The sequence below is a fragment of the Solea senegalensis genome, linkage group LG9, assembly GCF_019176455.1.
Source record: "Solea senegalensis isolate Sse05_10M linkage group LG9, IFAPA_SoseM_1, whole genome shotgun sequence".
Taxonomy (NCBI): domain Eukaryota; kingdom Metazoa; phylum Chordata; class Actinopteri; order Pleuronectiformes; family Soleidae; genus Solea; species Solea senegalensis.
Window position 1 is genome coordinate 12,127,469 of NC_058029.1, and position 72,089 is coordinate 12,199,557.

Consider the following 72,089-nt stretch of genomic DNA (forward strand, 5'->3'; position numbering starts at 1 on the left):
ATTGACACTGGTGGGACAGATATGTCACTCTCTGCTGATTGATTAGGACCAAACAAAACACAGTGATGACCAACTTTGAAATTTGATAGCATGGTCATATGCCAGACAGACAGCTGCAAAACAAAATGACAATTATAAGTGATAATTCTTTCATTAATGTTTCAGATCTAGAACCGTATGAAAAATAGGGCGATGCTTTATTAAGGCTTCTCCATATTTCCCATGGCCCATGTCCACAGACACATTCTGCTCATGTATACAAGCCCACAGTTCATGTCTGAAATCAGTGTTTGTGTGCCACACATGACAAAACCACTGAATACTTCCTTATTGATACAGCACTTCAAAGAATCAATGCAGTATCACCAATGGGTGTATTATAAGAAGTGGAAAGAGTATAGTACCTCTCCCTGGCTTGCAGCTAATTGTTTCCAGTGGCCACTCCTGGCCACTTCCCCAAAAAGCAATTTCCCAAAGACCACAATAGTAAAAGAGACGCTTGTAAAACTGTTCACAGGACACCTCGAGACATGGACATAGGTATTTATAGATGTTTATAGTGTATATGTTTCTATGGCCATGTTGTGTCTCGTGAACAGCACTACTTGCTAAACACGGTGAGTACTGTGGAGCTGACCATGTGATGCAGTGAGACTTGTGGTCACTTCACCATTGATTCCCAGGGAGGCTGGTTGTCTTATCCTCACTGCATAGCGTTATCGGTTAAGAAAAAAGAATGTGATAAAAACATTAATTAGAGTTGAAGATGAACATCTTGAGTGAAAGAATCTGCAGTTGTAAAATTACTTTGATCATTTTTCATAGTGTGCAGGTTTTTTGGCCTGAGTTTATTTTCATATTTCAAAATCAATATAATGTCAATATAATAATGATAATAGTATGTATAATACTAATAGTGAGCTTTATTTGTAATGCACCTTTCCAAAAACTGTGACAAATTACTGTGCAATTGTGTAAACCAAAATCCAAAGAAGAGGGAAAAGGCATAGCAATGAGACAACCAGAAGAAAACGTATTCATGATTAATATGCAATGGAATGTTATTCAAATGATCATAAAAGTAGTTTTTTTGTCATTATTTTCAATAAGGTATAAAATCCCTGAGTTCTGTGACAGCAATATTTGTAGACAACGAAACTGTTGTGGAAAAAATGTGTTTGATGGTGTCAAATAAACAAACAAAAATGTTCCACAACGTACCCACAGTGTATTTTTTGTAGGTTTTTGCACAGTTTACACTGAGACAATTTTGTATTTTACAGCAACTTTGACAATTAGTATACAGTATGTATACTAATGTGTATACTAAATGAAGAGCTGAGGTGGATAATATAAAAAATGAATATATAAAAGACATTACAAATAAGTAAAGACAAAATATAACACTGTAAATATGCCATGGACCAAAACATTTTACGTTAAATGCCCAAATGACATAGTAAACACCGTCAGGTTTTCTTTCATGGCCACTCTGTTATTGCGTTACTCCCAAAATGCCTTTGGCTATTCATGAACGTGCCGGGCAAGTAGAGAACGCGGACGATCATTCACATTGCCGACAGGCATGATGGGAGTAACTCTACTGTGCAGACTCTATGGGCCGCACAACAAGGGAAACCAACTCAGGAATAAACCAGGAAGTCAGAAACATTATTGGCCTGTGTGCTGGGTGAGCAGCATCATAGGAATGAACGGCACCAGAGGGGAGGTGCTCGATCCAGTTCTAATAATAATACATCCTTGGTATCAGCCCATGAAATATTGCATTCATATTTTCTCACACACAGAGTGTGAGTGGTCAAAATCTTTGACCGACTAGTGTCCACATATACTGTAATAGACATACAGTAGGTGGATATTAACATTTACATCACATGGACCAAAAGAGACCTCAGCAGACTGAGGAATGAAGAAACTATGTTTAACTATGAACAAACTTTGTTTGTGCAATAGTCAAATCACACCTAGATGAAATGTAGTGCTCCTTCTCATACATCATCTCATTTAAGCAGCATTGCCAAATATTCAAAAAATATATATTTTAAACATGCACGATCCTAATGACACTGTGACCTCTTTCATTTTGCCAGCCACTGATCCTGTGCTCATTTGTCTGCTGTGGTTTGATGATGTTATTGTGTAACTTCCTGGTCAGCAGATCTGCATCTCTGTTCTTGTAGATGCTGTTTAAGGGTTGAAATGAGCAGCTGCTGCGGTTGTGAAGGCCCCCCCGTGCCTGCAGGCAAAGCTGACCCCACTGTCCTCTTCTGACTGTCTGCAATGAGGCGGCGATCCTCGCTTCAGGCTACAAACATGCAAGCGAGGGGATGGAGTGAGGGAGGGAGCGGGACAACAAGCCTGCATGGGGCAAAGGCTTAATTTGCCTGTTTTGTCACTAAATTTAAAGTGGGAACTGCTCAGAAGTGTAACATTTTACACTGTGTTTAATCCCACTCTGTCATGGCAAACAAGGGGCTAATGGGGGAAAAATGTGGTGGGGGAGTCGGGGGAGGGTTGGATGAGAGGTTTTCCCTGAAGTGTGGGAAGCAGTTTACATGGATATTTGCATCCTCTTCACAGCCAAAAACACTCCCCATTTTTTTTTTTCTACGAGGAAGTACATTTAATTCATAATCAGATATTCTATTAGAGTGACAACCTGAAGGCTTTTTATTAAAAAAATCTATTATGAATAAATCAATGCATTCATTTATTTGTTTTGCTATTCTCTGAGAATGTCACCGCTAACAAAATTATACCTTTGTTGTTCATTCTAAAACCCTGACCGATCTATGTTTACATTTTCCCACACAAGACTGTGCCTTTTCAGCGGCAAAATGTTAAAGATGTCAATTTTATTATACTGCCACAAAACATCATGGGAAGGGGTCAGGGTGGAGAGTCAATCTAATAAATATGACAACTCTTGAGATTTCCATTTTCTGTTTAACACATGGTACTTTTAACTCACTTTTTATCACCAAAGAACAAACTTAAAACCTAGAGATTAACTGTTATGACACAGTTGCCAATGAGGTATTAAGATTTCGATTTTCTTTTTAAATTTTCATTTGCAAAACTTATTGGTGAAACAGCAGAGAAATAAACTGTTGCTTAAGATGACACATGAACTGTGTTTACCCTCCTTTTTAGGCTTATTTTAACCCCGCCTCCATGTTGAAATATAGCATAGGTTAAGCAACAAATGCATTGTTTAGTTAATGGATATTTTGGTCATTTTACTCAGCATTTTATTCACTACTGTAACAATGTGCATCATGTCCTAGTGGCAGTGAAATGGAGAGATAGCAAACAAAAAGGTATTTGGTGAATAGTGTTTTCTTTTTTTGGAACTACACCACATTTCTCTTTGAGTGACAGCCAGCAGTGTTTTCAAGGCTTTCCTTCCTAAACCCAGGCGACAAACTGCACATCACAAGCCGGCCAAGATGGCATCCATCTTACAGCCCTGCCACTGATCTCACTGCCATCGTCCGCCAATCAGACTCATCACATTGCTGCCTTCTGCTTGCCGACAGCTGCCAGGGCCAAAAAGTTAACTCTTACTCTACTGGTGTGGACAAAGAACACTAGAATAACTGACTCTTTCTCCATCTCTTTACCTCTTTGTTTTCGGTCAGATTATATCTGCAGAAAACAGGACTGAACCACAGCAAGTTATCGCTCTCTCCAGGATTCACCTCAGCCTTCACACTGTCACGAGGACAGCAATGCAGTTGTGATTTTTCTTCTTCCTTTTTTTTTGTTACAGCGAGGGCAGCCTTATCGTCTCAGTTTGCATGCACAACACTGTGGTAAATTATTTTGTGAATGTGCATAGAGAACAACTCTAACTTAATTGGGAATATTGAATAGCACATAATTAGATATTTGATGTGACACGTGGCGTCTAATGGGCTTGATGCAGTGGTCTCATGTTGTTCCCATAGCGAGAGGGATTTTTGATGTGTTGTCAGGCCCCAGTGTAAAAATAACTGAAGTGACAGCAGTGACTTGGTTGTCAGTGTTGTCGAGGCTGGTGAGGATTTTCACAGCCGTGGGTCCTGTGTGTGTGTGTGTGTGTGTGTGTGTATATATACGCCTGTGTATGTTTGTGTGGTGTGTGTGTGTGTGTGTGTCTGTGTGTCTGTGTGCATGTGCACACTTGTATACGCATGTGTGTTTGTGCACGGCAATGTTGTGGGTGACAGTGCTGATCGCTGTGTGATGACAGCCTATCATTGTCGCTGTGCAAGAGTGAGAGTGGCAGGGGGGCCTTTTTGGCATGTGTTTTCTCCACGCCTTCATCTGTGTCTATGGCACCGCAAGCTTGGCTTAACAAAGGAGAAGCAGGGTGGGGAGGTGGAGGGTGTGTATGATGGTGGTGGTGGTGGCGGCGGTGGAGGTGCAGGGTGCCGGATGTCGGAGGCTGGGTGGGGCTAGTCATGGAGAAAATGTGTCGGTAGTGCAGTCACATGGTGTCACCTCATCTATGGCTCAGGAACAGGAAGGAGAATTCGCAGACTCTGTGGGGCAAAAAAAGTCACCATGGCAACCAGCTTCTTTTTAAAACTTCTGTTTGCATACTGAGTCAGTAAAAGCATAGCTTACTTACTGCAGGTTTGTCAGGTTCATTTAGAATGAGAATCCAGACTCTGGTCAGGAATTTGACAACCTGACTTACGCCAGTGTGAGTGTGTCTGAAGTGGACTGATCACATGATCTAAAAGTATCGGGGGCTGCTTAGGACAAGCCTCTTACTTAACAAACAAACCAAAAAGGCAACATTTCAATGAACAGACTACTGTGAAAACACAAGGAGAGGGGGGGGCCTTGTTAAATTTCTGAAGCAGTGGAAAACGTAATGGTTGTAAAACACACACACACACACACACACACACACACACAGACAATGAGTGGAGCAAAATTATCTTGGGTGATTTGACAAGGAAGTGACAGGTTGTCCATTAAATCAACAACTGGTAGGAACTGCACATTCCAACCTTTATGCCACTACTGCGATCTATGGCCGACAACCAAACTGTCAGCCCATCTACTCTCTACATTCACTCAAGCCTTCATCAAGACTAAAAATAGCAAATAATAAGTGTTCATTTCTTCCATATGACTTAATATTTTCTGCGTCGCTACGCCTCCTTCTGCTTGTTTTCCAGTTCAGGTAAAAGTTTACTTTGTCTCCTCAGTAACTCATGCCAGGCATACTGTGCCAGAGCCTGTCATCTACTCTTTTATCAGAGTAGAAGACAAACTTATCACATGTGCTAGAGACAAGCCAGTGCATGCGCTAAACTCTGAGGATCGTGAGAAACGTACGCTTCGTAAGTGTGGAGGCAGTTAACCTTTAATAAACAGATGGACAACTCCAACTGGCGCTGTGAAATTAACAAGCTTGAAATAACAACGGGGCGATTGCATGGAAGCTGCCTACAATGGCAGTCTGCTTTATTTTCCCTTAATTTTAGTTTTGTTTCTTAAAGCTGAAACAACACTGATCTGGGGTTCTCTGGGTTATGTCCGCAGTCCACATGGGGATACCAAAAAATGTTTACTGACGTAAACAAAGACATTTAAAATCTCATATTCAACATGTTTTTTGAAATTTCAGCATAAATTACACCCCAACAGCCATAGCATTCATCCAAAAACAGTGAACAAAAAGGCTCGTCTTGATATTCTCCTGTCTTAACTGCAGTCCAAGAAACACTGTCAGCAACCTCTGGCAACAAAAACTTGAACCAATAATGTTAATGGTGGGTCACAAGGGAGCAGTGATAGAACCAGAGTGAGGCAGGCAAACTGCTTCCAAACAAACACATTATAGTTCTTGAAAGAAAGGGAATGAATGAACAATACACATCCCCTAGGTCCAAATACTCTGGGAAATGATTTTACACAAGTTTTGGAAAAAGCATTTAGGCTTTTTCAGGACACTAAAAACTCACCATTAAAATCCATAAAAGAGCTTTCATTGCACATTTTAAAAAGGCTGATGAAAAAAAAAAAAATCCCCACACACATTGGAATTTCCTTTGTGGCCATATGTCTCATCTTAAAGTGGTATTAACAAAAACATATCGACTTGTTGTGGTCAGGAAAGAAACCACGATCGTGGCTCTTCAAGGCTGGATCATCTGTATGCTATGTGTAACATAATGTCATGTCATTTCTAATACGTTTCTAAGGATTGTTAGGTATAATGGTTCGCATAAACATAACAGATGTCAGATTTGTAGCATCAAGGCTAAATCTTATTTTCAAAGAGTCGAAAAAAAGGCTCTTGCCGTTATAACTAACAAACTCTGATTATTGCACATGTAAAGATTAGGTCACTATCACATGGGTATGGTTGTGGTTATGAATGAAAATACAGAAGAAGAAAAAAATAGCAATACACTGTGTTGTAATGAGCTCTGGCATGAAAGATGAATGTGCTACATGTCCATCCTGCACACTCACCTCCCTACTCTTTATTTATATCAGCATTGTATGTAAGAATTGTCTAAATCTCCACTTAGTATTGCAAGATGTGGCAAGATAAAGTTATTTGAGGGCAGAAGACACATATAACAAGACAGAAAATAAACACATTTTTGACATAATATCTAAATACAATGATGTAATAAGATCATCTGCCTCCAGTGTGCTTTTTACTTTACATTTCTTGACCTAAACTTTACTTAATTTAATAACATAAATCAATAACTATATGGTACAAATTAAACTTGTTCCCTTGATGAAAATAAGGGTTAATCCTATGAAGCATTCTGTATCTAGAAAGCGACAGGACAAAACATTTTCCTTGTTCCAGTCTTTACCCTAGCCACTATTCTTAGAGAGCCCTTAGGGCTCCTGGCAACACACTGAGCTGAACTGAAATTAATATTTCCCATCAAATACCAGCATCACTACAGTAATATCAGTGGACAGGTGACCTACAGGCCTATAGGACCTCTGGATCCACATTCATGCCTGCCGTGGATGAGGCCTGTCCAGAGACAGGCCCCGAGGGCCCATACCCTACCTCGCAGTCATGTCTAATCTGGTTACCGCGGAAACTGTAGGGATTAGGAATTTGATGAGGGAGGGGCTCTTCTAACAAGACTGGTCATTATGCATAATTCATGTAAACGAGCCAAGGAAGGAGGGGGGGCTGGAGTAGTTGATGGTTGATGAGTGCACTTCGAAGACACACACACACTTAGACCTGAACATATGTACCTTGCTGTATATTCAATATTTTTTTATAGTTATTAGTCATTTACAAAAAAGGACAAGCACTCACTCACAAACATATATGTATTCAACCTATAAAGCTTCATCGAGTCACTGAAGCAAAAAGTATGTGCATGCGATGAAGTGTAGTGCCAGCGGTGGTTTGACATCACAGTGCAGCCGAAGCTTGCAAAACAATCACATCCAGTGGAATGACAGAGGGTCATTTCAACAGCATTAGTCACTTTCACTCATGAGCAGATGTCTTACGGGACCAGACGGCTGTGATTTCACTGTGACTCAAACATGCCTATCACTGACGCATGTGTGTGCGTATTAGTGAATTTGAATGCACGTGTTTATGAATATGTTGCTTCTCAGTGGACATGACAATTGTGTCGCCCCTTCAGTGCGTGCTACACCAAGATGTCGCCTTCCACCACCCCTCAAAAGCACCCCCACCACCACCACACACACACACACACACACACACACACACACACACACACACACACACACACACACTAACCACAGAGACACTCACAGACACACACACACACACACACATCTGCCACCGCCCTGGCCTCCTCTTCCTGCCTACCCCCCCCTGCATAATAACTGTCCCCCCCGTTTCTGTCTTTCCTGCCAGAGCACCCATGTCCAAACCAAACACAACAGATCAACAACTCGGCATGCAGATCGTGTCACAGGATAAATTATGCGCAGCGTGTCAGCTTCATACGTGGGCTCTCGGCTGGCTGTCCGTGACATGTGTCAGGGTGCCCCTGCATCTCCGCTGCACAACGCTAATGACGTGATGCCGGGTTAGCCTCCCATGCACCCCACCCCACCTCCTCCTCTGCCCTCAACCCCCCCTCCCCCCAACCCCTCTACCCCTTCCTTCACCCACTGCTCCACCAACCCCCCACCCATCATGCAACGATAAGACAGCGTCACCTGCAGAAGGGTGGAAGCAAGAAAAAGAAGATAAAAACTCATCAGGTTTTTAGGGGATAAAGATGGACACCAGCTTCTGGTCCAGTATTAGCTGTGGTGGCTGATGGTTGAGGGTGTTTATGCAGTATAGAGTCTAACCAGTGTGGAATTTTGTAAAATGGTGTTACGCAACTTTAACAGCTGTACATTTCAGAGCACAAAACGTACCAAGATACAGATTTCACTCAAAAACAATAGAGGCTGAGCATTAAAACATGCCTAATACCAATCACAGCGGTATCACATACAACACTTAATCAGTATAAACTTTTTACATACACAGTATGACATGTAAGCCCTTTTTAAACAATTTACTGCTCTCCTCCTCCCCTTCTCTACCTTCTCTCCCTGCTCAAGATGGTGCATTATTTATTTAGGCCCTCGTCTTTTTGTGTTTTTAGTCTTTGTATGCAAATCCTGTCTGATTTGTCTGAATTATGTGTGTCTGTCCAGGAGACTCTGTGATTCAGAGTGACTGAAGACTGCACACATGGTGATTGCATCCACTGGGCCTACTCTGAGCCTTGCATAAGTAATTGAGATGTCAGTATGTGTTCTCATATTCCCACAACAAAACCGTAGGAAAACATGCACTGTTGAAGGTCATTTGAATAATTCCTTAATGGAAGGGAGGCCTTGTTTTTCAGGATGCATGAAAAAGCAAATGTCAATGATCAAAATCAAGCAGCATCATATCTCATGGAGGCAGAACTGATTCCTGGAGCACTTCACCCTCTATCCCCCTCTCCTTTTTTCTGAAAAGATAGATAAGGGATAAGTGTCTTTGTGCATATCAAATACAACCCAAGCCACCATTTCTCACGGGTCTTTTTGAAACACAAATTGGATCTGAGATATTTTCTATGTTGACCTCTTTGATTTGAAAGAGGAAATGACAGGGACATGGTAGATCTCATCGTCAAAACAAAAATCCCTGAGAGGTCAATGACTAAATCATACATATACCCGTCAGATAATGAAAAATATTCCATTAATCATTCATACATGAATTATTATTGTTGCTATAGACATGTCCTCAGGTGATCAGGCAAATAGAGATAGATTAGCTGCTACACAGAGCAAATGTGCACAGAACAAAAACATGTACCAGCCCTCCTGAGATTTATAATTTGAATACATATTTTATGACAAGGTGCATGGATTATAATGTATATCTCAATAAAACTCAGACACTACAAAACAAAACAGGTCAGGTTTCAGTCAAAAAAAAGAAAACAAGGAGGAAAAAAATACAGTGTGAGAACAGAATGAATAGGTATTGTATCTTGTTTTGTAAAACGACATCCCTCATCCACCAAGATGGAGAAAACATTTCATCCCCTGTATGCTTTGTGTTTTGTCCGGGGCTTGTGATGGATGAAGGGCCTGGCGACACACACCTGCACTTCTCATCCACCACAACGTCGTAACTAAAGACTTGGCAGACTGAGGTGATCTCCTACATCTGTTAGCCTGCTGCTGTCAAACACTGTCATTCTCCAAAGACAGCACTGTCACATCAACACTCCCACCACAAAATAAACCCACCTTGATGAAAGACAGCAGCATGTCCATCAAAAAAAAAACACAAATATACTCCAAGTGACACTAGCTGGAGTCCTACACCCTGTTACAGTGGCATGTGCTTCACACTGCTGTGCCTGAAATAACACAGCAATGCCTCTAAAACCTGAGCAACCTTTGAGCTTCTTCAACGTAGCTGCTTCAATAAGAGTCAATAACTGCTGGATGTTGTACAAAATCTGTATCCAAAATTATAATGATTCTGGGAAAAGGCTGACAGCAATGAGACAGGGGGGATAAATCATTGACAACCTTGTAATTTTGCAAATCTTCTGTAATTTTGTCTGTACGGTATGAATTACTGTACCAAACTAAGTACCAAGTACCAAACATGGCTTTGCTGTAATAGTGCACCATTATATACACTCTTTAAACTCTTTGCTGAGTTAGACTAAAATGCTTGAGTTACCTCAGTAAAATCTGAGGAGAAAAATAAAAAACATCTCAGGATATCTGCTAATTCATGCTAGGCCTCAAAAAAGCTCTGCTAAACATCTATAATAACCATTTTCACCAAAACAAAACACAGCTCTAACACCAAACAACTACACACAGAAACAACCACAAGGCCATGTTAGCTTCATGCTAACAACACTAGCTTTACAGAGAGATTCAAATGTTACTGAACCAGCAGCCAAAGAAAAACACAAAACAACTTGTGCTGTAAACAGTAATTTACACAGTTCATGTCTTACCTTTGCTGTTTTGTCAACATTGGTTGTGATTTAGTCCTTGGAAGCAGTCTGTTTTTCTTTTTTCTTTGGAACACTACTACTGTGACATGACCTGGAAGTGTTTCAGTGGCAGCCATGTTGAGCTGGTGCGAAGCTTTAATGCTTCCTATCCTGTAAAATGTGCCAAGGTTTTGTTGGTCCTTCTTTCTTTCTTTCTTTCTTTCTTTCTTCCATTCAAAAAAATATGACATAATCCTGAGCTTCATAGCCATAAATATAGATGTATATGATGATCTTCATAATTCATAAAAATATAATTGAATATTGTTGCATGCCTATTTAACAAATATATAAGGTATTATATAGTTAAATGTCTTCAAATGACGTAAATCTGTTTTTCAGGCCTCAGTTCAATTCTTTATTTTTAAATGAACTGTTATTTTGATAGCTAAATGCATTTCTGTACATGTATATTGTATTTAGGTGGAATTTATATGTATCAGACATTAAATTAGTTTTGCCTAGCTTACCAAAGATTTTACAAATCATTTTACATTAGAAGATTCTGTGATCTGAGAGTCAGTCATATCTATACTGATTTTTACACCTCTGCAGAAATCACAGAAGTGTTACCTTTTGCACATACCAAGATCATTCATATTGACATTGTACAGTGGTCTTGACTTGCATGTCATTTTGAACACGGGCATGTGAAAATGGCTCGGGTGTGAAGGGGTTAAAGGGGATATTCATACAAACAGAGCCCATTGTGACACTATTTAGAACCCTTTTCTGTATGGAAGCTGTCACAGATCCTGCACATTTTACAGTATAAGCCGAGCACCATAAGTAAATCAAGTCCACAAACTGACTTAAATCAACATAAAAATAGACTGAGGCAGGTATATTCTGCAAAACACGAACACTGAAAACTTCCTGAGTGCAATTTCCACAATGAAGCGTTTTATCAGAATCCAAACAGATTCCTGTGACTTCAGTGTCTGATCTAGTACAAAAGCTCTCAGTCATTGTCATCGCTTTGTTTGCAGAATCTCTGTCAGACATTGTTTGTTTGTTTTGAGGTATTTTGGAGGGGGTATTAAACCATACATCAGAATTGTGTGCAAACTTGGAGGTTTTATAGGAGGCAGATACACGCCTCGTTTCTTAGCGGGAGTTTTGTCTTTGTCTCATGGTTGACAAGGATCTTTGTGCCATTATCATTTGCAGACCAGGAACAACAACCATGAATATATGAATCAGAACAACACTTGTCAGGAAACCTCGGGTGTGGGTTTGTGTTTCCACGGTGCGAACAAACAGAAGATTTCAGGTAACAACACACTTTAAATCTCAAGCGGTAAGAAAAGATCAAACACCACCAGCTCTAGTATGACTCAACATAGCCCCTCCCTTGGTTAACTTCACCTGACTGTGACTTCTAATTACTTTGTCCAACAGGCGACCCAAATACATACAGCATACTTGATGTAATGTAAAGAATCAGTGTGAAGTAGAGCACATGTTCCCATGCAAACACTAATATGTCCCTCTTCTATTTAAGCAGAGGCAGACACTATTTGTGGAGGTTAATACTCCCTCCCTGTTTTCCCACCAGCCCAGGTAATTTTGTTATTCCATTTATGCCCTCTGTCTCCACCCACCCCTGTCTGCTGTACATAATGGTTCCAGCCCTGAGAGGAAGCTGGCATTTACTTATACAAAACCGTGAGGAAATCCCTACCAATCCTCGGGGCTCACGTTCAGCAGCGCCCAAAACACAAAGGCTATGCAAATCTACCCAGCCTGCGTTTATCTATCCTCAGTTTCCGTTTGCTCCACGGGAACCAGCATTGTGCCATGCATGGCGATTATCACATGTAATTTACATAGAATACGCACAGGAAACAGTGCACTGATCTTTAACAAAGCAGGGAAGAGTCTCCATTGGCTGAGCAGCTATCTGACGGCACAGCAAAATTACAGGTTTAGCCGTGGGGTATTAAACCTACAAGGTGTTTTTTATTTCTGCTGTGCAGGGAACACTATCTCCTCCAAATGTTGCTTGTTTATCTGCCATGTTTGTTTTATAACCCAACTCTGGCAGCCCATTTCTGAGGAAGCTGCATCTTCAGCTGGGTTAATCTGCCCTCTGCCTGTGTTTCCTTTGTCACTGATTCCATGTATCAACACAGTGAGGTGCAGCCAGATCGAGGAGGTGTGTAATTGCACGAAGACACTCGTGCTAATATCGCTGACAGAGTTTGTGTGTGTGTGACTGACTCAGCCAATACAGGACATGTTGTGAGTGCGAGGAATGGAAGTCATAACACTGCAGCATGGCTCCTTCCATACAAAGGCTCATTCTGTAAGTACTCAATCAGAAACATGAGACATGAGGGCGAGATGAGAGATCAGATTCCGTGTTACCTGCAGGGCTGCGCGAGGTAACTTGGTGCTTACCTGTGGCTCAGGGTCATCTAGAGGTCAGTTTTGACGATTCTTATTCAGCATTTGCATCAGATGACCTTTAAGGCCGTGAGCAACATTGTTAAAATATAACCAGCCTGAAGCAAATGCAACACTTCAAGAAACATCAGAAAAAGTTTCAAACTAAGTGCAACAAAAGCAGCTAGACAGATGATTTGAAAACGGTTTGATTTGTCAAAAAGGTTCAGAAATATTCTGTCATGCTCTGCAAGCAACTAGGCAAACATCCATTTCGAGGAGATGGAAACAAAGTCAATGAAGCGGAAACGGCATATTTCTGACTGCATCATTTTTTTTGTGAAATCAGATACTGGCTTTGGATATCAAAGGAGTTCAAACAGTAAACAGTGACAATACTGATATGACACAGTCCTTTAGTGATGTTCTTTTAATCAAAACAAACCTGTGAAAATATAGATAAGTATGTTTAAAGCATGACCAATTACCGTGCACATGTTTTAAACTTCACCTAGAACATTAAAACAGCCGACCTCTGGCCACCATTCAAAAAGAAGCCTCTGGAAAACCAAAAACTGAAGTTATATATCATTATTAAATATAGCCTGCACATTGCAAAGTCATCCCATTTATTTATAGCCTCACTATCACAAAAAAAATCAAGTCATTTTTTAAACACATGGTGGTGTATTTTGTTGTAAGCAGTGCTGCAGTTGATCAGAGGAAAGGACAGCTTGCTGCTCGTGTATCATCTGAATAGTTGTGTAAATTATTGGCTGCTTCAGTGTGGCCAGTCAGGAGGCTATATCAAGCAGAAAAGACACCCATCTGATTTTGTTCCCAGAAGACAGGCAAAAGTACAGTGCCATCATTAATACACTACAACACTGATTCTTTCAGAACTGGCCCTCCGAAGGCCAGTCACAAGCCTAGCATGGGTTTCTTACGGCACAATAGACACCCTTACTGGCTTATCATCCCCGTCATCTTCATCATTATGATCATCGGCAGTATGATGTGGCTCAGTCATCAGTTACAAGTATGACACCAGTGATTTTTTTTCTTTTGCTCTTAAAATGTAGCTTTACAAAAGAAAAAAAAAAGAAGCAGGCCTGTTACAAAATATGTAAAAATAGCGAAAAAAGGAAAATTGTTCAATCTCACCTCTGTAAGGTTCACTGCCTTTAAAGGAAAAAAGAGAATTAATAACATACCGAGTTACAATTTGATATTAATATGACTGTGACTGCTTTAAGTTTAATACACTGGTAAACCACCAAAATGAACACACAACCACAAATGTATGACTGTTAACAACTGCTTTGGGGTTTATTTTACAAGTGAGAAAGAAATGAAACAAACTAATTGATGCTAAAAAGTTTTTTTTTACAATATTGTCGATAAAACATTGAAATGTATAGTCATTGTGCATCGCTTATTTATTTTTCACACCATTTCATGCATCAAATTGGATGCAAGTATAATTAAAATCATTTCTGTAAACCAAGCCAAAGAAGCTAAATTTGTATTTTCTTTAAAAAAGGACATTTGTAGCTCTACAGCATATATCTATGTACACCATCTGTTTTTATTTTATTTTTTATCATTTTTGTATATAAATTGACAATATAAAAGTTAGAGAATGCACACACCTTAAGATACAAAGAATGTTGAGCTGTTTCAAATGGTAAGATATGTCTTATGGAGTACTGACATTTCACTGCTAATCATTTACATGTAACAGACTTTTCTCTTTACAGTTGAATAAAGCGACACAATTTAGAAAGAGAAAGTTGTAACAAACCATACAACTGTAAAATTGCTATAAGGTGATATTTCACAACAAGGAAAAGATTTCTGAGCAAACTTGCATACTGACGGCCATTCATTTTCACTGATTGACTCGTAACCAAAAGCAGCATTTCAATTTTTCCAAATGTTCACATGATCTTTTTTTTCTAATACACAGACAGATTTATGAGCAGGCCATTCGTCATCAAAAACACTGCAGTGACAGGAACCAAACGGAACAGAAACAAAAGTGGGGAAATGATCATCCGTGATCTTTTAAAATCAATCTGATTTTGAAAAATGCAAGATATTTCAAACATGTTCTCTTTACAAATTCAAAATTCAACTGTCTAAGGTGCTACTTCAGTCTTTCAGGGTATTCTTTCATTCTTTTGGTGTATACATTTAATTTTCATTTCTTCATATCAAGTATTATACAGTTTTCTCTTCCAACAGTTCTCTCCACTCTCCACGTTTACGTTTTGAAGCAGTAGTTGTATTTTTGCCATGAAAAGGTTAAAATCTCACGTTTTAACCTTGATTCACTAAAATACATGCACAGATCAGACAAATAGCATATAAATATATTACAAAATAAGTGTAAAAAAAAGCTTGGCAAAAAAAAAAAAAATCAACATGAAAAGACATGGTCCAGTCAGGCAGTTATCACAACGAAAAACAATAAGACTGATTTTTTTTTTTTTTTCTGGCGGCTCATTTCGGCCCAGTGCAGTTACTGTGAACAATGTCATATTAGTGCAATGAAATTCTAGTCAGTAACACAGCTGTCAGTCTTAACCATCAGCATGAGACCCTGCTTAAACTTTCTCTATCTTGTCCATCTTATCCAGCTTCTCCAAAGCAGTGACAAACACCAGGTGGTCCTCTGGAGACTTGCCGTGGGTCTTGCTGAGGTGCAGTTTGACTGCGTGTTTGCTGACGAATGTCCGATTGCAAAGTCTGCACTGGTACACAGAGCCTGTGTCATCCTCAGGTGTGGTCAAGGCTGACAGAGGGTTGCTGAATGTCATTTTGTCTGTGATCACCTTTGAGGCAGCCTGCTGCTCCCGTAGGTGCTCAGCTGACAGTTTGGACAGGTCCTTCAAGCTGAAGCCCAGGTGAGACTCCAGGTGGCCGATGTAGGAGGAGGGAGTCCTGAATTGGGAGGCACAATCACCACAGAGGAACACAGGCTGGCAAGAGTCCATGTTCTTGAGAAACTTGGTGCCCCCAGTCCGTCTCAGCTGGTACTTGACATTAGCCAGCCAGTGGGATATGGTGGTCATGGAAAGACCTGTGAACTTACAGATGTGGACCCTTTCCTGAGGGCCGAGGTCAGTCATGGCATAGCGACCTTCTGGTGTCTCCCTCAGGCTGGAGGCAAACTGAGCCTGGAGGATGAGAAGGTGCTGGGGATTCCAGTTGGATTGCCTCCCTTTCCTCTTCTGAACTGGAGAGAGGTCCTCAAGTGCATCCTCAAATGCACTGCCGTCGGCATCCGACTTCTCTGAAATGGAGGAGGGGGTTGAGGATTTCGGCGTCAGTCTGCCAGTGAGGTTCTTAACCATATCAGAAATGTCCATCAGAGCATTCTCTCTGAGAGGCGAGGAGACAGAGTCAGGGAGGGAGGAAATGAGGGGTTTGTTACCATTTACACTATTGTTGGTCAAGTTGTTATTGTTATTGTTGCTGTTTGTGGAGGATTTACTTTTACTCAGGTCTATGGGCTGATCACTGCTGTCATACCACTGATAGTGGTTGATGGGCTCAGCTGGCTTGCCCTGAGGAGTGGGGTTGAAAGCTGGCTTATCCATCATGCTGTTGCTGAACTTGTAAAGCATAGATAGCGGGTCTGAAGATGGGCTTACTGTTTTAGAGGCCTTACCCAGGTGTGTGTTCATGATTGACTGAAGTGCACTGAGAGGGTTGACGGAAGGAGTTTCTGGTGAGTGATCAGTAATAATGCCGAGACTGTTGCCGTTAGTTAGTGGGGACTGACATGTCTCAGAGCCATTCTTTGAATGGTTGTTGTGGCCATCTACTAGGCTCTCTTTGGGCTCCTTTTTGCAGATGAGTTCTGAATCTACACTGCCTGGGCTGCTACTTCTCATACCAGACGGTTTACAACCAGAAAGGTCATTTGGAGATACTAATTGCTCTCTTTGCTCTCTCAGTGCGGGAGAGGGGGATTTAACTAATGATGGGGGCCGGCATCGTTCCAAGCTCACCGTCTTCTCCTCCTTTTCTTTCTTCACAGTGGCAGCTTTTCCTGTCACTTTCTCCACAAGCTCCTCCATGGCAGTGACATTGCTCCTGAGGGGGGTTGGGGAGGAAGGGCTGCGAGGTGAGTGGATGACTGAGTTGGGGTCACTCACCAGGCTACGTAGCCCACTGTTAAACATTGGCTGCATCTGAACACTCTGGACAGTTGGAGGCAAAATAGTAGAGGAACTTTTCATTGCACCCTGCAACTGGTAGGCTGCATGAATGCTAGGGTAGCCACCCCATGTGGGTGTTCCTGTCTGTGCCTTGCTAATGGCACTGGATACTGTGTTCTCAAGGGATTTAAGAATATCTAAACCCCCTTTGGGTGTGTCCTCAAGATCTTCTTCTCTCAAATATTTATATGAGGTGGTGTTGGTCTCAGACTTTTCACCTGAGTCATCTTTCTCCTCCTTAATTTTTTTCTCTACTCTCTCACAACCGTCGACCTTTTCATCTTCACTCACTTCCCTCTTTTCCTCTGAGCCTGAAGAGAGAGCTGGGGACACAGGCTGGGATTTAACACTAGTGGGAACAGGGAGTCGGGTGGTGGTCGGTGGCAGTGGGATTGACTGGATCTTCTCTTCCACCACTGGATCAAAGACTAACTGTTTACCCTTTTTCGATGCAGAATTTGTGACCTTCAAAAAGTGACCTGTGACCATCATGTGGGCAGTCAGCTGTTGCAATGTATCATGAGAGCTCCCACACTCCATGCACTTGAGGATCTGGGCTTTACGTGCTTCAAACTGCCATGTGTAGCTGGCACCATTCTGGTATCCATAGCGGTTGTTTGGCGTAACATACGGGTTTGTTACGGCTTTCGCATCTTTGCCAATGTCTCCAAGGGATATGCTGCCACCACCACTACCAGCATGGACAGAGTCTGGGGAGCATGGGGAGACTATAACATCTTGGAGAGCTCGTTTCTTAGCAGAAGTGGACACCAGTTTCGTGGCCAAGGCTGGCACTGGTTCTTTGAGAGGCACTTTCTGGTAATGCTTGGTCTTGATCATATGAACGCTGAGATCTTGCAGAGACTCGAATGAATGACCACAGTACATGCACTTCAGCACCTTCTGAGCATCCTCTTTCCCCTCCATCTCCATCAGAGAGCGCTTGCGTGGTTTGGACCAGCGTTTTCCCTGTTCCTCATCATTGTCCTTGTTGTCATCTCGATAATGGCCTGTCTCATTCATGTGGACTGTTAACCCTACCAGTGTATCATAGGCAGCACTGCAGTCTTTGCAGCGAAACTTGCTTGCACCAGTAAAAACAGAGCCATACAGCTTGTTGTTCTGCCGGTAGAGCTGCACTGTGCTGAAGAGGCTGGGCTCTGGCAAAAGGTGGTAGGGTGTCTGCTGAAGAGTTTTGGCAAGAGCTGCCTGGTGCCAATCATAAGCTACACCACTACCATTACTAGCTACACCACTGCTGCTTCCACTGCTGCTTGTTGCACTGTGGTTGCCAGCAGAGCTAGCGGCTGTGCCATTAGTATTGCCACCTGCACTGCCTTTGTGGTTGACAGAGGTAGTGGAACTCCTGCCATTGTGGTGACTACTAGCGACATTGACTCCACTATTCTTGTTAATGGTTGTAGTTGTGGAGACAGAGGCAGTGGAGGCTGGCTCTGGAGAGGTGAGGGCACTGTTGACACTGCCGGCTGCAGCTGGCTTAGATTTCATGATGTCCATTGTGATGCTGGACCAAGAGGCATCTGAGATTAGGTTTGCATAGACGGCTTTCATCTGTGCCAGGCTATCCTGGAAAGAGAGGCCGTTGTTGGGTCCAAAGGGCAAAGCTGTACCTTCCCTCTCCTGACCGTCCGTGGAAGAGGTGCTTTTGAAATCTGTAAGTCGGTCGCTGGCATCACTGAGTGGAGATCCATATCCAGCATCAGGGTTGGTACCGTTGCTGAGTGGAGAGTCTCTGTAGCTAGGTGGCTGGCCTCCATCCACATCTTCCTCTTCCTCGTTGCACAGGAACTCGTTGTCCTGGCCATCTAATGAGAGGCCGTCATCCTGCAGGTGCTCTTCCTCATCGTGGGGGGCTGCCTTAAGTTCATCCTCGGGCATGTATGCTGGAGCACAGAGAGAAAGAGAAAAGGAAGAAAACAGAAAAGGGGAGAAAAGAAGAGAGAGAAAAAAAAGAGGTCAGCTCAGTCAAGTTAAAGATTTACAGCACACTAACAGGACCACCGTCAAAATATGAACATGGAGAGAATTCTCAGTGATAGGAAATGTGAGCTTTTATTCTCATCCAGTGAGTGTGTATATGTGTCTGTGTGCATGCATGCATGAGTTAGTGTGTATTTTACACACATGTGGCTCTGAAAGTCAGTGGTGAAAAAAGCCTCCAAGGGAAAAATAAATCACTGAGCTCCTGACAGTTGTCCTTTTCCTTCCCAACTCCCCTATTCCTCCACACATGCCTCATGTTCCCCAGGAAATGACTGGCTGTTTGGCCTTGTTAGCCAGCTGCATGCTTACATGTTCAACTCCCCCTTTCTCTTTGTTTCTCTTACCCAACCTTAAATGTCTCTCAGTCATTCAGTCCATGAGTCTCAGCTCCTCACATGGTCTGATTATGTAACTGATCAAGCAGGGGAAGAAACAAAACACTAATCTGGCGATATCACAGCTTTTCTTAGCCCCCTCTGACCAGTGAAGGTAATTTTCATTTAAGATTAGAGGCAGGAACTGGTATAACAATGGTTCGTGGATCGAGAATACCGCAGTGACCGTTAAAAGACTCCTGGACAGTTTATGCGTTTGCACAACCTGCAACTATTCTGTGATGCAAAATGACACGCACATCACTTAACAAGAAGAAAAGAAACATGATCAAATATCAAGGCGTGGGGAAAGGGAACTAAAGGAAGCGGAGAAGTAACAGGTTTGCCAGTTAAACATAAAAAAGACATAAAGTATAACATAAATTGCCCGACAGTGCGTGTGTGCACACACACATGCTAGGCAGACACCACAAGCATCAGTAAGTGGGAGAGACAGGAGGTGGTTAGAAGGAGAACAAGTGAATGAAAGGGAGACAAGAAAAGGGAGAGAGAGAAAGAAAAAGTGAGCTGGAGCTACTGGGTTTTGGTGGGTGGGTAGTGGCAGCAGTAAGAGAAAGGGAGACAGTAGAGGGGCCAGGAAAGACAGCCCCCTAGCTTCTTCCTTTATCTCCTTCCTGCATGGTGAGATGTGTGTCCTAGATGCCAGTATCAGTCTCTCCTGATGAAACAGATGTGCTGTCAGCTTCAAACGGCACGCTAACCTGTCATATCATAATCTAAGTGGACATAATACCTGATATATATACACTGGCACCATTTACTGCTGCCTGAGAGGAGATGGGTGGGGGGTAGGTGAGCAGCTGCACCATCAACTGTGACTGTGTGATGATGTGCAAGTGCGTGTGTGTGCTTCAGTAAGTGCCTGTTTGCGAATGCATGTTTGCCCGCATGCTCACCTCCCCATGCCTATGTGTGCACTTTATGCACTCTGCGCAGCTCATACATGTTTGCTCATACAGCGCAAAGCTGAACCCACCGACCATAATATTGCCTATAAGTCTGAGTGTGCTGTGCGCAAATGATACACCCCTCTCCAAATGAGCAACATACTCCCCTAACGCCTGACAGGATTTCAGTGAAATGAGAGCACTACAGGAGAACCTGGCTGCGCTTCAATCCCACTGACAGACTGAGACCGAGACAGTTTCTAAAACTCGTGAAAATCCCTAACACAGCAGATTAGCATTATGTGCTGTACTCTCTACAACATATCTGCAGAGTGTCTTCTGTTACAGTGCCTTTTTCCTCGCTAACCCGCTTCCAGAACAGGAGACTATCAATACATATCAGCCATTTAATATACAAAGCATCCAGCAGAGTGGCTGTCCATTCTTCACGAGCCCACACGAATAGTGCAAACATTCAGTAGGAATTACCTATGAGAGTCACCCATGTCTGCAGCAGCCAATAAATAGCTAAACCCCAATAGTTGGCAGCGCTTAATACATAAACAAACACACACACATGCACGCACACACACAAAGACAGCAGCAGTGAGAAGCAGCAGATCAGAAATATTCCTGGGTGAGTGACAAAACACAGACTGCAGCAGGGAGGAGCTTCGAACGCCGAACAGGTCGCCAGGGAACCCTTTGACGATCCCTGTCAATCAATGCCTGTCCTGCCATGTTGTCATGGAAACAACAAAGAGGGAGATATCAAACGCACACAGACAAAAGACTGGCAGACACAGACATCTGTAAAAATCACAGGCAGCAAGTGGACGGTTTCGCAAAGACCACACTGCACAATATATTTTGTCATGAATGTGGCTAACATTAGTGAGAAACAAATGACGTGTCTTCATCTGTTTTGAGATGCTGCATTTATTCTGACGGGATGTCAACATCTGGAGCCTTAGGATGGAAGAATATCAAGAGCTATCAACACTATCTGATCTATCGCGGCTAACTGTTTCTTACTTAAATACCTTCTTAATGGATGCAGCAACAGTGAGCCTGACAAAAATGTCCTCACATAAAAGTATATTGCATCGGATCATATTGCATCTTGAGGATGTGTGAATTTGACTGGCAATCAAATAATCTCCTTCTCGTGTCCTGGATACACATATGCAGAGCAGCACCAGCAGCAAGGGGCGCGCTCTGGAAGGGGTAGGGCTGGCGTGCCGTCCCTGGCGGTTTGGTTTGCCTAGTGGGTGATGGCTGTGAGCAGGGCCATCTGCACGGGCGCCAACGCGCCTGTCACTTTTGCTCGGGGATGTGCTGCCATCAAGGAGACAGGCGGCAGTGTGGCCAGGATAGCACTGCAGACTCACTGTCGGAAGCAGCAGCAATCAAGGCCGCACCAGCCACGCCAGATCACCAACACACAGCACAGAGGCAAACAAAAAAAAACAACTAGCATCCAAGTGTCTCTCTGATCTCCCAAATTTCACACATATGGTTAATACATTATCCATAAAAAGGAAGAGAGCACATGTGAAGGGTGTTTTCAAGAGCTCTTCTCAAATGCACAATGCAAATTGACCTGACATAAACACTTATCATGCTGCAAAGTAGGTGCTATCAAAGATTTGTCTGTTAAAAAATACTTGGGGTTTATTTATTTGATTCGATGTAAGAGCTTTTAAGGATCTCAAGTGTTTTGTGTCCTCGACTATTTCATCTATTATTATTTGCCTTTCAGTGAGAGTTCCTGTGTGACTATAGGACCAACGTAACACCCTCAATTCCGATTTTGTACAAGATCAAAACTACTATGCATCATTGCAGAGTTATTCTTATAATGCTGGTTCTCGGAGACCAGATTAGAGCTGAGAGTGTGCAATTCTGTTGTGCAGACAAGAAGACAGACAGTTTTCTGATGAGAGGACTGTGGTGAATGCACCGTGTCCTGCTTCAGCACAACACTGGGCCTCACAATGTGACAACATGATCAACCTACAAGTAGAGTTCATCTCAGAAACATTCTTCCTCACACACACGCTTGACTTTGTGTTTGACTTGATTTTTGTAAATGATACCAAATGAAATACAACCAGTGGACACGTCAGCATTTTGGCAAGGAGTAAAGCAGAAACATATCACTCCTTTTCAAAACTTTGCTATCTATCTTTGCCCAACCCAATTTTTCCCTTCTCCCTTTCCTTTGCTGAGTGTCTGTTGGTTGTTAAATCAATAAAACTCTCTGTCAGGCTCACGGAGCTTCACCATTTGGCCGCTGTCAAAGCCAAACAAACCAGATAAGAAAGGCAGAAAGGCGATGAAATGAGAGAGAAAGAGGGAAAAGACGGGGATGAGACCAGTCAGGCTCTCCTCACAAATACCTCCACCACCAGCCTCATTTCTCCTACAGCCCTCCTTCTATTTATTTACACACATTTCTTTATTTATTTGATGTGAGTTTGGGAAGAGGGGGCAATCACTGCAGTCATTTGCGGCACTAATGTCCAATCACAGGCCCCTTCACTCATGTGATTTAGGCAGTGCAGGAGTGGGTCTGCAGCAGAGGATGGTGGGGGTGTGTGGTGGGTGGGGGGCAGAGGCCGTTTAGGCCGGCCCCTAATAGGAAACTGGCAGTCTTATTCCTTCCCCAGATTCTGTTTGTCACCCTGCTCTCCATTACGTGCCTCTCAACCTTGATGGCTTTGGACAGGAGCTGATCAAAAAGCCATCGCTTGACCTACACGCTGTGGCAGAACGAGACTCGCGCCCTGCACACGGAGAAAGGGGAGAGAGAGAGAGAGAGAGAGGGAGATGAGATAGAAGGGGAGGAGGAGGTGTGTATGTCAGTGAATGTGCAGAGAGGAGAAAGAGTGTGGCGGTGAAGAGGGAGGATGGAGGAGGGGGTGATAGCTCTCGGACTGGGACAAGAGGGCTGTAAATAAAATGACATTATTATTTCCTCTGTCCCGTCATGTAGAAAAGCCAATTATGGTAATGCTGCTGCCGGCGTGTCAGAGGGAATGCTGGGATGTGCTTCCCGTGAAGCGGCTAACATGAGAGCAATGCCCTGATCAGGAACACAGGCCTCAATTTGACAAGAGACTGTACAGATAGGGAGAAGAGAGAGAGAGAGAGAGAGAGGAGGGGGAGAAACAAGAGAGCAAGGGAGATGAAACTAACAACAAAGCTGTACGTGGGCCTTGTTTTCCTAAAGGATAAATATTAAGCTCTCTGCTGGACCCAATACAGCTGGAAAAACAGGTTTAGGGATCCAGGGTCTTAATGGGTGAGGGGTTACTGTCCCCCATTACTGAATATTATCCTGATCCCAGTGCATTGTCACTGCTACACTCTTATAATAAAGATGTCTAAGTTGGGGAAAAATCAACAAGCAAAACACAACACAAATCCATAAGGAGGCGTGTCCCGCAGAATCTAATAATCTAAGATGATTGAGAAGCACTAACGTAAGAAAGAGGCCATCAGACTGAAAAAAAAGTTCAGGAGTTCATGAATTATACTGTGTCACACCTCAAAATCTGACGAGATGAATTATGCAAAGAGGGCGGTGAAAGAGCCGGATATTGAGAGTGAAGGCGATCATTTACTTGAGAAACTAATTTGTTCTCATCTCAGGTTTCTCTCAGTATTCTGCCCTTAAAAGTCCTCCTGTGCTTGATAGGGGGGCTCTCCTTAAAATAATTCCTCATCTACCTTTCTTCTTTCCCTACCCTCCATCACTCCCTCTGTCTCCTTTTCTCCCACCCTCCTCCTCCTCCTCTCTTCAGCCTTACTCACATGCCCACATGGGCCCCTCCCAAGCGGAATAATGGGAGCATATGGCCTAGGCAGCACCTACAGGGCCTTAAATAACTGCTGCAGCATTCCAGCTTGCTGTACCAATTTATCTCTCACCCCCCACCCCATTTCAAAACACTTCTAGGCTGAGATGAGCTGAGCAGACGGTGGCGGATGGGACATGTTGTTCTTCAGACACATAGCTACATAATGGACTGACGTAGAAAGTGGTGTGGATGTGAATAAGTGCTGCGCAAACAGGATTAGTGTGGAAATTCTGTATTATTGGCAGATTTTCCGTGAGTCAACCAGCGAGCCTCCGCGATGATCGTTTGGCACCGGCGGCTCCACACAAACACGTACACTTATGTCGAGTTTCAGAAGGCGAAGTTGCAGTAGGTGAAGTCAGAGCGCTGATCTCCGAGCGAGCAGTTTATTTTCCTCGCAAACAGCGGGGGCATAAGAATGGCAATGTTGGATTATCTGTCATCCTCTCCTCCAATATTTTGGCGTGCATATCTTAACTAATGGCTTTGGATGAAGACTGGAGAAAAACTTCTTGAAAGAGTGTTCTCATAGCAAACAGGTCCAGTGTTAATGTCAGTTTTAGCAACACTATGGGGGAATATATATATATATATATATATATATATATATATATATATCGATCAGTTACTTGCTCACGCCACATGTTACCTAAATATGTAGGCATTTTTTTCTGACTGGATCATTGTTGTGTAAAGCAAGGTGGTGTCAAAGATCAGACAGGTATTCAGTGCTAAGCTTGTAGAGGTCATGCTGTCATGTAAGTATGTCAATATGTCCCACAAACATCCTTCTACCTGACCTCTAGAGAATGATATATGGATTGATGTGGGGGGGTGAGGTGAGTGTATAAGGTTGTGTGTGAGCAGGTGTAACATCCACAAATCCTCTTAAGAGTTTTAGGGTTAGGGTTTCAATTATGTTCTGGTTTGGTGTTTAGTTGCAATGGTTAAGGTTAGGGTGAATTATGTCAACGGGTGTTCCCACGGGGATCACGGAACAAGACTGTGCGTGTGTGGGCGTGTGTGTGTGTGTGTGTGTGTAAATAAGAGAGAGTACGTGTGAAAGGTTCTGCTGTTTTATTTATAGAGCGAGCGCTTTTTATACCCAACTCAAAGATCAGTTCAGAGAAGCAGCTCGTGGGCCAACAGCCAGGATCACTCTCCATTACTGTGCCTGCTCGTGACCAAAAAACTCCCCCTCACTCTCTCCCGATCGCTTATAACGCTCGTGCTGTAAGCGCCATCGTCGCTGCTATTTACACACGCATGCAGTAACAGCACCGAAAGACAGTTTACAGTACATCCAGCCGCGTGTTAGTTGGCGAAGGGGGCAGGGGTGGAACACACTGAGTGTGTTTCATGGAGTACAGCAGGCTTTAACATGCTGAGGGATCAATACACTGAACCAGCGCCAATCGATTGCAATTCATCTGGCTTTTTTCCGCCTCTTTTTTTTTTTTTACATTTCATTCTTACCCACTCAACACAGCGCACTGAGCTGCTGCAACTGTCCTGTAAGACAATACATAAATAAACAGATATGCATACACATGTACGCATGAACACAATAACACACACACACACACACACACACCTGAGTGGCTGGAACGATTGCAGCTGCCACGCAAGCGTGGATTCAATAAACCCGAATGGAATTTATTTATTTTTATTGAGCATATCAGCTCATCCTGGTTCTCTCTGCATAACAAGGCCTGTATAATTAAACCATAAATTTCAGTGCGCTCCTTTAATTACCACAGACAATGTCAGGAGGCAGCCGAGTAAACAAATAGCTTTGAAGTAAGCAAGAAAAAAAAAAAGTGCTTCAACACAGCAATGGAGACGCTGTTCATTTTGGCGAGGATGTTGTTGCACTTGAAAAGGATGAAATGTTCAAAAGAGTGTATGTTCATGGGGAGTACAGTTTCTATTTTTTCCCCCCCAACTGACTTTTCCGCGATGATATACTTTTGAGGGATGCAGGTAAATAGATATTTGGATGGGTACACTGTGTGTGTGTGTGTGTGTGTGTGTGCTTAAGCATATTTTTGTAGAACACCGTGCAGAGGGTGTGCTTGTCTATAATTTATCAGCAGCCAGGGGTTCTTGTACCTCTTGACCATGACTAGAGAGGACTACAATACTGTGTCTTACAGTATATACATACACGTGTGTGTGTGTGTGTGTGTGTGCGTGTGTGTGCGTGTGTGTACACTTCAGGTCAACGTCAATACGCAGGCCTGCTTCCCAGCAGCTTAGCTAATTACACAAGAGCCCTGAAGGCCACTTAGAACAGGTTAGCTAATTAACAAACAGGCTGATTGCAGATTAATTGAGAGGTGTTCCTAATCTTCACCCCTAAAATGCAATGACAAATGCTAAGTGGCGCTAATTAGGCCGGTATGGAAAGCGGTGAGTGGAGGTTGTGTTTACAGTTACCGCAGCTCTTATGGATGTGTGGCTTACATCCAGCTGCCTTTTACAGGTCTGCCAACAGGGTAAGCACATAAAACTTCAGTGAAACTACTCAGATGCAAACATGTGAAACAGACAGCTTCACCAGCAGCTTCCTCAGGCTGTTGCAGTCTCGGTGTTTATGTTTGTAGTTTTTTTTAATTAGTTTCTGAATTGTAAATTTGGTATTATATTTTTTTTTGGATATAATTACAGTGGTGAATAACTAATGATTTATTGCTGTGATATTAATTATTTAATCATAACATCAAAGTTGGCATATTTTACTGTGTCTAAATTTACACTAGTTCTCATGTTAACATAACTCATGTAATTGCTTGTGTACGAGAACTACAATTACAGTTTCCTCTCAATTTTGGCTCGGTTACAGATTTCTCTCAGTTTCCTGCGACGGCGTGTTTGAGAACGCACTCCCATATGTTCACAGTGTTAGCGCTGTTCCGTTTGCAGGTGACCTTTTAATGTGGGTGTGTCCGTGTGCGTCTGTGGAAGGAGGGGACATGAGGGTGCATTCATGTCTGTTACAACATGAATGGCGGACCCAGATTGTGAAACCTGAAACGGCCTCAACACAATGGGACACAATGGATTACAACGGGAAATAGGGCCCTCAGCAGAGATTTGAACTGGCACCCATCTGTGTAACCACAAACCTGCCAGTAGACGCCCGCTACCCCCACCCCAACATACACACACACTCTTTTTCACAGGTACTAAAACTACTCCCTAAGGTCCCACTTTTTGCCAACTTCCATCTACCAGGATCAGTTTTTCATATCTCTCCTGTCTATCTATCCTTCACACACACACACACACACCTGTGTCTTTAAAGCTGCCCACCCCTTCCAAACACACACCAACTTCCATCCACCTGGCCTCTTTCAACCTCTGACCCCACCCTCACCTGAGCACCCCCTTAATCCTTTCGTCCGTCCATTGGCTCCTTTGCTTCCTTCCTTCTTCTACACCACCTGCGCTTTTAAATCCCCACATCAGAATGGACCACTTCACCCGAATACACACACACACACAGCCTGGAAATAAATATGTGCAGCAGCCCTCACCTAAATCCCAGGAAACACAGACACACACACACACACACACACACACACACACACACACACACACACACATTCACATGCACTGTCTCTGACATGACAACAACCAGCACCAGCTGCTTCCATCTCCTAGCAACGGCCAGGCTGATAGATGACCCAACTATGGATAATTACCCTAAATCACCACAGCTCGCACACTAAAGGAGAGAGAAGGGCAAGAGAGCTTCAGAAACACTAAGAAAAACCATGTGTGTGTGTGTGAGAGAGAGTGAAAGAGTGACTAGTGACTGAAAAGGATCAAAAACGAGGAGTGGGACTGGTCATGCGTGCACTGACGCACCTTGATGAGCTGACTTTTCAAGCATGCACACCAATTCCATGTTGAGTGTATAAAGGCGAACACTTTACATATCAACACGCACCGGTATATATATATACACATATATATATATGTGCCAAGTCACACACACACACACACACTGCTGCTGTCAACATAAACATAGATGGATGGATTATATCTGCATAATCACAAATGTGTGTGTGTGTGTGTGTGTGTGTGTGTACACTCTGTCATGGATACAGCACATTCACCACTGGCAGCACTGTCACTGCAATCTGAAACCTCAGGCCCCGACTCCGAGGCACTTGTCTGTCAAAGATTTACCTCTTTCACACAACGGCGCCAATCAAAGGCCAGACTGTGCTTGAGCGCGGGTCAAAGTGGTGCTTTGTAGAGCGCGGGGGAATGAGTGCACAACTGAACAAAATAAACACACAAAACTGCTGTTTCTGATGCCCGACCATTTCTGATTACATTCTTGGTCGGTGTAATCGATCTCGAATGTGTATCTATGCAACATGTATTTTCTGTTTTCCTTTAAAATGAATATCGGATGTCTTCTTCTTTTAACTCTCCACTGGATATGATGAAACTAATCTTTATGATAGCCATACCCGACTGGCATGCAGCCTACTGTTTTTCCAACGTGTGCTAAATTTAGAAAGATGACAAACTACCTCCAGAAGTTTCTTTAAGCACTTTAAGCAACAAAGTTTCCTCAAAATGATCGCCATATTTTTGTGAAAGAGAAATGCAAATGCTTGATTTGCTTCCCCTTCATTTTCTGCTCTCTCAGACATGCAATCTGTCCCTCTCTTTTCTTTCTTTCTCCCCTTGCTCCCCCCTCCCTCTCCACTCACTCCCTCACTGTGCAAGTCCTGGCTGCTGCAGACATTTGATCTGGCTGCCTTGTGATAGATTGACAGGTAATGAGGAGGTTGAAGGGGCGTTGGAGACAGGAGCAGGTGTTCAGCACAGTCTTTTTGGCCAGCGTTAAGCTGCCATGTCCTTCACTGCTGCACCGCACCACTCCGCTTCCTCGCTCATTCCTTCCCTCCTTCTTTCCTCCCTTCTTCACACCATCCCCCCCTTCTCTTCCTGAGAGAAGAGGACTATGCAATCCATCACGCGGTGACACGGTTGGACATAGACTGTCTTTATATGGGGAAAAACGCATGGGCCGTGGAAATAAATAGAGAAGCGAACATCAAGTCCCATGCTGGCAGTAGTAAACTAGGCCTCGGACTGATCAGTCAAACTGTGTTGAGGAGAGGATGAGACTGATTTGGAGCATCGTGTACAGAGGAGACCGATATGGGCTGCTGATACTGGCGCTGATATGATTTCTATTGTGCTCAAAAGATGTAACCAGTACATTTCCCCTCTGAACATATTATTTTGACATGAGGAAAGCATTTCAAAACATCACATCATGCTAAAAGTCTCCTGAAAGCCGAGGTTATTTTAGATTTCGCCGCTCGCTATACTGTGCGGAGAATACAAGTTCCACAGCAGAGTCAAAACGAAACAACACAACACATGACTCATTTTCTCACAGTCACAGGAAAATGTGCCAACATTGAACCAGAGGTGGACAACCTCAAATACCAGCCAATATCAAGAGACGCACAGTATACAGTACACCTATCTGAGTCACTCTATAGTCTGACCTGTTGCAAACCTGCTGACCTAGTGAAGCATTGCTCTGCATCAGTACACTGAGTACAGAGATGAGTGGGAAGACGGAGCTACGGCGCAAAACTGAAGCAAAACTAAAGGCTGCCAGATGATACAAGTATTTCTGATGTGCAGTAGAGTTTATTGGCTTGATTGTTTCCAACCGCTATATTGTTATTTTGCCTTATGTTGGCATTGTTTAGCTTGCAACAAATAAACCTAATCCAGGATATCGAAAGCTTGCTTTCTTACGGGTTGGAGGATGCGAGTTTAAATCCCAACTTCCGCTTTCAAACGTCTGTGTGACACGGGGGGGAGCAGAAGCAGAAAAGAACACGAGCGTTAAAGCTTTTTAAAGCTTACTTTTGCAGCTTGTAATGTTGTCATAGGAGCCAGAAGACGGAGACAGTGGAGGGGAGAGGAAGGCTTGAGCCAATAAATCCAACCCTCCAGTTTAGCACCCAACATTAAAGGACATGTCACCCTCCTAAATCAACGGGCCGAGGGGAGACAGCAGGGCTAAAACAGGGAGCATTTGCATGTTCTCTCAAACATTCCTGAGAGGTGAACACAACGTTCAACCACCTTCCCCCGGTTATATCAGCATTATAGTTCAAACAAATTAAGATGATGCAATGCGTGATGGGTACCTTCAGGTTGCTGCCACGCTGTACCTTAAACCAGAATCAGAGCAGAAACCTGTAAATCCTGTTATCTGTCTTTTGTTTTTTAATCAGCGTTCAAACTCATCATTCGAACAATGAAACCCAACACTTGGTCAGGCGTCTGGCCGGCTTTCTTAATTATTCATAGCTATAAAAAAACAAACAAAAAAGAAAACAGCATCACCTGGACAGTCTAACAGACAGTTTAATTATTTAAAATAAGAACCTGTTTTCAGGAAGAGGAAGAAGAAAAAAAACATGCCACTAACGCACAATCATATTCAAACGCACTCGCCTGTCAGTTTATAACTCTCCTACTGTCTCTTTCTCACACACACACACATACAGACCAAACGTAGTCCAACACACAAAATAGACACCGACTCGCACACACACACACACTCACACTTTTTAAGCCCTTGCCTGGCATCAGCTGTCACACAACCTGTCTCGGAGAACTAAGCAGAGACAGACGCTGTCAACTTAGAGTGCCTCAAATGCCCACATCCAGCCAGGCAGAGGAGAAATCAAGCCTGTCTCCCAGTATAATTTGCACTAATCCTTCATGGGAGATAGTAAAGTCTATGGCATATCTGCCTAATAGCATCAGTCACCGGCAGGTTCTAATCTCATATTTAGACCCATTTCCATCACGGGCTGACGACAAAAGCACCAGCACAAAGTGTGATTACCTTCTTCTTATTTTTTATTTTTTTTCACATTTCTGCATGACTTTTCTCTCTCTCTCTCTCTCTCTCAGCAGAGGAAGAAGAAAGAAACTACTGAAGGCAGATGGACAGGGGGGTGACAAAACTTAAAGTAAGTGGCAAACTGCATCAGGAGAGAAAAGTGGAGGTAAGGAGAGTGAAAACCTTTCAGTCAAGAGTCTGCAAACATTTACATTTACATATCCTCGTGCACACCTTACATGCTCACACACACACACACACACACACACTTCTTTTCAAAGCATTTACAACCTGTGGTGTTTGTCCTGCTCTGCTGGCTGCTTTACCACGTGCATTTGAATGCCGACTGGAGAGCATCCCTCTCTTTCAGACAGCGCCATAAAAGACGACACACACAATGAGGGCTCTTTTCAGCCGAGTGGGGCTGCCTGGGGGTAGGGAAGCACCTCCAAAACCGCCACAACACTTCAACTCTCGGGGCACAATGAGGTGCTAAGCCTTGATGAATAATGAGAGATTATTCATAAAGATGACAAACAGAACAGAGACAAACTATACAAAGTGTTGGGAATGAAAAGTCCTTTGGTTGTAGCTTTGCCTCAACAAAGTGTGTCTTGTCAGTGTGTGAGTGTGTGTCTCCAAGAGTGACCTGGTGCAAGGAGGGAGACAAAAAGAAGGGGAGGTAGCACAAAGATCCTAATGAAGCCGTAAATCAGAGTCCGATGAGAACAGACTCTGAAGGAGGATCACATCACTGGAGATCAATGTGGACAGCCACACACAAACACACACGGATGAGAATAAAGACAGGAAACAGCCAGACACTAACACATGCCAGCACTCCCAAGAGAAGCCGACTTAAGGAGGTACAAGCGCATACAGTACGCGAGCATAAACACACACGTTAATTCACACACACACACACACACACACATAAAGTGGTGCTCACTCCCACCCATGGGCTCAGGAGTCCCACCTCCTTGTTCAATCCCGCTCGTCTGAATAATATTAGCCGTGATGAATGGCACCATAACTCTGATATCCACAATCAATCTCTGCTTTAAAGACACATCCATCTTCTGTAATGCTGATGGTGGGAGCAGGGCAGGAGGCAGTGGTGGGGTGCTCGCCTGACCTCTTGGTGGATGGGTATTTGTGTGTGTGTGTGTGTGTGTGTGGAGGGTGGTTCCAGTGTACTGGTAGAAGGTGTGTGGGGGGAGCATTGAGTGATGTCTGTCAGCTCACATCTGCCTGCAAAAATAAATGAGGCTTATGAAGACGAATGAAACAGGACCCGTCTTCCTCAGCCCTCCACCTCCCTGACACTCGCACGCAGACAGGCAGCCAAAATGCACAGAGACTGTGTATGTGTGTGTGTGTGTGTGTGGGGGGTAAGACAAAGGACTTGACTATGGAAATAGGCGGCAACCAGTACTGTAATCACGTTACACTGATAAAGCCATGTCAAAGCTCCATCTCTCATTCTTAATGTACTGTACACACACATCAGGGTGGTTGACACTTGTGCTCACACATCTTTACGCTTCAGTCACGCTGTAGACAACCTTGGCTGCCCATTGCAATCAATTAAAAGCTTGCACTGCTGATGACCCCGTCCTCAGCAGGAGAATAAAGATATCAAAATGGCCATTGCCTGAGTCTAATTTTAAGCCCTGAACTCATACCTATGTCTTTGTGTACAGAGGAGGGGGAGGAGGGTGAAGAGCGGGAAGAGGGGGAGGAGGAGGGAGTATTTAGTGGGCCGGGGGTTTAAAGAGTGAACTATCCGTGACCTGTTGGAAAGGTCGCCCCTCAGTGACACCACCACTGAATATTCTTCTTAATGATGTACCACATCTTTTAACCCCCACAGACAAAGCAAGGAAACATAATACTGTCAGGACGGCTCCCCAACTTCTTCACCCTCTATCTTCCACGCCCTCCCCCCCTCCACCCACCGCTCCAACTCGCTCACACTCTCACTCTCTGTCTGCTTCACCACCACTTCTTATAGCCCCCGGTTGGATTTTTAATTATTTAACTGAGAAATTTCTACCAAAGTTTTTCAGCTGCTCTCCGGGCCGTCTGATCGGCAAGGACCTGGCTGGAAGTAAAAATCGACTCTCTTTAGTCTGGTGCTGGAAAGCACGAGTGAGAAAAATGGGCATAGTCTTCGCCGGGTTGCAAGGTGCGAGAAAGCAGCGCGCAGCCGTAATCACGAGCATGCCTTGAGAGAACCATCCTTCAACAGCAATCGTCTGTAAATAACCAATAAATATGTTTCTGCGTCTAGTATTGACATGCACCAAAAACAGGTTGTGTTTACTTAATCTCAAAAGACGCGTGAATGGTAATTATTCGATACAATAAATTATGCAAAGCGAAAGAATGATGTGATTTCTCGGTGCGTAACTTCCCGATGATTTTGTGCTGACCTAACGTGAACTAAATTAGACACTGGAGAACTCGACAACATCTACAAACTAACACGTCACAAAACAACACATTGCAAAAAAAATGTAAAAATAAAGAGTCATATTTGAGTTAAAACTCTGCCCTCTCGCGGTGTCCAGTCTGGCTGCTGGAGAGAGGGAGGGGCACTCAGGTGAGGTAGTTTATTGATTCTAGAAGTGGCTGGGATGGCGTTAACCCTAGCAGGGGCTGATTATGGGGGTAGATGAGGGTTTGAGATGAAAGGTGAGCTGATGATGGATGAGAGGAAGCTGGAAATGGAGTGCATGCGGTGAGGTAAGGCATTAACACAAAAAAAACTTGCAGATAGGCACGCCACGACGGGACTGACACAGCTTGCTATTGTAACTGACAGATTGGTTACAACAGGCACTCCTATGTACAGGCTGTTGTACAGCGTAATGTGTTCTTAAACGGGCCCCCAGCTTTCAATGGAGTGACCCCGCAGACCTCTGACTGGGGCCCGACCAGCGAGGCAAGCTGTAATCTCTCTGTCGAACAACTCCTCAGACGCATTTATGGACACTGCCTATGTGTGTGTATAAAGGTTTCAAAGAGATATAAAATGAAGGCTGCAATAATAACAACAATAATAATAATAATAATAATAATGATAATAATCAGCAGCTCTGGAAGAGCTTCACGCTCATATACGCAAAAAATATGTTTCCATACCAAAACTCTGGGTGTGAACTATAATTATTATTAGCACTGTGTGCTAATAATAAGGAATGTTATCAATGACTGTATAGTGGGGGGAAAACAACCCTGTGTGGGCTGGTGAAGTATTAGCTTACAGGGAACACTGGTTTTAAATGTTCTTTTAATGTGATTTATTTCTTCAAAGTTGAGAGTGACTTCTGCTTTAAGGTAAAGCAACTGCCTGTACTCACTGAGTTGAGGCTGGAGGACGGGGAGGAGGTGGGGAGCGAAAATGAGGAGGAGAGTGAACGGCGGGGGCGGGCTGAAGGAGTAGGGATGAGTGAGGGAGGGAGGGAGGGAGGGTTGAGCGTTGGAATGAACTCTCTCAGGCTTTGTGGTGCACGTTTCCCAAGGCCCCCGCCTGGCCCCTTTGATAAATGACACATGTCATTCTGTCAGCTTGTGACACTGCAGCTGGGAGGCCCTGTGATGTATGGCTCTGCTGAAAAAGGAAATCAACTTTTTTCCCCTTCTCTCTCTCTCTCTCTCTCCCTCACTCCTCCTGTTTCTGTCTCCCTCTCTCATCCCTTCTTTCTCCCTCCCTCTTTCCCTTGGCCAGGGCTGAGTGCATGGCCTTTTTATTTGAGGATTTAGGTTTCCTCTGGTCCAGTAAGCTCCCCCCACCCACTTTCCCACCCACCCTGCAGCATTAGACAGGCATGTTCTCCTGCACACACACACATGTACACTCACAGTGACGTAGCTATAATGATCGCGTACAGAGCCATAACCCGAGGAAAAAGGTGGCAACGCTGCATCTGAGGTGGATACGGGATTTATGGCTAACAGCCGAGGAAGTAAACAAAGTATGCACTTTTTAGTAGGCGGGCGGGAGGGGCAGGTAGAGCGTTGGGAGGGGGCGGGACAAGATTCCGGTTGGGCAGGATGGCTGGTGTCTCCCACTGGGTCATCTGTCATCCATGTGTCTGAGTGGAGGACGAGCACACAGAGCTCTGGAAACATTGTGCATATATATATACACACACACACACACACACACACACTCCCACAGGAACAGGGATAAACTAAGAAAAGTATGCCACACACATACACACACACACACACACACACAGATATGCAGGCACATGCACAGTGTAGATGCAGGTAGATAAATATTCACACTCGAAAAGAGATTTCGGAGCAAATACCCACACTATCCATCTTCAAACGATGGGAAAAAATGAAAACAACGATGCAATGAGATTTTATTTCACAGGGCAAATGAGTCTAGCCAATGAGCTGCACCCATGGGGCCTGCCCTAACCCTCCCTTCCTGGCAGATTAGCCTATCACCGCATCACATTGACCCCTCCATTCCATGCACCGCCCACGCAATGGGTGAGCCAGCATAAAGAACACCAATCTATCTCCTTCTCTTTTTTTCCCACTTGCATATTCACTTTCTTACTCTCTATATTTCTTTCTCTTCCTCACTCTAGCCCCTCCCTACCCGTCTCCCTCTTTACACCCCTCTTCTGTCTCTCAACGGCTGACCTGTTATCAGCGCTTCGGAGAGTTAACGGCAAAACATTTTCAGAAAAAAAAAAAGCACAAACCAGTGAGTCAGGCGTGACGAAGGGACATTTCCCAATGTCGCCTCACAATCTTCATGAGATCTCACACACACACACACACACACACACGCACGCACGAAATTCACCTGCCACTACAGCACAAACAGCCTGATTTAAAATCAAGCAACAATCTGAACGCCATCACTGTCACGCTTACAGTCACGGAGAGGTGATGGGTGTGTGTTGTGTGGAGAGTACAGAAGTGAGAAACAGGATTCAGGCCGTTCAACAGGACTGCATAAACACTAATGAGTAAGAGTTCACTATGTGTTGCTATGGGGACCAGGGCTACTTTGACTAAAGGAGAGCAAAAGAGCAAGAGACAGAGAGAAGAGAATAAAAGAAACAGCATGAAAAGGGACGATAGATTGGTGCTGAGCCAAGAGACAGAGAAGGAAAGAGGAGGGTCATACATATTCCCATTTCAATTTGTTGACCAATATTTGTCATTTATTAAAAGACGATCCTTACTCTCCGTTCAGTGATGGATATTTTTCTGTTAAATATCCACCTACATATTTTAAACGAAGCTCTCTAGCCACAATTAGCAGCGATGCCACACTTTGACTGGACTAAAAAAAACAAGGCAACAATATTTTTAGAGTTATTATTATTATCATCACCACCGCAATCATTATTGGCTTCAAGCACTTTCAGTATCAAACACACTGGCCGAAGCACAAAATAGGTGGCATTTTTGGCGTGGCGTGGAAATCGTCAAATTATTACTGTGCAGCATCATAAATATCCGCTCCAGCAGTGAAACACTGACAGCCACTGTAAGAGGCTCATATCTGTTTGAACCTAAATGGAATGTAAAGTCAGCCAGAGAGGGGGAGACAGAAGAGAGGGAACAAAAACATGTAGAGGAGTGCAGAAATCGGCCAGACTGCGGCCACCTGGGGGTCATGAACTGCGTACGACCTTGTCAGATGTGCACTCTGGCTGGGGTGTTGATGGGAGGGGGTCATCATTAGTGCTGAGTGATGAGTTGTAGTCATGTCTGACGACGGCAGGGTAGAGCTCGGCTGCATTTATAAATGCCAGGAGGCCTTCGCACCGCTGTGGACAGCAGTGGTGCAACAACTGTGTGTTAGGCGCTGTGGTGCCGGTGGTGCTCGCTAACCAACCACTGCTATGAGCCGCCCGTGTTAACAGGCCGTCTCTGTGACCTACATGATAAGGCGTTACATGTGAAGACAAAAAACACATTGAAAAGGGGGAAAAAAAACATTCCTGCCACTATGTCCGTCCACATGGATAGTGCAGCCACTGTGGCCATTTTGTTTTTGTTTAGTCTCCTTCTTGACCAGGGTTTGGTTCGTGTGGTCGGATTTTTTCGCTTTTAATCACAGCTGGAGGAGAGGAAGAAGGAGGCATGAGGAAATGAAGGAAGTGACATGACAAGGGGGGCAGTGTGTGGAGCCAGGATCCCGGGAGTGTGTTGTTGTACGCGTGTGTGTGTGTGTGTGTGTGTGTAAGAAGGCGGCAGTGTCGGACTCCAAGGTCAGCCGATAAACACCACATTCACGGGAGAAGACGAGAGGTAGGTGGAGTCACCTGCGACCGTTTCCCCCTGATTTCTCGGATTCCAGCCAAGCGCCGGCTTCAATTAATCACTGGAATGGTTACACCATGGTAATACCAAAAACAATCTCCATGATCACACGCACAAACAAAATTTCAAATTGCTATCATCCATCTCACCTGCCCCTGTTAAAAGCAGGGAGGAGGGTGGAGTGTGAGTGAACCATTCACTGGCCTCCTTCTCTCTTACTCCCTCTCTCTCTCTCTCTCTCTCTCTCTGTGTTCTAAGGCCTGACCAGTGAGATGATGGTGAAAAATTAACAGCAGACAGCCAAACAAGTAAAGGCACCAGAGCAAGGGGGATCAATGCATGGCACCCGCGGCAGGAGCAGCTATGTAAAACACTTGCCTTAAGTCAGCCGCATCCGGTTAATATTTAATCCCTCCATCCATCTCCACAAAGAGTGTTTCCCTTTTGCTTTAGCTGCTGTTTACTTTGATTACACACAACCATTTGGGATAAAGGGGGCAAAGCAGGAATGATAAGAGAGCACGGTGGGTGATTTGCATGGGGATGGAAAATATTCTCAGGTTTGATAATCGCTCAGAGCAGCAGTATAGTTCCAGTGTGAGAGAGAAAGAATACAAAGGAAAAAGAGGGAGAGATGGAAAGCAAGGTTCGGTTTGTAGAAAAAAAAACTTGATGCAGAGTGAGAAAACATACCCTGCCTTATTTAAAACAAAAGATATGCAAATAAAGCAGGAGTAGCAAAATAACACTGATATTATCTTCCATGGTTATCTTCTATGGGAAATTATTTCGAGGTGAGGAAATCCAAAACAGTAACTCCCAAGTGAACATGCAAATCCATCTGTATATTCCTGGGGAGCTTTCGGAGCTCGCGTTGCTTTTTCACATTGCCGTTTTTTCGCTTCCTCCTTCACTCATCTGAAGCGTCTCATGTTTATTCTGCGCCCGGTACTGAAGAGTGCATTTATTATACACAAGTCAAGTAATAACAGTGTCAACAGTGTGCCACATGACTTCAGAATTCTATTGCACACGAGGCTTCATTATATGGTGTATAATTAGAAATAAAGGTGCGTCTAAAACAATGAGTAGCTCCCTCATCGGCCCAAACTCAAAGAGGAATTATAGTTTATGCACACATATACAAATTTAAAGGGCATAAAATTGAGAAACCGTATAGAAAAAAACTGAAAATTGTTTGCTGACCCCGGACTGTATTTATCAGCCTGTGGGTTCACTGGAGAAGAGCATTCAACATGGCAACTGTTCATTTTCTCACTCATTGACCTCAGCTTTCCACTTTACAGGGTGGAATAAGAATGGCCTTCTACCAGCCAACACTGTGAGTAAGAGAGGATCCATGAAACCCGTGTCTATAATCACAGTCTGCACGCACGCACACACACACCACACACTGTCCATACCCGACACACACAGTTATAATCTCGCCCTGCGGAATGAAATAAACGCCCATGATGACGAAGACTGCTCTGATTCTGTCTCTCATTGCATCTTTCTCGCAATGTCCGGTCACCGGAGAGAGAGCGGGTTATGCCGAGCCTAGATCACGGCTCTGTACTTCTACGTGATTACTAATACGCCAAGCTATTGATCACCGAGAGTCTGCGGTTAGTTACCGTTTCAACAACAACAACAACAACAAAAAAGAGGGAGAAGAGAAGCGGGACAGCGGGGCCTCTGACAACACTGACAAGGGTAAAGTGTTATTTCTCTCGCACTCCGACAGCTGGACAAGGGGGCGGAGTGGGGAGGTGGGTGGGTTTTTGGTGCGTTGTAGGGATGTACGGACGTGTGTGTGTGTGTGAGTCAGGAGGGGCATTCGGCCGGCTGGGCAGTAATTCTTAATTGACACCTGTCAGGATAATGGCGGCAGTCACAGCTGTTGCGGGAGAATTTGTCCATCGTCCCGTTCATCTGTCAACTCTAATACCCGTCCTAAAAGCTACCCCCCAACACACACACACACACACAGATTTCAGCCCATCATCACACACTTTGCACTGTTCATCCACCCACACACACACACACACACTTTTCCACCAGCGTCTTTGATGTTGCTGTTGGACTACACACACACACACACACACAAACATTTGTGCCCACTGCCATGTTTCGCAAAAAAATCCCTTCCTTTCTGTCGATGTTACTCGATTACTGGAACGACGACACTCAAACCACGCTGACATACATAGTAATTCTGTGTTTGCAGACACCTTCACAAAAATGAAGAATGCACAGGTAAAAATCTTTCATTCCGATCTGTATGCGTTTCCCTTTCAGCTTCTCATTCCCCCGCCGATCTCCACCAAACTTTGTCTGAGTTACAACCAACAGAAGAAAAAAAAGGTGGTGGCGTTGGGTAAAGCACAGTTTAAATTTTTTGTCATCCTTGTTTTTCCATTCATCCCGTCCTCCCCTATCACCAGCACCATTTCCTCTTCTTTCTTTGCTTTTGAGTGGCAAAAAATTTGTATTTATTCAGAGGGGCTGTGCTGTGTGAGGGGAAACATGCTGGAGAGGAGAATAGAGTGAGAAATACAGGGAGAGGGAGTGCCGAGAAGTGAGAGAAGAGATGAGAGGTATGTGAAAGAGACGGCGGGAGTGAGGGAGGAGGTAGAGAGGCATGGAGGAAGAAGCGATGGAGGCGAGGGAGGAGTGTGCAGGGGTTGGGTGTCCCTGGATAGGGTTTTTGCTCTTCTGTAGTGGGCCCATCTCGTTTGTCTTGTTTGTTTGTTGGCATCAAAGAGCTGCCTCTCACTCCCCCTGCTAACTGATGTAATGAATGGGTAAGCTACATGTTTTCTTTCCCTGCGCTATGGAATTTAAATACTTATTAGACAAAATATTCTATAATTGCTCATCTTTTATTGATAGAAGTAACGTGTTAAATTTGGCTCGAGCTGACTTTCCCTCACCCTCTCGAGGAGGCGCGGCGCTGATCAAGAGAGCAAATTTACCCTCTGCAAATGAACTATACTTAAGAAAATTTGAGATGTCAATTTTTTTTGCCTTAAATGTTGCACGACTACTCCTCTTGAACACTTCCCCTCTTATCTTACTCATGTCTGAAATTATGTGCGGGGGGGGGGAGAAAAAAAAAGAAAGAAGCAAAAATGCACCATATCAACACATTTCCATTAATGATCTCTTTAGCCTTACATCCCCACTGTGGAGCCTGAACAAAATGTAATTACTCAGCACAACACAAATATTACATAGTAATTAGGCACATTTTAACACAAAGCTGATAACAGTGACAGCACGCCGTTTATCAAAGCTTTGAGTCCAATCTGAATTTCACAAAAGATTAAAAAAAAACTAGTTTGTTATGCTGCTGCAACATTGAAAAAATGAGAACAAAAATTCTTTATTTTGGGGGGGGGGAAATGTTTTTCTATGGCAGTCAGGAGTAAGACTGCTTGTCAGCCCAGTCCCAGAGGGCTGCTTTCTATCTGTTTCAGACTTGATTTTTTTTTTCTTTTTCTTTTTTGGATCCCATGACTTGCTGCTGTTTTTATGTGCTGCAAGGCAGGCAACAAAGCACATCTGGCTGCTTTAATGATATGATTTCCCATCATACTAAGCCACCTCCATTATGACCTCCCACAGAGACATGCTGGCTGCACTTAAGCATTAGGTTTAGGTGTGCGTGTTTGTCTGACGGTCTAACTGTCTGTGTTTATGGTTGACAACGTGCAAGTGTGTGCGTGTGTGTGTGTGTGTGGTAGCAGTGTGCCCTAAGGGCAGCTTTTTAAGAATGCCCCGGAAAGAATCAGGGAGACAGAAAAAGAAATAGACAAGGACAGGCATTAATACCACGGTGTGAAATATATTCTTGTTTCTGAGAATGGGAACAGCTTCACAAAAGCAACCTTAAACCTTCCTAATACCTTACATTTGATACAAAAATAATGTATTCACTGATAATCAATTTGAATAAAAATATGTGTTTTGCGTGTGTGTGTGTTTTGAAAAATAACATTTTTGTAAATCTAACTTATGCACGTATCGTGCCTGGGAAACTAACACCACACACACACGCACACAACACAGGAGCACTTGTGGTGACTTGAAGCATTAGCAGAGCAAGCTGAGCATGTCTGACCTTTGACTGGCTCAAATCCCAGATGTAAATTTAACTATTAGTTTCAGAGGGTGGCGCACGAGCAAAAGTGGCCATCGACGAGGTCGATCGATGCCACCTGCTAACGACGCCGCCACTCCAATTAGCGTAACCTCTAGCCGAGTCCAAACACAATCGTGCACGCGCGCACACACTCACACACAAATGGAAAGCACACAGCCCAAGTGTGTGTTTTGAAATTAAACAGGCTGTGGTGGATTATTATGTTGCTCCTGCTCTCTCTGATATCCCTCCCTTTGATAGAGAAGAGTGAGCAGATATGACAGTCAGAAGTGAGAATGTGTGGAGCAGTGAGAGGTTTTTTTACTCCTGTGTTTGTGTGTGTGTGTGTGGGGAGGGATCTGAAGGCAGGCCCCTGCTAAAGAGGATGACTAACATGGCATGGTTACCATTACACTGGTTCAAGTTATTCATTCCAGGAAAACTAACACCGGTCAGTGCTAAGCTACAAACACACACACGCTTTTCACCTCTGTGTCTATTCCCCCTCTCTCTCTCTCTCTCTGTCTGTCTTTCACAAAAACACGCGCACATACTTTTGCATCAAATTCTAACATAAACTTCTCATTCCTCAGACGCTATGGAGCGTTTAAGCCCGTGCAAGATAAAAACCCACGTCAACTCTCCAATGCCAGGGACACTTTGCAGAAAATCAACTTTTTTTTGTGAAGGAAGGAGAGGGTTGTTCAAAACCCAGAAACATTTAAAGTAAAAAAAAAACAAACAAACACACACACACATAGAGGGCCATACACCACTGTAGTGATCAGCACGCTGGTGTAGACAGAAGAGTAGGGGGCACATAAATCTCAGCAATCTCAAGCGAAGGGGGGAATATCACATAACAGCATCGTCAAGTAAGAGCACAAAGGTCGCTGTGTAATCTTAGCTACCCCGGGCATGCAAAATCATTAATCCCCGGGCACTGTGATTCTCCAGCTCGGAATAAACGGGAGGCCTTCAGCGAGGCGACTACAGCGCTGAGTTGGGAGGACATTCAGCCAAAGTGCGTGGAGACCGTGTTTTGATATGCTGGTAATTTACAAGCAGGCCTATACAGCACATGTAGAAAAGTGTAAAAACTTCAGCAGAACGTCGACAGTTTTTTTTTTTTAAAAACGGTCCCTGGGATTACTCTGGAGTGCCAGTATATCAAGCGGGTTGAAGCGGGGCCTGAGCTGTGTGTCATTAATATAAAAATAAATAAATCTTGTGAAACTGTTACAAAGACAACACACACACACACACACACACACATTCCAGCTGAGAACAAGGGGAAACTTTAAGTAAAAATGCTGCTACTTTGATTCAGAAAAGAAACGCCACAGTTAAAAACAGATTTTTTTTTTCTTTCTTTTTGAAAAAAAAAAATGAGCGAGCACAGTGAGAAGAAAGAAAGGTCGTGATGTGCTGTCGCTGGTCTGGCTCGCTTATTACAAGGTTATAAGAGTGGCAGTATAGTGGTGGGGGTTGGAAGGGTATAGTAGGGGCTTAGCGAGGTCATTAACTGGCATTGTCTCCTGACGTGATTAGTCAGGTAGCAAAGTCCATTTGTCACCTGCACAGGCAAATTGAGTTGGTGCTGCACTAGGGGCTATAGGGACTGTATAATATCAACTTGATTACATCAAGGCAGCTGCGGACTTGACACCTTACTGAATTTGTCAGCATTAATCGTTAGGGTCTGTCACAAATCCATCAGCTCCTCAGATAATTAGGGCTCTCTCTAATGAAGCCAACGGGAAGCAACCTCACCCTCCCACCACCACCACCCTCCTATATGCACGAGCATACCCACTCTTTCTCATAATTAACCATCATGCTTCACGGAAGAAATAAGAGCAAGTATCTTATCTGCCCTTCCTTCTCGTCTTCCTTCTCTAAGACTTCCTAAGCCTTGGATGAAAGACGGCGTCACTCCATTCTGCCTCTGAAGTGTATCCAGTCTTCCCTCCTGCCTTCGTCACCTTCAGATAGAGTCGTTTCACTGTGTGAGGTGAGGCTACAAGTGGGATAACACACAGGGCAGCGTGCGTGCAAAAAGGGGATAAATATTGTATGTATTCATACTCATTCACACGTTTAACGTTGCAGGGGTTGTTTTTTTTTCTGTATTTCACTCCGGGCATATTTTCATTTCAAAACGGGAATATCCTGGGAGGGAATTTGGGCACAACATTTGTTTGATGGCTTGGAAATTATATCTCACATCTTTGGCAAAACTCTCACACACACACACACACATACACACACTATCTTCAAATCAATAATGAGAAAATCATGTGATATTTTGCGTGAAAACTAATTAAATAACGTCTCATAATTTGCTTTAAAAAATAGATGTTGTTTTTAAAGAACTCTGTTTGTTTTGAAAAAAAACCCACTCATTTAACATTTGAGTAAAATTATGACTTCTTTCTTTTTTTTTAGTGAATACATTTTTGCCAAAAAACTAAATTCTGTCTTTGCTCAAAGTAAAACAAGACAGATCAGAACATTTAAAACAACAAAGTTGAGCTCAACGAAACGCAGGAGTTCGACGTTGTGGCCGTTTGTGGCGTTGTGACGAATAGTTCTGGCCTTGAGAGTCTCAAGTGAGACGCAGGCAACAAGGTGAGACATAAAAGAACGCTTGTCCCAACAAATCTGACGCTTTAACTTCAACGATCAGCGTCACTAAGAGCCTTTGCCTCTGTGCAGGAGCACTGGCACGAAGGAAGCTACAGGTCCAGAGACGCATCACACTACCTGCTATTCTCTGTGTGTGTGTGTGTGTGTGTGTGTGTGTTATCTCTGGCCACCTTGTACATAGAATAATAGAAAACATCTCACTGGCCAAGCTGTGACTGACTATTACTACCCATGATGTACATGACCCTCAGTGGACAGTGCAGTAGTGTGTAGGGAGTGATCACAGAGATGGAGAAACCTAAAAGAAATCATTCTGCTCTGACCCTGGCTGAGCGACATTTCACTACAACATTAACCGTTTCTCTCTTTCTCTTTCTCTTTCTCTCTCACACACACACACACACACACACACAGAGGAGACCATTAAGGCTGAAAATCTAAATCTGAACCGTTGTTTCTCAGTGTGGGCCACGCATCACGTGCACACTGCTTCTCTAGAAAAGGCAAAAAGGAGAAAGACAAAAGTCAGCACAGTGAGCACTGGTTGAATGTTCCCCATCCTACACTCCTGTCTCATCCTCCTCCTCCTCCTCATCACCTCCGCAGCTATCATCACCAGCTCCCTGCTTAAAACGATAAAACCTGCTAAGTTCAAAGTCTTCCGTCGGCTGGCCCTCCTGTTCGACCCGCTTTGCACCTCATATTTCAAAATCTCTTTAAAATTCTGTAACTGTCTTTTGTTCACTCCAGTTGTTAATGCCTAACTTCAAAGGCTCGGCCTCATTAGCACAGAGGTAGAAACCCCTGTCACTCATTTACATTTGTTTAAAGGCTGCAGGGAGACGAGGAGGAGGAAGGGGGGAGTCCAGATCCAAACCACTTGAAGTCAACCTTGTCGGTCCTCTGCCAACACCTGGTTTTATCAGTTGGTCACATTGCAAATATTATACTCCCCTCCAGCAGTGGATATTGATTTCATTACTGGACTGATCCTTGCAGTGAATGTGGAGTGAATTTGGATGGGAACTCTCAAAAAACCCCAACACACACCACTATGACGAAAAAGGCGAAGAGAAGGAACTGATTAAAAAAAGAAAGAAAGAAGTGTTTTTGATTGATTTTTCTAAATGTGATCACCACACACACACACACACACACAGAGCGAGAGTCCTTTCATCTGGGTTTCTTTTTTTTTCTTCTTTTTTTTGCATCTTGACATTAAAATAAAATGAGGTGATTTTCCACCATGATTCACAACTTTATTTGCGTTCTGGTTCCTGGTGGAGACAACAGCAGGGCTGTGTGCTGTGAGTGGTTCAAGCAGCCAGAGACATGCCTGTCTTCATGGAGGGATTTATTGATGTTTATCAGGGATGAATAGATCAAAGACTGTCACATGACAGGCGATCAATCACGGATCAAATCAAGGATGGCAATCCTCTAATAAAAAAAGAAAGAAAGAAGGAAGAAAACCGGCTCTCACCAGTTTTCTCCCCCTTCTTTCCCAGTCAATTATTCATCATTACTCACTCTTGAACCTCAAAAGCTTCCCTTTATCCCCATAACATGCCATTTAGTTTATCTCACTGTTCTTAAGAGGACTTTCCTGGCAAAAAAAAGGATATTTCTGAACAAAAATAAATTAAAAAAGACTCTTAAGTGGCATTGCGGAGATATGTGCGTCATTTGTGCAATGAGACACATTTTACGCACCAAGTGTGGGACAGGAGGAGGTGAGTTAATGACACAACAATTTTGAATTTAAGAAAAAGGGAGTAAATGAATCACAGCATGCAGCACAACTACGCGACGTGGAGTGGAAGAATTAGTTTGATTTGACATGTGTGAATAAAAAAACTATGATGTGAAATGATCGTAATGGAGGGGCGGGTTATACCTGCTGATCGCCGCGGCTCTTGCTGCTTTCTCCTCGGCATAGTGACCGTCACGTTCCACGGTGCTTCTCATGCAGGAATTACAAACAAATCAAGTCTCTTCAGTTGTGGAAAATCATCCCGTGTCTCGTGGGCAGCAGCTCTGGGTCTCGCAGGAGAAAATGTCAGTCTTCTTTTCAAACTGGCTGCTCGTTTTGGGGCTGAAAAGCTGGATCGGCTTTGGCGAGAGTGAGCTCGGAAATTACGAAGGCTTTCGGCCAGCTCCTGACACCTCCGTGTCCATCAAAGATCATCTTCCCTCATCTCTCTGGAGGCAATGTTTTAGGAAATGAAATAAAAAATAAATAAGCACAAGCAGCACCTAAAAGTTTTCAGTTCATCCCACTGGAGAAAAAAGCCCTGATTTCCAGTGCTGTTTGGAGGGGGGGGCGATAGTTTGCTGCGTCTTTTACGCACACCAAAACTAGAATATAAATAAACCAAACAAATAAGTCCAGTGTGATCGCACTGCACAGCTTTGATGAGTAAGGTATCCTTGAGTTTCTTCCTCTTTAGCCAGAAACCTGAAAGAGAGAGAAAAGGGAGAGGAGAAAATAAACAGACAGGCATTAGATGGGTTAATGTCAGTCCCGTCACCACCACGCCACCTCAGCCCAGATCCAGCCTCACCAGTCCGGCGGAGACTTTTTCCTCCCTCCCCTCCTTCCCTCCTTCTCTCCCAGTGAAAAAATAAATAAACGGGACGAGCACGCGTTTGTCGCTTACTTACGTTCAAGGGCTCGTGGAAACGATTTCCGCCGCTCATCTCATCGCATCTTGGACAGAGTGTGGTTTTTTTTTGGAGGGGTTGGTTGATGCGGTGGAGAGAGGATATCACTTGAGAGAGAGGGGGGAAACAAACAAGACGCAGGCGCATCCAAGCTTCGCCAACAACAAAATCAGATCGACAAGGACTTAAAATGTTTGTCTCTTTTAGGGAGAAGCAGAGCAGGGGGCAAAAACTCCAGGGACTGATCCGAGGTCTCCGGAAAAAAAGAAAAAATGGAAACGGCGTTGGATCCAGAAGCTGTTTCAGACAGTCTCAACTGATAGACAGACGCATCGAGTGGCTTTTCCTGCTACATTTTTACTCCTCCCCTCTCCACAAGCGTCACCCCTGACAGAGGAGCCTACCTGTCAATCTTTTTAATTGTCTTGTTTTTCCTCCCTCTCTCTCTCTCTCTCTCTCTCTCTCTGCCTTTTGCTTACTTAGAAAAACCGAACCTCCATCAAAGGAAGCGATTCTTTCACAACTTTAATCAGGAGATTAAAGTAAAACCGGCAACTTATATAAATAACTTATGTAGGCACATACACACACACACACATAAACCGCAACAACTATTATTGCAGTGTTTTTTTTTACAACTGTTTACTGACACGAGGTCTGACTCCCACTGTGTGGAAGAGAAGAGAGGAGGGCTCACTCCCTCCAACATGTGTTGTAGTTACAGTGAGGACACTTTGAACAAGCAGATGACAGTCAGATGACACCGGCGATGACGATGGAGATGTCGGTGACGATCAGATGGAACGTGAAGATAACACACTTTTGTTTTTGTCACAAAAGCACACGCGCACGCTTTGGTTACAGGTGTACCCGCAGCAGCAGCAGCAGCAACAGCAGCTGCGCGCTCGTACATTAAAAAACATGCGATTTAAACGGCGGCGCGTTTGCGCATCACGTTTGCTGCGTAATCGTGTTTTGAATATTCTGTAGAAGCCGTGCGAGGATCCTCGGTGGTGCTGCTGCTGTTTTTTGTGGCTGTGAGGGAAGCAGCGGCAGCGGCGGCAGCACAGAGAGGAAACGTTGCGGGAGAAGATGAGGATTGATTTGTTTCACCTTACTAGGAAGTGAGTGTAGTGTCCGGGAAGGGGAGGGACTCACTCCGTATGAGGCGCTGCTGTGCTGCTTACGAGGCTGCACCAGCGCAGCCTTTCCTTCCTAAATACTCCATTCCACGCGCGTCATGTGCGTTTAAGTAACCGAGGCTCGCGCAACAAAAGAATCTCGTGTTTTTGTGTTTATTCATCTAACGTGAGTTTTTGTGCCGGCTCTGCACGGCCCGGCCTGGCCTGCGCACTACTAGTGCGCGTGCAGAAGGGAAGCCAATAGCGCAGGCTAATGGTAGCGCGGCTTACTGGCCGTCAAGTTCGTCCGTGAACTTTGTAACATTTGGGTGCCATGTCCAGCCTCCAGCTGCTGCTCAGGAACAGCAGGGGAGCGGGCTCGTGGTTCGGTCGCAGCGGCGCCGGCGCACTTTCAGGAGTTCTGTCGGTCGCGCGGCGCTCCATCATAGATCTGTCCTACTCCACGCACTTCATGGATTTTAACGGATCGTCGATACCGAGCAGCATGAAAAAGCTGGTCGTCACTAAGCTCAGTCCCGATTTCAGAAGCGCCGTTTCTGTGCAAACCGTCGCGATTCCGACTCCCGCAGACTCGGAGCTGCTCGTCAGGAATCGGTGAGTTGTTGTTGGGTTTTTTTTTTTGAAGGTTTTTGGGTTGTTTTTTCTGAAAGCTGGACAGACACAGACTCGCGTTTCCTGCTGCGCCCTCAGTCCACGCGTGTCACGAGTCTGTCTGTGGACCAGTATTCTATCATCCGTGTGTCACTGTTTTGTTGAGAAGTTGTAAATATACAAACAAAAAAGCACCACGCTTACCTCGATTCACCGATGTCCAGCACCTGCGATCATCATCATCATCATCATTATCATCACAAGATGGCAAAATACGTGAGGAATAAGCGCTCTACTGTAAATCCAAGTTCCGCCCTCTCTGCATTTGTCTATCAATCCATCTCTCTCTATCTCACCCTCCCTCTCTCTCTATCTCACCCTCCCTCCCTCTCTCTCTCTCTCTCTCTCTCTCTCTCTCTCTGTCCTCCCTCCTGTCTCTCTACGTCACCAACCTGCGGACAGAAAGTCACCGGGGGCTCAGAGTCAGACTGGCACCGGGAGATGGAGAAGGAGACGCGGTGTTGTTACATGGCGCGGGGAATTGCAGCATCATTTCAGTCAGAGCAGCAGCAGCAGCAGCAGAGTGTTCACAGGAGTCAGAGTCTGAAAGACTGTGATATAAACAGATAAACGATGTGCTATGACATTTAAAATGGTTCAAAATTACAATTTTGTTTTTATTATTATTTTATAGTATACTCACCTGATCTGCTTTTTAAAACTTAAAGTTCACTAAAACAAATGCACCTCAGGGTGAATTGTGTTATTTACACCCAATAAACACAGTGCTTTCCACAAATGATATGAGGTTGCAACAGTCCTTTATTGCCCTTTTAAGACCCTGATGTGTGCTTTGTGAACTATGACCTTTGAGCATTAGATTAGAAGTTTGTTTTAACCAACAGGAAATAAAGTAAATCAATATTTCTGTTTTGTGGAATCATATCATGTGAGAGCCACATCTACTGTTTTACACACACACACCAAACGTGAAAGTGTTAAGTGACAATTCCACAGTGAGATTATGATAATTGAAAAGATCATGGCTGCAGTGAGAGATGGGGAATTAATCCACAAGGACGCAATAGGACTCTTCATTGTTGTTATATTATTATATTATATCTCCAATCACATCACGTCAGATCAAATAGATCTTACATCACTGAATGCTCTTCATTTTTAACAACGTGTTAAACAGTCTTTTGACAATCGTAATGGTTGACTAATACATGGCTCTGCACAGAGGTGGAGTAGCAGCGCTGTTTAAGGAAGAATATTCATTTTGAAAAACAATTTTCAGATATTTTAATTCACCTTTGCCTTAAAAATAAAAATGGCCTTAATATTTAATTTTTTTTCTTCCCCTCTTGTCAGAAATATTTGTTCATTTTAATTCAACAAAACTGAGCTGGCTCAGTATTTTCAGTGAAACGTAGTTGTACCTTTTTTTTGATGGAACCGCGTTTTGTCTCTTGGAAGAAACTTGATTCCATACATGTAGTTAAATCAGGGGCATTTCATTAAGTCGCCCATGTATAAACCACAGAGGCATTATGTACAAGCTCAAAGTACACGTGTGACATGCACAGTAATGAGGCGCAGCATGCGTGCTGCTCTAAACAGCGGTAAATGATTTATTTATACATTCCTTTCCCACATATTTGTTTCCAACATGTTACCAAAGTAAGATGAAAACAGCCGTCGTCGTGCTGAGGCAAGATGTGACTATCTAAGGTTTTTTGTTTTTTTTTTGTTGTAAAGTGCAGTTTGTTGTGGGTGTCTCTGAAGACAATGAATCATGACATCATGCAATGTGTTTTGTGATACAAGCCTTTCTCTGTCAGAGCAGGGCTGTTCTCTCCATGAGAAACGGGAATCATTGCCAAAACAAACCGGAGTGTTTTTGCCTTGTGGAGACGTGTCTCGAGAAGGAAGCTGAAGTCTTGACCTTCAGACTGGAATTCAGGAAATATGTGCTTACGCTAATGACCGCACAAAAGCCTTTGTTTGCCGCCGTGAATGAATTGTGTGGAGTACTTGTATACTTTGATTTTCTCACTTTTAATTGTAAGTGTTGCTTTTTTTCTTCTTCTCTGCTTGTCCTCAGTTTTGTGGGAATCAACGCCAGCGATATTAACTACTCCGCAGGCCGCTATGACCCCTCACTGAAGCCTCCCTTCGACGCCGGTTTCGAGGGTATCGGCGAGGTTGTCGGCCTCGGCCTCAGCGCCAGCTCCCGTTACACCATTGGGGACACTGTGGCCTATTTTGGCAGTGGTGCCTTTGCCGAGTACACGGTGGTGCCTGCCAAGGTAAGTGTCCCTGTGCCTGCAGTGAAGCCAGAGTTCCTCACCCTGCTGGTTAGCGGTGCCACAGCCTACATCGCCCTGAAACGTCTGGGCGACCTAGCCGAAGGTGAGACGGTCCTGGTCACAGCGGCAGCAGGAGGGACCGGACAGTTCGCCGTGCAGTTTGCAAAACAGGCCGGTTGCCATGTGATCGGGACCTATTCGTCCAACGAGAAAGCCGGCTTCCTCAAGTCCCTCGGCTGCAACAGGCCAGTCAACTATACCACAGAGGACCTGGCCAAGACGCTTAGGAAAGAGTACCCAAAAGGCATCAATGTGGTGTACGAGTCAGTCGGAGGAAGCGTTTTAGAAACGGCGGTGAACAGTTTGGCCAATAAAGGCCGGCTGATAGTAATCGGCTTCATCTCTGGGTACCAGACACCATCAGGGATTCCGCCTTTTAAAGGAGGAACACTACCGGTCAAGCTGCTTCAGAAGTCGGCCAGCATGCGAGGTTTCTTCCTGCCCCACTTCTTAAGCGACTACACAGAGGCTCTGAGTAGTATGATACAGATGTTTGCCAAAGGGAAGCTAGTGTGTGAGGTGGATTATGGGGAGCTGGCACCAGGGGGGAAATTTGTAGGTCTGGAGTCCATCTATCGGGCCATGGACTACATGTATGCTGGGAAAAACCTAGGCAAAGTGGTGGTGGAAGTGGCTCCGCCCTCTGTCAGTAACAGTAAGCTGTGATTTCATAGATAAGTGACCTCAAATGATAGTGTATAAAAATGCAAAACTGTGAATCTGAGTGTTATTATTTTTGTAAAATGACTGATGTGGAATTAAAGATAAACCTTGATGGTGCGTTGGTGAATAAAGGAATTAGCAACTTAATATTGATTCTATATCTTATTTTGAAAATTTGTGCAATAAAAATAAAACTATTTAATTACTATGTTGCCTCAGTCATCACTAATTTGAATTTTTGATTGAGTTTTGAGTGTGTTTCTGCTTTTGTTTGCACAGATTCAGATTAAAATTCCAAAAAAAAAATCTATCGAGTGTTTACCGCTTTCTGAAATAATTTCAGACCTGCTGCCATACTGTGCTTGCTTTTAGCACTGTTGGGCACTTTATCTACCATAAATGTTTTATGATGGACTACACTGTTTTTCTAATGGCGGGGCTTACATTGGTGTGTGCCTGTCAAAAGTAAAACGCTGCTCCAGGTGTGCTTGGTATTTCATTGCCTGTTTGTGGCTGACAGAATCGGCATTCACACAATCAATCTTTTCATTCACATGCCCCGAAGCCGCACATAATGATAAAAAAAATTAGTCCAGCTAACCAGGAGTCGGACTATAAAATGTCATTATTTCTCGCCACCATGGGAAAAAAAATCACTCTTGGTGAATGCATTGTAAAATGTCCTCTGACATATTTTTGTTGCCATTTCCATTTTTTGTGTGTTTGATTTAGTTTAGAAAACGAGAGACAAAGCAGTGAAGCATACATTAGGAGGTTTATTTAATATACTCTACAACCTAAAGATTATTATTGGCATGAGACCTGGAAAAATAACTGTTTATTGCAGCTTTTAAAAGTTTTCTAAATTTCATCTCGCAGGATGGAACTTTTAAAGCTAAGCGGCGCATTACTCCCCTGTATTAATAGATAGGAGATATATTGTAACAGTCCCATGTTTTAGTAATGTGTGTTGTCCAAAAGCAACACCTGTTCCTACCAGGCAGGGAGGAATGTAGTCCTCATGCACTGTGAACATGTTATTTCCTCATCCAGGTGGCCACTGAAAATATAACTGTGTGTGAAATACATTACAGGTGTGACCCCAGCATGCAAAGCTGCTCCCCTCACCAGACGGTGCAGGAAATCAGAAACACACTGGTCCAGGACCATTTCAATCCACAGTGGAGGAAGTCAGAGTAGCTTCAGCAGTTTACAAAAATAAACAAGTCAAATGTTATTAATCGTCAAAATAGAAGTTGTGATTATGGATTTTAAAAGAAACTATTTTTTTTCACTTAATATTGAAAGACAAATCTGTTCAATTTGCTTCCAGCTGTCCACACATTACTCTGCCTCCAAACACTTAAAACATGCTTATGTTTACTAAATTAACAGGCACCAGTTTATGCAATCATTTTTTTTAATTACAGTATTACAAGGCCATGATCACATAATAGAGGATGATGACTTGAGTTGATTGATTAAAACACAGATGTGACCAAGATTTGTGTGGGTTTTTTTTTTTAAATGATTGCGTTAACCTCAGTAACACCACTGTTTTTTTTCTCAGGATGGGTTAAGATTTAAACAAAACAAGCTCTTACATGCCAGCCACGCAAAAGGTGAGAGAGGTGGAGGTGCACGTGGATGTTTAGATTCATTTATCATGCTTGAGTGCCGTCTGCATCTGTGCCGTGTTGCACAGTGAAGGAGAGGCCGGCTTCAGCATCTCTTCAATTAACAGGAGAGGCCTCGTCTTGTGTCCTCCAGGACCTACCTGTACCTCCGCTGATTATTGAGCAGTCACAGTCCCAATTAAGTGAACACAGGAACCTGGAGAGACAACACTCCTTATTTAATTGGATTGTGTAGCAGTCATTGGCAGCTAACTGGCGATGTATTGAAGCAAACCTGGAACTGTGGAGCGTAAACAAGACATTAAAGGCAGACAAGGCCCAGAGAATCATTCAGACTTGCGCGATGGTGAAACACCAGAAATGATTCTACACTAGAGGAATTAAGTGACACTTGTATCTTCGTCATCGTGTAGCGCTGCACTGTAGAAAAGCTTAATTACACATCGGTTTAAACTTCAGTAGTTATGTTTGTGTAAGTGATTGGAGGTTCCCCTGTTAAACCTGATTTAAATGAGGATGTTTTGCATATATTAAAACAGGTTGAACAACTTTGAATATGAGGGTTTTCATCACCAGAGATGACAAAGAAGAACAAAGAAGAAAATGCAGCCTTTGCTTCTCAGAAAATACAACAACAACAACAAAAACTTGTTGCATTTTGTGCAGGAAAAAAAAAGTTTGGATCTCATGTTTTGTCATGTCAACATTTTTAAAGGTCCAATATGTAATACTAGTCAACTGCCACTAGTTGTCACAGTTGAGTATCAGACTTTGACGCTACTGAGCTACCGTGCCTATTCTAGCCGCTATTAAAAACATAAAATATGCATGGAGTTACTAACGAGAGGGAGAGGGAACATAATACAAGTCCCCACTATGCATTTTACTCGCCGTGTTGGAAGTGGAAGCCTTGACCTTGTATTCGCGACATACACATATATAAACAGCATCATGAACTCTGACCTTACACAAATCAAAGAGTTAATGGGTCATTTGAATGCAGCACATTTACATACAGGGTCTGGTGTAACCCGTGGTCCTCAAATACGACCGAAACAGAGGCCCCAAAAACCACACCCAGACGTCTATCTTTACAAGAAATTAGTACTTTAATTGAATTTTTATAGTTACTGATATCTCGTGATACCGCTGCTCCTCCACGTCGAGAAGAGCCAGCTGAGGCGGTTCGGGCATCTGGGTTAGGATGCCTCCTGAACGTCTCCCTGGAGAGGTGTCCTTCTGGGAGGAGACCTCTGGGCCGACCCAGGACTCGCTGGAGGGATTATATCTCTCGGGTTGGTCTGGGAACGCCTTGGGATCCGCCCAGAGGAGCTGGTGGATGTGGCTGGGGAGAGGTGGTCTGGGCGTCCTTGCTGAGGCTGTTGCCCCCGCGACCCGGACCTGGATAAGAAGAAGACGGGACAGAGCGGAGCAGATCTTATGATACACAACGCATATTAGACCTTTAAAGTGATGTACTGCAGTTCTCAAACATTAAAAGCAAAATTCCCAAACAGAGGTTTAGGGAATGATGAAGATGTTAACCATGCAGCGGACCACAGTTCGAAACCAAAACATTGCGGTGTTATTCTGGTGTGTATACACACTGCAACTGCACTGTGGGTTTTCTAAATTGATTTTAACAGTGTTATGAGCACATGATCCTGTTGTGTTTACAGTGCATCGTGAAAATCCATAATCTTTTCCAAACTCCAAGTGAATTTGTGCATAAACCGAACCACATTCAAAACCATGATATTGTTATCATCACCCTCATTTCTGCCAAAATAACACCACGAGCGGCGAAAACACTGTCACACAAGTATTCACGCTTGTAATTAGTAACATCATTTTGGTTTGGAAATGTGAGCTCACCAGGAGTTCACCCGACTTTCGTGTGTCGTCGTACTCTTTGAAGGCTGACTTTTACATGGGTGACTCCCTCACGTAACCCCAAGCAACTTTCCATGGTTATTTTCTTCTTTGTCTCTTTTTGACCAAAACAACAGAGCACGACACCAACTGGACTGCTAAGTGTTGTGTTACACGGACCACAGTCAGTCCACATGAACTGAAGCTGGAGGTGTGCTCATGGGCTGCGTGGGCCACAGACGTTAGGTCATGCAGAATCTGGTGGATCTCTGCAAACATGATGTGGAAAGTAAGACCCAGGCCTATAAGGCGGCTTGCTTCATTCATTCATTTTATCCTCCGCACGATGGTCGTGGGAAGCTGAAGCTGAAGCTGACATCGGGTGAAAACTGAGGCGAACACACAGAGACAAAACAACCATTCACTCTCACATTCACACCTAAGGTCAGTTTAGAGAGTCCACTTAACCTCTGCATGTTTTTGGACTGTGGGAGAAAACCGGAGAACCTGGAGAAAACAAACTCCACACAGAAAGGCCCTCAGGTCAAGAACCCAGGTCTTTTTTCTGCAAGGCAACAGAGCTAGCCACTAGCGTGCCATGTGGCCCAGCCTGCTTCACAACCTGGGTTAGTCAGTCACTTATAGGTCTGACCTGTCTTTTACTCTGTAATTGTCACTTATGGCAACTGTGTCCACTGCTAAACAAATATTTGCACTTCTTTGTAGTTCTCCAACCCACTTCAAATGTAAATCCAAGACAACAGCACAGTGCCTGGTCTTCAGTGTTGCACAGTGACATTCAGTGCAGAGAAATTCTCAAAGGTGTCTTGGTATCTCTCTCTCTCTCTCTCTCTCTCTCCACTAAACCTTTTTTCCACACTTTCCCTGTGCTGGAACATGTGGCACATAACAAAGACATCACCCTCATAGAGTGGGATGCTAGTCTACCTCCAGGTGCCTAAGGGACACTGGCTGGCTTCTTGGTGCTGCCAGGATCCAGACAGTCCAGTTTCTTTCTCGGCAAGTCAGTCAGACCCCCTCAACTCCCCAACTCCCTGAGCCCCCGTCATTCCCACCTCCGTCTAATTACCAAACCTAAAACCCCACTCAACTAATTAGCCACAGCAGACCCAGGAACTGTGAGTAAAGGTAAAGAGATGGCTTCATTTAGGAGTGTGTGTGTGTGTGTGTGTGTGTGTTAAGGAGAGTGAGAGTGAAAGAAAGAGACAAGAAGAAAGGGAAATGGAATAAGCCTCCTTTCGTGAACACATCTTTACAGCCAATTAAAGTCATTTATTAAACTATTTGCAAAAACCTGAGATGTGCGTGACAGAATGATGGGGTTTGTTTGGGGCTGTGCACGTGTTTCTCAATATGTAGATGTGCTCGCGGGTTGCGCACGCACGCACACACACACACACACACTCACAAACTTAAGCATCGACATGTGTCTCAGTGCGGCTGGCAATCTGTCTATCAGCGGCGCAAGAGCTCAGTGGGACATAAATTACAATATGCAGCAGCACCACTTGTGTAAGTCTCAATAAAGGGGTGGAATAACTTTCTTAATCAAGTTCCCCTGATTAATTGTAATAAAGGTGTCATCTGTAAATGTGTCCTCCTGATTGAGTAATTCGGGGGCCAGAGACAGTAAGCACATCCCTGGTGATTGGGGGGGTTGGACAGAGCGAGGGGTGGGGGATGGGGAGGACATACTGAGACACAAATAGCTCCTGGGCACACTGGCAGCCTTCGCACAACTGACAGTTATGAAATACAATTATCAGTTGATCTGCTTAAGAATTCATCAGTGGCTTCAGCGGCCAGTAAAGATGTTCACAGAGAGATGGGAGGGAGGGAGGGAGGGGGGTGACACAGAAGGAGAGAGAAGGCCTCGCTGAATAAATGAGATTTTTATTTTGTCCAGCAGATTGTTCACATTATGTCACGCTATTGTGAGAGGATTATCTTTGTTGTTGTTTTCTTTTGTTCCATTCACCTGCTTTGTTCCATATCATCATTAATCCTGCAGAGCCTCAGCGTGCGGGCACACGCGCCTGCCCATGCGCTGTTTTCTGTCCCGTTTCAAAGGTGACATTAGTCAACGCGAACTGAGCACACGATCGAGTGTTGGACTCACTCGATGAACAGTTTCATCACGTTGAGAAAACCATGTAGCAGTCAGACACGCATCGAGCCAAGCTGGACCTGTAGAGCACCAACTGTGAACGGAAACGAGCAGTTTGCAATTGTCAATTATTTCATTTTAAAAATAAAAATAAAAATCCTCTGAGGAGAAGCTGCAGCAGACACTGGACACAGCACAGGCTGTCAAAGTTGAACAGGCTGGCTCTGTACGTTGTCTTTGTAAATGTGTCATAAATATAGAAACTGTCAGCAGAGTGACTGATAGATGAAAAGACTGCTTTTTCATATTTACGTCTTAAGGTTAGAAAAACACTTTGTGAGCTTTCATACCTTTTATTTATTGTGTCTCTTCTTTCTTTTTTTTATTCCGTACACTGTCGTTGTTTCAAAGTACCTCGCAAATAAAGTTGGATTGGATTGATATTTTTAAACTAGCGATCCAGGCAGCCTTTAAATCAACTTATCAGTAACACAAACTAATTATTATTCAGACAAGGGAACTGTGGTAACAATTATTACGTGTACGTCAATTTGCAAATTCAAAAGCAAAAAGAAAAAAAACCTCTGCCAAGGCCACACAGCTTCCCACAGTGTCAATACACTCCTCTATCTCACACACAAAACAAATCTTCAATCTGGATTCTTCACCAAAACGCCATCAAAATCAAACCATTGTGTCCTTCAGCCATAAAACTGCAAAATCTGTCACTTACTTCCTCATTGGTTAACAAACCACATGTAAACATGCTCCACATAATTTAATTGTATACAGTATATTTTATCAGCCTTTATTCAGCTCTACCTACTGTATATCGCAACTTCACTCCTGCTCTCTGCGTGAGCTGCTGACGCGTTGAATAAAAGATCAAAACAAGCACTAACATTTCTATTTGACAGATAAAATCAGAGTGAGCAGCATTCATCATCTCCCTCTACCTACATTAACCCTTTAGGGCACCTTCTGTGGCCTCTGGAGGGGAGCGAGGGTCCCTCACAGTGTCTGTTCAGATGTAGATATATATTCAGGTGAAAGGCAAGGGCACTATTCACCACCTCAGGATTAATGACAACATCATCGGCATGATTACCGGCCCCTATGTTTCCATTGGCTGGATAGAAAGGAGAGGGAAGACGGTGGTGGTAGAGGGGAGAAATATGAGCATCTTGTTGGAGGGATGACAGACAAGTCCTCAGTCCAGCTCCCTCAGGTCCCCCTGTCCTCATTCTTTACTGGCCTGAGCTCGCTATAGTGAGGCAGCGTCTCTGCGGCCAAGGACACTAGGGTGTCAGCAATGCGTCTGGATAACATCGTTCATCAGGTCGCATCGGTAATGGGTAGCTCTCTATGACAGTGGTCATCAGGACACAAAAGCAAAAGGGCCCATAAACATCACATGACAGATGGCGGGGAGGACAGCTTCAGACAGCGAGGGAGGGATGGAGAGTGAGAGATAAAGTGAGATGAGAGAGGGAGAAGGACAGAGGTGGAACAGAGATCTCAGGCCGGATTGTTAAGTCTCGGGAAAAGTCTCAAGCACCGGATGGTTTATCGGCGTCCACGCTCAATGTCAGCGGTGACACGGAAACCTGGAAATCACTGGGTAAAGAGTTGACAAAATAGCCCTAGTAAATCAGATCATGTTCAGAAATGAGAGCAATAAAAATCATAAAGGCTTCGCCCTCTGCTTAAGAGAAATTTGTAATGCCGCTTTTTGTTAAAAATGGGAAAAAATTGAAATAATGTCCTTAAAAACATCCCGTTTTTGTCATTGCCCCACCTCCTCCTGTTTGTTTTCCCCTCCGCTCAGCAGTAATGTGGTCTCACTGCGGGACTCTTGTAGCCTCTAGTCCAAACTGCAAAATCAAATAAAAATCTGTGCAAAGATCATTGGTCAAACACTGATAAGTGATTTTATATGAAGCACACAGAAAAACTATCATCAGGCTAGTGAACTCCATCTCCTTCGACTCCTTCCATGTCCTCAACTCCTCCCCTCAAACAGACGATTCAGAATCACCATATTTAAACACAATAAATTGATGAACTCATCCATCCACCAATCTACCCTGCTGCTGAACCAGAATCACTGAACGGTTAAACAACAGCAAGCCTACGGACCATTATTACGCAAGGTATGTTTCTCTCTCCTGACTGTGGTTTGTGTGTGTACTTTATGTCTAACCTGTATCTGTATGGTTTTTTTTGTAATGGAGCGTCCTATGAACTGCAAAACTAATAAAAAAGTGGTATTGCAATGTATCGCATCGTAATATATCGTATTGTATCGTTTCATAGTGTATCTATCAAATTGTATCGAATCGAATCGCCGTACCGTACCATATCGTATCGTATCGTTTCGTTTCATATCGTATCGTATCATATCGTAGCGTAGCATGGCGTGTGCAGTGTAAGATAACAGCCCAACATGAGAAAGGTGTACAAATATATATAAAGAGAATAGGAGTTATGTTTGAAAGGAGATTGTTGAGGAGACATATTCAGAAACACAAGCCCACAGCACCGATATGTCAGAAGATAATCAAAGGCACAATTTCAACTTTGAAGAGTTTGATAGATAAGCAAGGTGTGTCAGAGGCACTGGCCTGAGGATGATGTATTATTTTTTTTTTTTTTTAATTTCAAATGAATTACAGTCTAAGCAGTCTGAAGGTGGGGGTGAAAGTTAAGGAATAATTATGCAGGTGATATCAATGACAGAAAGTGAGAAACAGGTTGTGTGAAAATGAGGTGAGGTGAGGGTGTCGACGGCTGTCACAGAAGTGACTGCACAGAACCTTTTGTCGGTCCCAGTAGAGGGAGAAGACAATGGTTGTGTTAGCAACACCTTTGTCACCTCAGGACGTATATTTTGTCTTCACGTGTTTACAGGAAAACAAGTCCCATACGCGAGATATCATTTTAAAAACACAGTAACGTAGCTCCCTGCCCTAAACGCAGCGATGCCACAGGCACAGCTCAGCCTGTCTTTGTTTTGTGGAAACAACCTTGCCCATCCATTAATCGTCATCCATTCATCCTGTGCACCTGTATATAAAAGGGAAATTAGAATATCCATCACTTGAGCACAACGTCAGCATGATTGATGGGTTAGTCACAGGATCCCCTGCGTTTCCTACCCAAGTCTGTGTTTCAGGAGTGAGAAGTGAACATTATCTCGCGCCATGATCAGATTTAGTCTGCACATTTCCATCTAGGAGAGCATTTTGAGTGGATGATACACAATCCCTAAGAGAAGGCAGCCGGCAGAAGGTTTATGGAAATCTAATATTGCGAGGCTTTTTGGTTTGTTAGACTTGTTATTCATAGAGTGGGCTGGTGACACTTTTGATGTAACAGTATAAGACTATGTAACGAGGCAGAATCTCATTTTGTTGAAGTGTTTCTGTCAAACTGTGGTCTGAAGGATGATGGATACAATCTGTGCAAATAGGTTTTGAGTGGGGTGTGCTAAGACTAAAATACCAACTGTTCTCAGAGAAAAGCCTTTGGTAAATAACAGGAAACATCCTCTGTGAAGGCGACACGAGTGCCAGGGGGCACAGGATGCATGTTTGCCTTTTTAGGGTGAGCTTGTGGTATTTCAAATAAAAACAAGCGGAAGATGAGAGTTAAGCGAAATGTATCAAGCTAATATAAAGCTTTGACTAAAAAATGGTCTACACACTATTGTCTCAGTCAGTGTGTGTGTGTGTGTGTGTGTGTGTGTGTGCTTTGACGACATGGAGACAGGAGCCCGAGCGCTGCAGGATGGAGAAAGGTGAAACAGGAAACAGAAGGTGCCCATGGAGGAGGTATATGACATCTGTCAGAATCCAGGGTGGGTGGGGGATTCAGCGCCCCCCTCCTCTGCCAGCCGAGGGTCACCCGTCGCACCACAGCCGCTGAAGTTGTCACGACACCCTGACACTTCCTTGGCAATGGCGGCCGAGCGTCGGACAGCTACGGACGTTCAAGACGCACACATATTTTTTTTTTGAGTAAATTTGTCTGAGGGGAGCAGTGGGGACGGGGGTTGGGGGTCATTTTGTATGTGCTGTTTGTTCCTTCTCTGTACAGAAATGTCAATTGTTTTTTTTTCCCTCCCCCCTTCTCCTCTTCCCCTTGCTCTTCAGGGTCCTGGATGGAGGAAGGTCAGCTGACACGGCAAGGTCGACAAACACACAAACAAACAAACAAACTAACAGAAGGAATTAAAATAGAGGGAAAAACAGGGCGTATGAAAACGTCGGCGGTGTGAGGTTGATGACACGGAGCAGCCATTCCTCTCTGCTGTGTCCTCTGCCCCCCATTGGCTGCAACAACACCGCCTGGCAGGGCTGCCAGTGTCTCGTCATCTCATACTTCTGCTTTACTACACGGGCGACAAGGGCCACCTCACGCCAGGATCCCCGGCATCTTACTGCTGTGTTTGGCTCGGAGCAGCAAAGGTCAGCCATATAATTTCTACTTTTATACCGTGACATGTATCTCGCAGCTTTTAATAATCTTTAAGTGGAGGTAAAAAGTTAAACTGATAAAGAATTTTGATGTGCAAACCTACCTCACAAACCCCACAGACCAAACAAGGAATAGTAATAAGTCTTCATCACTAGCAAATTCTAGTTTTTAATCATCTTATTTTCAAATGAAATGTTTTAGCAGTGAATTTTGAATTTAGTTACTTGCTTACTTTCTGTTTTATAAGACATTCGGAATCAGACACATTTTTTTTTGCATTAATGACATATGAAAGAACATTAATACTTATATATATTTTTTGGTTAATTTTGGTGAGGAAAAAAATGTACGTATAACTACTGCTTAATTATTATACGGCATCCAAAGGAGCCAGATGAAGCCTGTTTGTGTTGACTTTGAAGAGGTTTGGCTCACGCTGCTGCAGGTGAAGCCCGGGCCTCACCCTCAGATCTGTATGCAGAGTGTGCCTTTAAAAAAGCATGTTTCTGTTGTTTATTCTTTGCATTGTCTTTTCCTCTCTGTGCAGAGTTTTGACATTGGAGATGACAGGTGTCTGTGGGTTGGAGGAGGAGGTGGAGGAGGTGGAGGAGGAGGAGGAGGAGTTGCTGGTAAGAAAACAATCTTTTACTGCCTGTGGGTGAAGGCAGATTCCTCTAGGCAAGGCGGCCTTCAGCGTTTAGCTGGGGGCGCAGTATCAAAATCACAGCCACTGCTGTACCCCTAAGGCGCTAATCTCAACCAGTTACCGTCAAGTGCTGCTTCTTCTTTATATAATCCTTCATTCCTACCCCTTCCCTCATCTCTCTCCATCTCCACCATTCCTCCACTGTTCCAGACCCAATCCACAGAGGTGAGAGGATAAGTGACAGTTTGAGAAGGTGCAGTGGAAGTCAGGCATCTTGAATATAGCATTGTTTCTTTGCTTACCAGGCATCGTATCAAACGTATCAAACATTTGCCGGAATTGTAAAATAACACAATTAGCCAGGCTTCCGTGATTATCCGCACCAGTGTGAGCAGATGTTGAGGAGACCTCTGCCGTCACTCCGTCAGCTCTATGGAAATTTTGTTTGATCACTGGATGAGTTTTGATTTAATACGTGTTAACTATGGCGCAGCAAAGCAAGGGGGGAAAATGAGAGGAAATGTAGGAGTAAAAAGCATTAAGATTAACTGATGACATGTTCAACTGTGCACATAATATGAGGCTTAGTTAAGTGTGTACATGCTGTTTGTCAGTTATTCAAAACCCTGGGAAATTAAGTCCAGGTAATCTCATAAGGTGTAAATAACATTCTTTTGCATGGCAGCTTAATTGGATTCATTTGACGCTGTTTAGAAAGTACAGAATTGGATTTGCTTTTGCATACTGTCAAGAGGTTTTTTTTTTTGAACAGGAGAGGAATTACACTTTCTGATTTCAGACAGATGGAAATGGATCAGATATAGGAATGAATGGAAACACACAGGATTCCTCTTCTCTGTGTTACGTTGTTTACTTTTTCTTACCCACATATAATAAAAGTCAAAGCCTTACATGTTCTGAACATGTTTCGAGACGTATAGCTGCAGATATCACTGATCTAGAGTGTTTGGTCAGTGAGACACAGGTCTCTCAGTCTACTCTTTGAGCAAAATAGGGGGAAACTTTGTTCATGTTCTGCAGCACTTTATCCAATCAGAAGCCAGAACTCCACAAATAAATTCTCCCACTCACAAACATGTTTTTATATAATGATAATGGCTATAATCTGCAGTCTCACCATATAAAAAGTCTGAGTAAATGTGCCGGCACTTGAGACTGGAACAAAGATGCTTGACAGTGAGTTGCAAAGACCAGGCCAAGCACGCACACTCAGAGACAGTGGCCTCAGGCAGTTCTGATTTGGCATTACTAGTGGGATGGCACAGTTTGAGTCTTGATGCAGACTGTAGGTGAAGGCCAGTATATGTCTGTCTTGTCCTGTCCTGTGAGTGAGCGGACCAGAGATGGTGGTGGTGGTGGGGGGAGATTGGAGGGATGGAGAGGGGAAGAGGGGGAAATGGAGGGATTAGATGAAACCTTTCAATGCGTGTCATCATCCCTGACATTCTGTAGGGCTTGACCTTAAGTGAGCAGCATCGTGTCAGAGACAGGGTCTCATCAGCGCCAGGGAACACGCACACACAAACACACACACACAACCCTTCAGTGATTCTTACTGCGTGGACATTCCAACCCAACGTACATTCTTATCTAAATACACACACGCGCAATCACACATACAGTAGAAGAATACAGATACTGAACCTCAAGTATCCTCCTCTCATGTGGTGCATTAAGAATTATTCTATTTCTCTGACGTCCAAAGCCACGTTTTGTCGACTTGTTTGAGTTCAAACTAAAAGAAAAACATTATTTTTTCAGAAGTTCTGTTGCCTCTTTTTGATGCAAGGTGTGACTTGACAGTAAAATTGGTCCACACATTCTCACGTGTACAAAGACTGAAGCTGACAAATGCTCCCAAACTTTCCCACTTGTTAGAAATGGACTCATCGCTGGCCAGTGAAACACAGTCCGTCACGGTTGCCATCTTTCTTCTCCGTCTGCGTATTAAGAGTATGTCATAACGATGCCTCACGCAGGTGCCAGACTTTATCTCCCACACCTTCTCGTCCGTCGGCCTCCATATTCCGAAGACAGATTTAGAGTCCGCCATAGGGCTGCTATTATAAAAATATGGTTGACCTTTGAGGACCAGCGATGGTTTAGAGCAGGAGTCTTCCTCGACTATGCTGTTTGGACAGCCAGCTCCTTAAAGTCTTATTAACATATGCCAGTCTCCCTAAATGTTCTCAGTCACTTTATTAAAAAATTTAAGTACAACAGTATAATTTTTATTATGCCTATAAAGGAAGCGCCAGCTCACATTAATTCTTTCATGAACAGTGAACTTTCCGAGTGAACCGCAGTGGGTTACATAATTAATTTCAGCTTTCTGTTAACCTATCATCATACAGTATATTCCGAAGATTCTTGCTCTTTTTGGTCTTTGTTTAAAAGCCTGCCCGTCTCTCTGTCTCTCTGTCTCTCTGTCTCTCTGCCTCTCTGCCTCTCTGGCACGGCGTTTGTAGCTACACATCTATTCTTTATTTCCACCTTAAGCAACTTCAAAATTAATTTCTTTTTTTTCTTTTTATCCGATGCTTCACGAGTCATATTAACAAAAAAAAAGCTGGACGCAAACATATTTTGGTGTCTGTCAGTGAGAGTGCTGCCAGGAGTTTGCAGAAGTGGTGCAGTGGTAGCAGCACGTTTCTGACCCCATCTCGCTATCTGTTCTAATGATGCTCAGGCCTCCATCAAAGTAGGGACCCCCCGTGGCTCCTGGAGGCCCCTGGGCTCAGGCACAGTTGCTCTGGTTGCGAGTTTTCTCCCCTCACTGCTTGAGGCTTGGCAGAGTAATGAGAATCAGAATTTAAAGAAAAGCACAACAAAACAACAAAACCCCTCCATCACATGACATCCAGTCTGTGGTCAGTCAGCTCGCTCTTTTTCCTCCTTCTCTGTATCAAAAACAAAGATTGTTTTAATGGAGCAGTTCAAACACACTGGGCAGCTTTTGTTCAATGCAACGCTTCTCTTTTCCCTTGCCTGCACACACACACACGCACACACACACACAAACGCACACAAAGGATTAGTGTACAGTGTGCGCACATATGGATTGATATGTTACAGCTTGCTGGACCGATGCAAGACAGAGGGAAAAACTATTGATTTTTTGCCAATATGGCTGCGTGTTGATCCTGGGGCCACATTCATTTTCATCACTCAGATATGGGGCGGGGGCAGACGAATGTCACACTTGTTTTGCCAGTCTCCATGGCAACAAGGATCATCCAAGTCAGAGGAGGTCAGACCGCTGTTGAGAGGCAAGTCTGCGTTCACTGAAATCAGCGTTACATGAAATGCACTTCACCCTTCATTCTGCCTTTTTGTCTGTCGCTCCCATCACCTCTGCCATCTCTCTCTCTCTCTCTCTTTTCCTTTGTTCTTTCTTCCACAGGCATCATTTCGTCTTTTACCTTCACAACTGTTTTCTGTTGTGATCCAGTTCAAATGATCACATCGGCAGAGGGAGGAACTTTGATACCGCTCCTGATTAAGGCAGTGACGCCCCAGGTGACTCAGTGGCATTAGCCAGCAGCCACCAGTCAAACGATGTTGAATTTCTCCGCATGACTGAAGTTTAAACACATCGCTCATTTCCCTCATGCTCCCCCTCCACTCTCTTCTCAGTGTGCTGCAGCTCTCTGACTGGGCTTCAACATTCATTCCTCTTTGTCTTCTTGATCGATTAGAGTTGATTACGGCAATCCTAAAAATTGTTGTCACTGTTTATTCTGGAGGTAATACCTTTTCTGGCTCCTCATCCAATTTGCTGGCCGCTGATGGGTAGCTGGTTTCAGGATGAACGCATAGAAGAAAGACGGGTAGCTGCCAAGTGACTGAGGACAACCAGCTCTCTTCAGGTGATAATTGGCTGCTGATGCAACAGTGAAGCCCTTGAAATTAATCCTGTTGGTGTAAAGCTGTGTCCACGTGTGTGTGTGAGCATCAGAAACGGCACATGTTCACCACTTCACTCCATGATGTAATTCACAGGAATTACAGTAACAACATCTGTTGATCATGGCAGGGTTATAGGTCTTTAAATAGATTACACAACAAGTCCGTGTTGTTGTACTGGGTTACTGTATTTTCTTGGGTTAAAGGTATTACTTCATTACTATACATGTCAGTATAAATACTACACTTACTATATTTGGCAGTAGTTCCAACAGGAATGTAGATTTACTATAGTTATAACTGATACAACCAGTTCTTTATTTGTTAAATAGGGTATAAACATACACAGTACTTTTACTGTGTATGTTTATGTAGTAGTGATGTAGTGAGTAGTGTGATGTGTTTTCTTTCTTCTTATCCCATGAAACCTGACTGCTTGGCTGGAAGCCACTGCTCTGGGGGGCACTAAAGGTCACTAAATGGCAGACTCCAGGTCTGGATCTGGACCTAATGCCATAAAGCATGGAGCCAAGCTCAGGTGACATTGTATGAGAGGCAGGGCACACACTGGATGGTGCCAAATAAAATAATACATGAATAAATGACAGCTACAGTCCAATAACAGTCTCCAATGAACCCTTATCTGAATGTCTTTGAACTGTAGGAAGCTGGAATACCTGGAGGAGAACCACATGGACAAAACACCCGACAAGAACTCCTTCAACAACCCTCTTGATGTGAGTCACTTAATGCTAACCACCTCACCACTCTATACCAGGGGTGTCAAACTCAAATGTCCTCCGAGCCTGGGCCTTCCTAGACAAGAACATACACAATATTCCAACATGATATCACAATTAAGATATTCACGACGATATTGCACCGAATTTCAAAGTAAAAGCATTTGTTTAGAGAAGTAAAACTTAACTTAAGTCAACTGTAATTAAAACTCCAAATAACCTTCGGCCACAAGCGCTGTGTTTGAAGGAAGACAAGGTCAAAGGCTATGTTTGATATTTATTTGTGGGCCGCATGTGGCCCGCGGGCCGCCACTTTGACACCTCTGCTCTACACAGTCAAATATCTCCACCTGCCAAACAATGTAATGCTTGTAATGCATCTCATAATGTTTATTTATACATATAGTATATATAATGGAAAACAACATATTATAATTTAACTTGTCCCTTAATGTTCATCAGAGTGTTCATGTTATTACACTGCAGTTAGTGATAAGCTGAGAAAATAACCTGAAAGAGTACAAGGCGGAGATAAGAGGCAAATAGAGTGCGTATCTCTCTTAGTGAGTTAATTAAAGATAATACATCTTTAAAGAAATCCAACTCTTTAAATTAACACAAGACAGTGAGTCGTGCACCTCAGAGGGACAGAGGCGACACACACACACACACACACACACACACAGACGGAAGCAGTTTCCATCCAACTGTCAGGGAACATTTTTAAACTCATATTGAAATGTCACCGAAATGAAGATTTTAATTACGTGTGTTTCCCCACTGAGATGAAGTGAACGTACACAATGTACACACCGAGATAAAGTTAACGTGGGACTGAGCTGTGATAAAAATACACACGCAGGAAGGTGCATCTCCACACATGACGAGCACAGGGCAACTTATTTCATGTTGTCTCAGAAAGAAAAGTGTGTTTGAGATGATTTACTCATAACTGGAACCTGGTTCATGTCGAATTCTTCTGTCCAAACATGACCAGAGCCTGAGAACAAACAACTAACCGCTGTCTAAACCGAATATGAGAGAGTTTTTGCTGCTCCTGTCGCTGACACCGACATTTTACCACAGGGAATCTTGTTTTCAATAGACAGGCAGATGTAAAGTGAATGAAAATCAGTATGCAAATAGATATGAAAATACATATGGTGCCACACAGGCATTCCAGGCTGGCCCAGCCAACAGAACCTGAACCAAAACTAAACACACTTTATAATGATTTGTCTGAGCCCAACAGACTATGCTTGTGTATTGATCGTGTATTGATGCTCCAATACCAAGGGATATTTTACTTAGAATTATCCTTTTTATAATTTCGGGATTAAAAACCCGGGAACATGGATTTTTAACGACAGGGAACATGCATTTTTAACTTCAGGATTAAAACTAGGAACATGGATTTTTAACTATAGGATTATAGGAATATGGATTATTAACTTCAGTATTAAAACTAAGAACATGGATTTTTAACTTCAGGATTAAAACTAGGACCATGGATTTTAATTTCAGGATTAAACTAAGAACATGGATTTTTAATTTCAGGATTAAAACTAGGAAAAAGGATTTTTAATTTCAGGATTAAAACTAGGGATGGAATGGATTTGATTAAAACTAAGAAAATGGATTTTTAATTTCAGGATTAAAACTAGGAACATGGATTTTAATTTCAATTATGGATTTTAAATTAAAACTAGGAACATGGATTTTTAACTTTGGGATTAAAACTAGGAATATGGATATTTAATTTCGGGATTAAAACTAGGAAAAAGGATATTTAATTTTGGGATTAAGACTAGGAACACAGATTTTTAACTTCAGGATCAAAACTAGGAACATGGATTTTTAACTTCAGGATTAAAACTAGGAACATGGATTTTTAATTTCAGGATTAAAACTAAGGACATGGATTTTTAATTTCAGGATTAAAACCTGGGAACATTAATATCAAACTTCAGAACAAAACCCAGAACCATGAATTTGTAACTTCAAAATTAAAACCAGGATGGATTTTTAACTTTAGGATAAAAACACATTTCTCATATGGACCATACACATTCCATCAGTATAAACGATTTTTGACGCAGTTGTTTTGTTTTTCATTCAATCATTCATCTTCCACTACTTTATTCTCCACATGAGGGTCATGGGGGGGCGCTGGTGGCAATCCCAGTTGACATAGGATGAAAGGTGGGGTACACCCTGGACAGATCACTAGTCCATCACGGGGCCACATAGAGACAAACTCTCACACTCACACCTATGGTTAATTTAGTGTCTCCAAATCTGCATGTTTTTGTCAAGATGAAAAAACTGTGGTGAAGACTAACCAAAAATCTCCTACAGATTTCCTGTTAGTCTGAGCTCTGGTGACGGTGAGGGCCATGACTCACTTCCTTGTCATCTTGCTCCTCCGCTCAGTTTTCATTTCATCACCAGTTTATAGTCTGCGTCACAACTAAATGCAGACACAGTTTTCCCAGTGAGTGTTGTCAGTTTATTGTCTTTGTCTTAGATGAACCACATAACCAAAGCTCAATCTGGGTGTCATCTCTTTTTAGTCCCTGGTGATTTTGGTGGCGGGGTGACGGTAGGAAGCTGAGCTTCCTCGCCAGGCTTTGTTCTCTGCGACTCCCCTACGGTAGCTTTCATTTGACTCCCAGTGTGAGCTCCGTGTTAATTAGGTAAATGAATATGTGTGTACAGACAGGGCCGCCCCGCACTAATAGCGACACCAGCACAATTGCAACAAAAGGGCCCCACCAGCTAAGGCTAAGTTTGTGATTAAAGGAAAGGCCTCTATGGCGAGGTGTAACAAAACAGCATACAGCGAGCTTTGAAGCTTATTTATGGCGCCTTATCTAATCCCTACCACCCATGGCTATGGAGGAGATATGGATGTATTATTCATGATAATGTATGGTAGTGACTCTTATGCAGATTCACAACAAAGGCTAACTTTCCTTTTGTGCCTCTAAACGACCAATTATTTTTTTCTCTCTTAGACGATGCTGAACAGATCAAATGATGGAGACAGAATGTGTTCCTGATGTTTGGTGGACCGTTTATTGAACGTTCTTGTCTGTCTTATGATTCTCTGAGCCCTGAAGCTACAGGCTTCCTTGGCAGAACTTCTTACTGCACAGTTTTATTCTCCCCACCTTGGGGATGCCAGAGCTCCTCCACAGTCCTAGTGGTAAAATTTGAACTCAGTCCAAATCCACATCATGAGCACAGAGGTCATAAAATAAATAAGCCTTCTTAAAGTAACAAATCCAGCTGAAAGCATCTGAAAATAATTGGCAGTGTACCTTGCACTTCTGCTTGTGCTGCATTGTTTGACGGTGTTTTTCCTTGTGCTTGTTACGTGCATTTCTTTTTACAATGTGACACTGGAAAAACTGGTGTGGACAGAGGGATGCGTACTATTTTCAGGAACTTTGTCAGGGTTAAGATCACATGCCCGAGGGACAGGCTTTACCAAAGGATGAGCCCATGAGACATAACACAAATCCTAAGGATCCTCCTTTGTGATGCTGATATGAAAACGTTGCGTCTGACGCTCCGTTCACACAAAGGTGGGAGAAAGTGCCCACAGTGCAGCCAGTCATGTGAAAGATGACACGTTTATATGGGACTTGATCTCATATGGAAGTATGGAAGAGTGCTGGATTCGGTTTGACGCAGCTCTAGTCAGCGAGCTGTCGTGTGACGAGGAGGAATGCGGCCTCATTTTTGAGGAATTTCTCACCATTTCTCACCATTCTGTCGCCCAATCAGCCGTGAGTGGAAAGGATCTTTATCGTCATAATACAACCGAAACCGTGAGGTCAGAAGGCTAAGACAGCAAACCAATCATGATGTTCCTGAATTTATTTTAACATCCCATAAAACCACAGCGCTGAATTACATGTCTAATAAAGTATTTTGTGAAGTAAGAAACACATTTATTTCCAAGATGTTGCTGCTACTCCTCTGCTTTGTTTAGTATAACGTCAATGCCCTGAAAGCCTTTAATGGAAAAGCTCCCGACGGTATAAAGCCTCCAACTCTAAAATAATCAGGGAGTTTGTTTTCTTTCAACTTTATTTTCAATTCCCGCTAATCACAGGATTGGGACGCACTTGCTACAAGAGGGCTACGTCAGTGGCAAACAACCACACCAGAGTTATGTGTGTGCAAAATAAAAGAATGTCATTAATTCAAAAGCAGTTAATAATGGATGAGGGAAGACATCAGTGAAAGCTATTTACGGTTTGAAGAGGCAGACATATGAATAGATGACCCTTCCCTCTTTCGCAGTGACAGTCGAGGGTTACTTTACAAAACTGTTGGCAGCAGAAGATCTTCCTGTACCAGACAGACAGAGCTGCTGTCACTCAACAGTGAGCTGTCACCCTCTGCTGAGATACCACTAGTGTGTGTGTGTGTGTGTGTGTGTCAATGTGACAAGTCTGAATTAATGAGAGGTATGTGTCAAGGGGAGCGGGGGACGTTGAGGAGTAAAGAGGGCAAAGATGGCGGCTGAGCATTGGCGACTACAGTGCGTGTGTGCGTGTGCTGGTAGAGGCGGTCCCTTCACGGATCATTTCATCGTTTCCAGCCTGATTATTCCAGCTCAAGCTGTTTGAATCTGTTATCTGCTCCTGGTAATCGGTAAACAGAATATAAAAACTGTATTGGTGTTCACAAAAAGTCATCGATGAGGTTCTTTGGGACAAAGTGTGTCCATAAAAACAAGAACGCCGACGAGCAAGTAAACACAACCAGCGACTTCTCTTCCAGGGGTAACGCTACGTTCTATGTACTGTGTTCATAGCAAGGTGTGACAGTAAACTTTTTACTTATACTCATACAACCCTGGGACGTTGGA

General features: G+C 43.6%; 2 protein-coding genes across 4 annotated transcripts; one reads left to right on the forward strand and one right to left on the reverse strand.

The window, feature by feature from the left end:
* Positions 1-14,260: 14,260 nt before the first annotated feature.
* On the reverse strand, positions 14,261-49,082 carry LOC122774395 (teashirt homolog 1-like). 3 transcript variants are annotated; one of them, XM_044033612.1, is made up of 3 exons: positions 48,945-49,082; positions 46,241-46,801; positions 14,261-19,089 (listed from the first exon to the last, which is right to left on the reverse strand). In XM_044033612.1, the coding sequence occupies exons 2-3, from the start codon at positions 46,278-46,280 to the stop codon at positions 15,566-15,568; spliced, it is 3,564 nt and encodes a 1,187-aa protein (XP_043889547.1). In that variant the 5' UTR covers positions 46,281-46,801; positions 48,945-49,082; the 3' UTR covers positions 14,261-15,565. The 3 variants fall into 3 exon arrangements, with proteins under 3 accessions (XP_043889547.1, XP_043889546.1, XP_043889548.1); XM_044033611.1 differs by lacking the exon at positions 48,945-49,082 and adding an exon at positions 47,008-47,544; XM_044033613.1 differs by lacking the exon at positions 48,945-49,082 and adding an exon at positions 47,004-47,544.
* LOC122774396 (prostaglandin reductase 3-like) lies at positions 48,171-51,983 on the forward strand. Its single transcript, XM_044033614.1, has 2 exons — positions 48,171-48,743; positions 50,848-51,983. The coding sequence occupies exons 1-2, from the start codon at positions 48,463-48,465 to the stop codon at positions 51,776-51,778; spliced, it is 1,212 nt and encodes a 403-aa protein (XP_043889549.1). The 5' UTR covers positions 48,171-48,462; the 3' UTR covers positions 51,779-51,983.
* The last annotated feature ends 20,106 nt before the right edge of the window (positions 51,984-72,089 follow it).

Coding starts and splice junctions, on each gene's coding strand:
- LOC122774395 (XM_044033612.1), bottom strand. CDS start 46,280: ATGCCGAGGAGAAAGCAGCAAGAGCCGCGGCGATCAGCAG. Junction 19,090..46,240: donor AGAGCCGCGGCGATCAGCAG/GTATAACCCGCC, acceptor TCTGTGCTCCAG/CATACATGCCCGAGGATGAA.
- LOC122774396 (XM_044033614.1), top strand. CDS start 48,463: ATGTCCAGCCTCCAGCTGCTGCTCAGGAACAGCAGGGGAGCGGGCTCG. Junction 48,744..50,847: donor GAGCTGCTCGTCAGGAATCG/GTGAGTTGTTGT, acceptor GCTTGTCCTCAG/TTTTGTGGGAATCAACGCCA.